Source organism: Balaenoptera ricei, assembly GCF_028023285.1.
Source record: "Balaenoptera ricei isolate mBalRic1 chromosome 2 unlocalized genomic scaffold, mBalRic1.hap2 SUPER_2_unloc_1, whole genome shotgun sequence".
NCBI classification, from domain to species: Eukaryota; Metazoa; Chordata; class Mammalia; order Artiodactyla; family Balaenopteridae; genus Balaenoptera; species Balaenoptera ricei.
In genome coordinates, this window is record NW_026777415.1 from 1,503,519 (window position 1) to 1,575,607 (window position 72,089).

At 47.0% G+C, this 72,089-nt stretch overlaps 1 protein-coding gene across 1 annotated transcript; it reads right to left on the reverse strand.

The window, feature by feature from the left end:
• Positions 1-31,316: 31,316 nt before the first annotated feature.
• On the reverse strand, positions 31,317-37,478 carry LOC132358158 (myosin-8-like; the record flags this gene model as incomplete). Its single annotated transcript, XM_059912005.1, is given in 9 exon segments — positions 31,317-31,466; positions 32,472-32,567; positions 33,128-33,211; positions 33,213-33,236; positions 33,421-33,594; positions 33,904-34,029; positions 35,982-36,185; positions 36,266-36,574; positions 37,354-37,478. Coding segments are annotated over 9 exon segments (1,292 nt in total), but the record flags the coding sequence as incomplete, so codon positions are not given.
• Positions 37,479-72,089: the final 34,611 nt, after the last annotated feature.

A 72,089-nucleotide genomic window follows, 5' to 3' on the forward strand; every position in this document is an offset into this window, starting at 1 on the left:
ATCACTCACCTGTGATGGGGAGAGAGCTGGGGTCTGTCGCACACCTGTGATGGGGAGAGAGCTGGGGGTTGTCACTCCCCTATGATGGGGAGAGAGCTGGGGCTCACATATACCTGTGATGCGTAGACAGCTAGTGGTTGTCACATACCTGTGATGTGGAGACAATGGGCGTTGTGACATACCTGTGATGGGGAGAGAGTTGGGGGCTGTTAGGCTCCTTTGATGCGGAGACAGCTAAGGTCTCTCAGACACCTGTGATGGGGAGAGAGCTGGGGGCTGTCACTCACCTGTGATGGGGCGAGAGCTGGTGGCTGTCACACACCTGTGAATGGGAGAGAGCTGGACATTGTCACTCACCTGTGATATGGAGACACCTGGGGACGGTCACACACCTGTGATGGAGAGAGAGCTGGAGGCTGTCACTCACTTGTGATGGGGAGATAGATGGGGGCTGTCACATACATGTGTTGGAGCGATAGCTAGGGGCCGTCACCCACCTGTGAAAGAGAGAGAGCTTGGCGTTGTCACGCACCTGTGATATGGAGATAGATGGGGACGGTCACACACCTGTGATGGGGAGAGAGCTGGGGTCTGTCACATACCTGTGATGTTGAGACAAGTGGGGGCTGCCACATACCTCTGATGGGGAGATAGTTGGGGGCTTTCAGGCACCTGTGATGCGGACACAGCTGGGGTCTGTCACACACCTGTGATGTGGAGAGAGCTGGGGGCTGTCACTTACCTGTGATCAGGAGAGAGCTGGGGGCTGTCACACACCTGTGAAGGGGAAGGGATGGGGAATGTCACTCCCCTGTGATGGGGAGTGAGCTGGGGACTGACACACCTGTGATGGGGAGAGAGCTGGGGGCTGTCACTCGCCTCTAATGGGGAGAGAGCTCGCGGCTATCACACACCTGTGATGGGGAAAGACATGCGGACTGTCAAACACCTGTGATGGGGAGAGCCCTGGGGGCTGTCACATACCTGTGATGCGGAGACAGCTGGTGTCTTTCACATGCCTGTGATGTGGAGACAGCTAAGGGCTAACACATACTTGTGATGGGGAGAAAGTTGGGTGCTGTCAGGCATCTGTGATGTGGAGACAGCTGGGAGTTGTCACATACCTGTGATTGGGAGAAAGCTGCGGTCTGTCACTCACCTATGATGTGGAGAGAGCTGGGGGCTATCACACAGCTTTGATGGGGAGAGAGATGGGGACTGTCACATACCTGTGACGCTGAGACAGCAGGGGGCTGTCACATAACTGTGACGGGTAGAGCTGGGGGCCGCCACTCACCTGTGATGGGGAGAGAGCTGGGGGCTGTCACTCACCTGTAATGAGGAGAGAGATGGGGGCTGTCTCTCACCTGTGATGGGGAGAGAGCTGGGGGCTGTCATCCTCCTATGAAGAGGAGAAAGCTGGGCGTTGTCACTCACCTGTGATATGGAGAGAGCTGGGGACGGTCAAACACCTGTGATGGGGAGAGAGCTTGGGTTTGTCACATACCTGTGATATAGAGACAGCTGTGGTCTATCACATACCTATAATGGGGAGACAGCTGGGGGCTGTGACATACCTGTGATGGGGAAAGAGTAGGAGGCTGTCACGCACCTGTGATATAGAGACAGCTGGCGACGGTCACACAACTGTGATGGGGAGAGAGCTGGTAGCTGTCACTCACTTGTGATGGGGAGAGAGATGGGGGCTGTCAATCAACTGTGATGGGGCGGGAACTGGGGGCTGTCATCCACCTGTGAAGGGGAAAGAGCTGGGGCTTCCTCGCACCTGTGATATGGAGACAGCTGGGGATGGTGGAACACCTGTGACGAGGAGAGAGCTTGGCGTTGTCACATACCTGTGATGTGGAGACAGCTGCGGGCTGTCACACTGCTGTGATTGGGGGAGAGCTGGGGGCTGTCACTCACCGGGGATGGGGAGAGAGCTGGGTGCTCACACATACCTATGATGCACAGAATGCTAGTGGTTGTCACATCCCTGTGATGTGGAGACAATGGGGGTTGTGACATACCTCTGATGGGGAGAGAGCTGTGGGCTGTCACTCACCTGTAATGAGGAGAGAGATGGGGGCTGTCTCTCACCTGTGGTGGGGAGAGAGCTGGGGGCTGTCACATACCTGTGATGAGGAGAGACTTGGGGTTTGTCATGCACCTGTGATGCGGAGACAGCTGGGAGCTGTCACATACCTGTGATGGGGAGAGAGCTGGGGGCTGTAAGTAACCAGTGATGGGGAGAGAGCTGTGGAATGTCACACACCTGATATGGGGAGAGAGCTTGGGGTTGTCACACACTGTTATGGGGAGAGAGATGGGGATTGTCCCTTACTTGTAATGCTAAGACAGCTGTGGGCTGTCACACTGCTGTGATTGGGAGACAGCTGGGGGCTGTCAGTTCCCAGGGATGGGGAGAGAGCCGGGGGCTCACACATACCTATGATGCAGAGACAGCTAGTGGTTGTCACATCCCTGTGATGTGGAGACAATGGGGGTTGTGATATACATGTGATGGGGAGAGAGTTGGGGGCTGTTATGGTCCTGTGATGCGGAGAAAATTGGGGGCTCTCATATACCTGTGATGGGGAGAGAGCTGGGATCTCTTGCTCACCTGAAATGGGGAGAGAGCTGGTGGCTGTCACACACCTGTGAATGGGAGAGAGCTGGACATTGTCACTCACCTGTGATATGGAGACACCTGGGGACGGTCACACACCTGTGATGGAGAGAGAGCTGGAGGCTGTCACTCACTTGTGATGGGGAGATAGATGGGGGCTGTCACATACATGTGTTGGAGCGATAGCTAGGGGCCGTCACCCACCTGTGAAAGAGAGAGAGTTTGGCGTTGTCACGCACCTGTGATATGGAGATAGATGGGGACGGTCACACACCTGTGATGGAGGGAGAGCTGGGGGCTGTCACACACCTGTGATGGCGCGGGAGATGGGGACTGTCAAACCCCTGTGATGGGGAGAGAGCTGGGGTCTGTCACATACCTGTGATGTTGAGACAAGTGGGGGCTGCCACATACCTCTGATGGGGAGATAGTTGGGGGCTTTCAGGCACCTGTGATGCGGACACAGCTGGGGTCTGTCACACACCTGTGATGTGGAGAGAGCTGGGGGCTGTCACTTACCTGTGATCAGGAGAGAGCTGGGGGCTGTCACACACCTGTGAAGGGGAAGGGATGGGGAATGTCACTCCCCTGTGATGGGGAGTGAGCTGGGGACTGACACACCTGTGATGGGGAGAGAGCTGGGGGCTGTCACTCGCCTCTAATGGGGAGAGAGCTCGCGGCTATCACACACCTGTGATGGGGAAAGACATGCGGACTGTCAAACACCTGTGATGGGGACAGCCCTGGGGGCTGTCACATACCTGTGATGCGGAGACAGCTGGTGTCTTTCACATACCTCTGATGTGGAGACAGCTAAGGGCTAACACATACTTGTGATGGGGAGAAAGTTGGGTGCTGTCAGGCATCTGTGATGTGGAGACAGCTGGGAGTTGTCACATACCTGTGATTGGGAGAAAGCTGGGGTCTGTCACTCACCTATGATGTGGAGAGAGCTGGGGGCTATCACACAGCTTTGATGGGGAGAGAGATGGGGACTGTCACATACCTGTGACGCTGAGACAGCAGGGGGCTGTCACATAACTGTGACGGGTAGAGCTGGGGGCCGCCACTCACCTGTGATGGGGAGAGAGCTGGGGGCTGTCACTCACCTGTAATGAGGAGAGAGATGGGGGCTGTCTCTCACCTGTGATGGGGAGAGAGCTGGGGGCTGTCATCCTCCTATGAAGAGGAGAAAGCTGGGCGTTGTCACTCACCTGTGATATGGAGAGAGCTGGGGACGGTCAAACACCTGTGATGGGGAGAGAGCTTGGGTTTGTCACATACCTGTGATATAGAGACAGCTGTGGTCTATCACATACCTATAATGGGGAGACAGCTGGGGGCTGTGACATACCTGTGATGGGGAAAGAGTAGGAGGCTGTCACGCACCTGTGATATAGAGACAGCTGGCGACGGTCACACAACTGTGATGGGGAGAGAGCTGGTGGCTGTCACTCACTTGTGATGGGGAGAGAGATGGGGGCTGTCAATCAACTGTGATGGGGCGAGAGCTGGGGGCTGTCATGCACCTGTGAAGGGGAAAGAGCTGGGGCTTCCTCGCACCTGTGATATGGAGACAGCTGGGGATGGTGGAACACCTGTGACGAGGAGAGAGCTTGGCGTTGTCACATACCTGTGATGTGGAGACAGCTGCGGGCTGTCACACTGCTGTGATTGGGGGAGAGCTGGGGGCTGTCACTCACCGGGGATGGGGAGAGAGCTGGGTGCTCACACATACCTATGATGCACAGAATGCTAGTGGTTGTCACATCCCTGTGATGTGGAGACAATGGGGGTTGTGACATACCTCTGATGGGGAGAGAGTTGGGGGTGTTAGAGTCCTGTGATGCGGAGAAAGATGGAGTCTCTCATATACCTGTGATGCGGAGAGAGCTGGGATCTCTTGTTCACCTGAAATGGGGAGAGAGCTGGGGTCTGTCACACACCTGTGATGGGGAAAGAGATGGGGACTGTCAAACACCTGTGATGGGGAGAGACCTGGGGGCTGTCAGATACCTGTGATGCGGAGACAGCTGGTGTGTTTCACATACCTGTGATGTGGAGACAGCTGGGGGTTGACACATACCTGTGAAGGGGAGAAAGTTGGGGGCTGTCAGGCTCCTGTGATGCGGAATCAGCTGGGCGCTGTCACATACCTGTGATGGGGAAAAAGCTGGGGTCTATCACTCACCTGTGATGGGGAGAGAGCTGGGGTCTGTCGCACACCTGTGATTGGGAGAGAGCTGGGGCTCACCCATACCTGTGATGCGTAGAGACCTAGTGGTTGTCACATACCTGTGATGTGGAGACAATGGGCGTTGTGACATACCTGTGATGGGGAGAGAGTTGGGGGCTGTTAGGCTCCTGTGATGTGGAGACAGCTGGGGGCTCTCAGATACCTGTGATGGGGAGAGAGCTGGGGGCTGTCACTCACCTGTGACGGGGAGAGAGCTGGGGGCTGTCACACACCTGTGAATCTGAGAGAGCTGGGCATTGTCACTCACCTGTGATTTGGAGACACCTGGGGACGGTCTCACACCTGTGATGGGGAGAGAGCTGGGGGCTGTCACTCACTTGTGATGGGGCGAGAGCTGGGGGCTGTCACCCACCTGTGAATGGGAAAGAGCTGGGGGCTTTCACGCACCTGTGATATGGAGACAACTGGGGACGGTCACGCACGTGTGATGGGGAGAGAGCTGGGGACTGACACACCTGTGATGGGGAGAGAGCTGAGGGCTGTCACTCACCTCTAATGGGGAGAGAGCTCGCGGCTATCAGAAACCTGTGATGGGGAAAGACATGCGGACTGTCAAACACCTGTGATGGGGAGAGACCTGGGGGCTGTCACATACCTGTGATGCGGAGACAGCTGGTGTCTTTCACATACCTCTGATGTGGAGACAGCTAAGGGCTAACACATACTTGTGATGGGGAGAAAGTTGGGTGCTGTCAGGCATCTGTGATGTGGAGACAGATGGGAGTTGTCACATACCTGTGATTGGGAGAAAGCTGCGGTCTGTCACTCACCTATGATGTGGAGAGAGCTGGGGGCTATCACACAGCTTTGATGGGGAGAGAGATGGGGACTGTCACATACCTGTGACGCTGAGACAGCTGGGGGCTGTCACGTAACTGTGACGGGTAGAGCAGGGGCCGCAACTCACCTGTGATGGGGAGAGAGCTGGGGGCTGTCACTCACCTGTAATGAGGAGAGAGATGGGGGCTGTCTCTCACCTGTGGTGGGGAGAGAGCTGGGGGCTGTCACATACCTGTGATGAGGAGAGACTTGGGGTTTGTCATGCACCTGTGATGCGGAGACAGCTGGGGGCTGTCATATACCTGTGATGGGGAGAGAGCTGGGGTCTGTCGCACACCTGTGATGGGGAGAGAGCTGGGGGTTGTCACTCCCCTATGATGGGGACAGAGCTGGGGCTCACATATACCTGTGATGCGTAGACAGCTAGTGGTTGTCACATACCTGTGATGTGGAGACAATGGGCGTTGTGACATACCTGTGATGGGAAAGAGATGGGGACTGTCAAACACCTGTGATGGGGAGAGACCTGGGGGCTGTCAGATACCTGTGATGCGGAGACAGCTGGTGTGTTTCACATACCTGTGATGTGGAGACAGCTGGGGGCTGACACATACCTGTGATGGGGAAAAAGTTGGGGGCTGTCAGGCTCTTGTGATGCGGAATCAGCTGGGGGCTGTCACATACCTGTGATGGGGAGAAAGCTGGGGCCTATCCCTCACCTGTGATGGGGAGAGAGCTGGGGTCTGTCGCACACCTGTGATGGGGAGAGAGCTGGGGGTTGTCACTCCCCTATGATGGGGAGAGAGCTGGGGCTCACATATACCTGTGATGCGTAGACAGCTAGTGGTTGTCACATACCTGTGATGTGGAGACAATGGGCGTTGTGACATACCTGTGATGGGGAGAGAGTTGGGGGCTGTTAGGCTCCTTTGATGCGGAGACAGCTAAGGTCTCTCAGACACCTGTGATGGGGAGAGAGCTGGGGGCTGTCACTCACATGTGATGGGGCGAGAGCTGGGGGCTGTCACACACCTGTGAATGGGAGAGAGCTGGACATTGTCACTCACCTGTGATATGGAGACACCTGGGGACGGTCACACACCTGTGATGGAGAGAGAGCTGGAGGCTGTCACTCACTTGTGATGGGGAGATAGATGGGGGCTGTCACATACATGTGTTGGAGCGATAGCTAGGGGCCGTCACCCACCTGTGAAAGAGAGAGAGCTTGGCGTTGTCACGCACCTGTGATATGGAGATAGATGGGGACGGTCACACACCTGTGATGGCGCGGGAGATGGGGACTGTCAAACACCTGTGATGGGGAGAGAGCTGGGGTCTGTCACATACCTGTGATGTTGAGACAAGTGGGGGCTGCCACATACCTCTGATGGGGAGATAGTTGGGGGCTTTCAGGCACCTGTGATGCGGACACAGCTGGGGTCTGTCACACACCTGTGATGTGGAGAGAGCTGGGGGCTGTCACTTACCTGTGATCAGGAGAGAGCTGGGGGCTGTCACACACCTGTGAAGGGGAAGGGATGGGGAATGTCACTCCCCTGTGATGGGGAGTGAGCTGGGGACTGACACACCTGTGATGGGGAGAGAGCTGGGGGCTGTCACTCGCCTCTAATGGGGAGAGAGCTCGCGGCTATCACACACCTGTGATGGGGAAAGACATGCGGACTGTCAAACACCTGTGATGGGGAGAGCCCTGGGGGCTGTCACATACCTGTGATGCGGAGACAGCTGGTGTCTTTCACATACCTCTGATGTGGAGACAGCTAAGGGCTAACACATACTTGTGATGGGGAGAAAGTTGGGTGCTGTAAGGCATCTGTGATGTGGAGACAGCTGGGAGTTGTCACATACCTGTGATTGGGAGAAAGCTGCGGTCTGTCACTCACCTATGATGTGGAGAGAGCTGGGGGCTATCACACAGCTTTGATGGGGAGAGAGATGGGGACTGTCACATACCTGTGACGCTGAGACAGCTGGGGGCTGTCACGTAACTGTGACGGGTAGAGCAGGGGCCGCAACTCACCTGTGATGGGGAGAGAGCTGGGGGCTGTCACTCACCTGTAATGAGGAGAGAGATGGGGGCTGTCTCTCACCTGTGGTGGGGAGAGAGCTGGGGGCTGTCACATACCTGTGATGAGGAGAGACTTGGGGTTTGTCATGCACCTGTGATGCGGAGACAGCTGGGGGCTGTCACATACCTGTGATGGGGAGAGAGCTGGGGGCTGTAACTAACCAGTGATGGGGAGAGAGCTGTGGAATGTCACACACCTGATATGGGGAGAGAGCTTGGGGTTGTCACACACTGTTATGGGGAGAGAGATGGGGATTGTCCCTTACGTGTAATGCTAAGACAGCTGTGGGCTGTCACACTGCTGTGATTGGGAGACAGCTGGGGGCTGTCAGTTCCCAGGGATGGGGAGAGAGCCGGGGGCTCACACATACCTATGATGCAGAGACAGCTAGTGGTTGTCACATCCCTGTGATGTGGAGACAATGGGCGTTGTGACATACCTGTGATGGGGAGAGAGTTGGGGGCTGTTAGGCTCCTTTGATGCGGAGACAGCTAAGGTCTCTCAGACACCTGTGATGGGGAGAGAGCTGGGGGCTGTCACTCACCTGTGATGGGGCGAGAGCTGGTGGCTGTCACACACCTGTGAATGGGAGAGAGCTGGACATTGTCACTCACCTGTGATATGGAGACACCTGGGGACGGTCACACACCTGTGATGGAGAGAGAGCTGGAGGCTGTCACTCACTTGTGATGGGGAGATAGATGGGGGCTGTCACATACATGTGTTGGAGCGATAGCTAGGGGCCGTCACCCACCTGTGAAAGAGAGAGAGCTTGGCGTTGTCACGCACCTGTGATATGGAGATAGATGGGGACGGTCACACACCTGTGATGGGGAGAGAGCTGGGGTCTGTCACATACCTGTGATGTTGAGACAAGTGGGGGCTGCCACATACCTCTGATGGGGAGATAGTTGGGGGCTTTCAGGCACCTGTGATGCGGACACAGCTGGGGTCTGTCACACACCTGTGATGTGGAGAGAGCTGGGGGCTGTCACTTACCTGTGATCAGGAGAGAGCTGGGGGCTGTCACACACCTGTGAAGGGGAAGGGATGGGGAATGTCACTCCCCTGTGATGGGGAGTGAGCTGGGGACTGACACACCTGTGATGGGGAGAGAGCTGGGGGCTGTCACTCGCCTCTAATGGGGAGAGAGCTCGCGGCTATCACACACCTGTGATGGGGAAAGACATGCGGACTGTCAAACACCTGTGATGGGGAGAGCCCTGGGGGCTGTCACATACCTGTGATGCGGAGACAGCTGGTGTCTTTCACATACCTCTGATGTGGAGACAGCTAAGGGCTAACACATACTTGTGATGGGGAGAAAGTTGGGTGCTGTCAGGCATCTGTGATGTGGAGACAGCTGGGAGTTGTCACATACCTGTGATTGGGAGAAAGCTGGGGTCTGTCACTCACCTATGATGTGGAGAGAGCTGGGGGCTATCACACAGCTTTGATGGGGAGAGAGATGGGGACTGTCACATACCTGTGACGCTGAGACAGCAGGGGGCTGTCACATAACTGTGACGGGTAGAGCTGGGGGCCGCCACTCACCTGTGATGGGGAGAGAGCTGGGGGCTGTCACTCACCTGTAATGAGGAGAGAGATGGGGGCTGTCTCTCACCTGTGATGGGGAGAGAGCTGGGGGCTGTCATCCTCCTATGAAGAGGAGAAAGCTGGGCGTTGTCACTCACCTGTGATATGGAGAGAGCTGGGGACGGTCAAACACCTGTGATGGGGAGAGAGCTTGGGTTTGTCACATACCTGTGATATAGAGACAGCTGTGGTCTATCACATACCTATAATGGGGAGACAGCTGGGGGCTGTGACATACCTGTGATGGGGAAAGAGTAGGAGGCTGTCACGCACCTGTGATATAGAGACAGCTGGCGACGGTCACACAACTGTGATGGGGAGAGAGCTGGTGGCTGTCACTCACTTGTGATGGGGAGAGAGATGGGGGCTGTCAATCAACTGTGATGGGGCGAGAGCTGGGGGCTGTCATGCACCTGTGAAGGGGAAAGAGCTGGGGCTTCCTCGCACCTGTGATATGGAGACAGCTGGGGATGGTGGAACACCTGTGACGAGGAGAGAGCTTGGCGTTGTCACATACCTGTGATGTGGAGACAGCTGCGGGCTGTCACACTGCTGTGATTGGGGGAGAGCTGGGGGCTGTCACTCACCGGGGATGGGGAGAGAGCTGGGTGCTCACACATACCTATGATGCACAGAATGCTAGTGGTTGTCACATCCCTGTGATGTGGAGACAATGGGGGTTGTGACATACCTCTGATGGGGAGAGAGTTGGGGGTGTTAGAGTCCTGTGATGCGGAGAAAGATGGAGTCTCTCATATACCTGTGATGCGGAGAGAGCTGGGATCTCTTGTTCACCTGAAATGGGGAGAGAGCTGGGGTCTGTCACACACCTGTGATGGGGAAAGAGATGGGGACTGTCAAACACCTGTGATGGGGAGAGACCTGGGGGCTGTCAGATACCTGTGATGCGGAGACAGCTGGTGTGTTTCACATACCTGTGATGTGGAGACAGCTGGGGGTTGACACATACCTGTGAAGGGGAGAAAGTTGGGGGCTGTCAGGCTCCTGTGATGCGGAATCAGCTGGGCGCTGTCACATACCTGTGATGGGGAAAAAGCTGGGGTCTATCACTCACCTGTGATGGGGAGAGAGCTGGGGTCTGTCGCACACCTGTGATTGGGAGAGAGCTGGGGCTCACCCATACCTGTGATGCGTAGAGACCTAGTGGTTGTCACATACCTGTGATGTGGAGACAATGGGCGTTGTGACATACCTGTGATGGGGAGAGAGTTGGGGGCTGTTAGGCTCCTGTGATGTGGAGACAGCTGGGGGCTCTCAGATACCTGTGATGGGGAGAGAGCTGGGGGCTGTCACTCACCTGTGACGGGGAGAGAGCTGGGGGCTGTCACACACCTGTGAATCTGAGAGAGCTGGGCATTGTCACTCACCTGTGATTTGGAGACACCTGGGGACGGTCTCACACCTGTGATGGGGAGAGAGCTGGGGGCTGTCACTCACTTGTGATGGGGCGAGAGCTGGGGGCTGTCACCCACCTGTGAATGGGAAAGAGCTGGGGGCTTTCACGCACCTGTGATATGGAGACAACTGGGGACGGTCACGCACGTGTGATGGGGAGAGAGCTGGGGACTGACACACCTGTGATGGGGAGAGAGCTGAGGGCTGTCACTCACCTCTAATGGGGAGAGAGCTCGCGGCTATCACAAACCTGTGATGGGGAAACACATGCGGACTGTCAAACACCTGTGATGGGGAGAGACCTGGGGGCTGTCACATACCTGTGATGCGGAGACAGCTGGTGTCTTTCACATACCTGTGATGTGGAGACAGCTAAGGGCTAACACATACCTGTGATGGGGAGAAAGTTGGGTGCTCTCAGGCATCTGTGATGTGGAGACAGATGGGAGTTGTCACATACCTGTGATTGGGAGAAAGCTGCGGTCTGTCACTCACCTATGATGTGGAGAGAGCTGGGGGCTATCACACAGCTTTGATGGGGAGAGAGATGGGGACTGTCACATACCTGTGACGCTGAGACAGCTGGGGGCTGTCACGTAACTGTGACGAGTAGAGCAGGGGCCGCAACTCACCTGTGATGGGGAGAGAGCTGGGGGCTGTCACTCACCTGTAATGAGGAGAGAGATGGGGGCTGTCTCTCACCTGTGGTGGGGAGAGAGCTGGGGGCTGTCACATACCTGTGATGAGGAGAGACTTGGGGTTTGTCATGCACCTGTGATGCGGAGACAGCTGGGGGCTGTCACATACCTGTGATGGGGAGAGAGCTGGGGGCTGTAACTAACCAGTGATGGGGAGAGAGCTGTGGAATGTCACACACCTGATATGGGGAGAGAGCTTGGGGTTGTCACACACTGTTATGGGGAGAGAGATGGGGATTGTCCCTTACTTGTAATGCTAAGACAGCTGTGGGCTGTCACACTGCTGTGATTGGGAGACAGCTGGGGGCTGTCAGTTCCCAGGGATGGGGAGAGAGCCGGGGGCTCACACATACCTATGATGCAGAGACAGCTAGTGGTTGTCACATCCCTGTGATGTGGAGACAATGGGGGTTGTGATATACATGTGATGGGGAGAGAGTTGGGGGCTGTTATGGTCCTGTGATGCGGAGAAAATTGGGGGCTCTCATATACCTGTGATGGGGAGAGAGCTGGGATCTCTTGCTCACCTGAAATGGGGAGAGAGCTGGGGTCTTTCACACACCTGTGATGGGGAAAGAGATGGGGACTGTCAAACACCTGTGATGGGGAGAGACCTGGGGGCTGTCAGATACCTGTGATGCGGAGACAGCTGGTGTGTTTCACATACCTGTGATGTGGAGACAGCTGGGGGCTGACACATACCTGTGATGGGGAAAAAGTTGGGGGCTGTCAGGCTCTTGTGATGCGGAATCAGCTGGGGGCTGTCACATACCTGTGATGGGGAGAAAGCTGGGGCCTATCACTCACCTGTGATGGGGAGAGAGCTGGGGTCTGTCGCACACCTGTGATGGGGAGAGAGCTGGGGTCTGTCGCACACCTGTGATGGGGAGAGAGCTGGGGGTTGTCACTCCCCTATGATGGGGAGAGAGCTGGGGCTCACATATACCTGTGATGCGTAGACAGCTAGTGGTTGTCACATACCTGTGATGTGGAGACAATGGGCGTTGTGACATACCTGTGATGGGGAGAGATTTGGGGGCTGTTACGCTCCTTTGATGCGGAGACAGCTAAGGTCTCTCAGACACCTGTGATGGGGAGAGAGCTGGGGGCTGTCACTCACATGTGATGGGGCGAGAGCTGGGGGCTGTCACACACCTGTGAATGGGAGAGAGCTGGACATTGTCACTCACCTGTGATATGGAGACACCTGGGGACGGTCACACACCTGTGATGGAGAGAGAGCTGGAGGCTGTCACTCACTTGTGATGGGGAGATAGATGGGGGCTGTCACATACATGTGTTGGAGCGATAGCTAGGGGCCGTCACCCACCTGTGAAAGAGAGAGAGCTTGGCGTTGTCACGCACCTGTGATATGGAGATAGATGGGGACGGTCACACACCTGTGATGGCGCGGGAGATGGGGACTGTCAAACACCTGTGACGGGGAGAGAGCTGGGGTCTGTCACATACCTGTGATGTTGAGACAAGTGGGGGCTGCCACATACCTCTGATGGGGAGATAGTTGGGGGCTTTCAGGCACCTGTGATGCGGACACAGCTGGGGTCTGTCACACACCTGTGATGTGGAGAGAGCTGGGGGCTGTCACTTACCTGTGATCAGGAGAGAGCTGGGGGCTGTCACACACCTGTGAAGGGGAAGGGATGGGGAATGTCACTCCCCTGTGATGGGGAGTGAGCTGGGGACTGACACACCTGTGATGGGGAGAGAGCTGGGGCTTCCTCGCACCTGTGATATGGAGACAGCTGGGGATGGTCGAACACCTGTGACGAGGAGAGAGCTTGGCGTTGTCACATACCTGTGATATGGAGACAGCTGCGGGCTGTCACACTGCTGTGATTGGGGGAGAGCTGGGGGCTGTCACTCACCGGGGATGGGGAGAGAGCTGGGTGCTCACACATACCTATGATGCACAGAATGCTAGTGGTTGTCACATCCCTGTGATGTGGAGACAATGGGGGTTGTGACATACCTCTGATGGGGAGAGAGTTGGGGGTGTTAGAGTCCTGTGATGCGGAGAAAGATGGAGTCTCTCATATACCTGTGATGCGGAGAGAGCTGGGATCTCTTGTTCACCTGAAATGGGGAGAGAGCTGGGGTCTGTCACACACCTGTGATGGGGAGAGAGCTGGGGGCTGTCACTTACCTGTGATCAGGAGAGAGCTGGGGGCTGTCACACACCTGTGAAGGGGAAGGGATGGGGAATGTCACTCCCCTGTGATGGGGAGTGAGCTGGGGACTGACACACCTGTGATGGGGAGAGAGCTGGGGACTGACACACCTGTGATGGGGAGAGAGCTGGGGGCTGTCACTCGCCTCTAATGGGGAGAGAGCTCGCGGCTATCACACACCTGTGATGGGGAAAGACATGCGGACTGTCAAACACCTGTGATGGGGAGAGCCCTGGGGGCTGTCACATACCTGTGATGCGGAGACAGCTGGTGTCTTTCACATACCTCTGATGTGGAGACAGCTAAGGGCTAACACATACTTGTGATGGGGAGAAAGTTGGGTGCTGTCAGGCATCTGTGATGTGGAGACAGCTGGGAGTTGTCACATACCTGTGATTGGGAGAAAGCTGGGGTCTGTCACTCACCTATGATGTGGAGAGAGCTGGGGGCTATCACACAGCTTTGATGGGGAGAGAGATGGGGACTGTCACATACCTGTGACGCTGAGACAGCAGGGGGCTGTCACATAACTGTGACGGGTAGAGCTGGGGGCCGCCACTCACCTGTGATGGGGAGAGAGCTGGGGGCTGTCACTCACCTGTAATGAGGAGAGAGATGGGGGCTGTCTCTCACCTGTGATGGGGAGAGAGCTGGGGGCTGTCATCCTCCTATGAAGAGGAGAAAGCTGGGCGTTGTCACTCACCTGTGATATGGAGAGAGCTGGGGACGGTCAAACACCTGTGATGGGGAGAGAGCTTGGGTTTGTCACATACCTGTGATATAGAGACAGCTGTGGTCTATCACATACCTATAATGGGGAGACAGCTGGGGGCTGTGACATACCTGTGATGGGGAAAGAGTAGGAGGCTGTCACGCACCTGTGATATAGAGACAGCTGGCGACGGTCACACAACTGTGATGGGGAGAGAGCTGGTGGCTGTCACTCACTTGTGATGGGGAGAGAGATGGGGGCTGTCAATCAACTGTGATGGGGCGGGAGCTGGGGGCTGTCATCCACCTGTGAAGGGGAAAGAGCTGGGGCTTCCTCGCACCTGTGATATGGAGACAGCTGGGGATGGTGGAACACCTGTGACGAGGAGAGAGCTTGGCGTTGTCCTTGGCCAGAAATCGAAGCATCGCAAGCTCCTAGAGCTACAGAATCCCTCTGAGGGACGCTCCTGCAGAGTCAGACACGACCCAGCCCGAAGTCCACAAGGCATGCCATGAATGAGCAGTCTGGACACTGGTCATTAATAAGCAAACTAGGATGCATTCTGAGATGGACAAAATGCATGGGAGAATTTCTTCCCGCAATCATCTCCCAGAAATCCTGACATAAGAAAAAGATTTACATAACCAACCACAAAAATTTCAAATAATACTTCAAGGCAATCACAGAAGAGATATCACAAACTAGCATGTTTATTTAGTAACTGCAATTATAATACTGACCTAAACAATTAGAGGGGTAAGTACGTATTATATTCAGCTTTATATCCTGCAGGTTAGTTTTTTTTTTTTTTTTGGTGTCATAATTGCTTATATTCTTGTCTTTTTACTCTTTGTAGAAGCTTCTTGAAAGGCCTCGCCATCTTGTCTCCCATATTGCCCTTAACACAGTTCCTTACGCTTAGTAGGCCCTCAGCAAAGGCTGCTGTGTTGCCTTCTCTCCTCTCCAGGTAACCTGATCAGGTATAATCACAGCTACATGGAGCAAAAAAGCGGGCACTTGTGAGCACTTACCTTGCGATGCTGTGGTCAAAGCAGTTTCGAAAGTGTGGCCCCCAGCTCCCTTTATACTCCCAAATGCGCAAGCCCAGCACTCTAACGTGGCTGTATTGGGGGATCACCATTTACTCCTTAGATGTAAATGCATCGTAGCCCTGATCTTTCACTCTTCTTAAGTTACTTGGATAAATGACCAGCGGAGGCTGTATAATGCCAAGTCAGCTGCGTAGGGATTTTGACGTTGGACACAGATCTTTGAGACTTAGAGAGTCCTAGAGGCCGAGCAGAACTGGGGCAGAGTGTGCTAAGAAGGTCAGTGAAGGGCAGAGCCACAGGGTGAATTGTCAAGCGATGGATGATCAATAGCATGGATACTAAGTACGTCTCCTTTACCCAGCATCGTAAACATGAGGTGGTGTGCGCCTATCCTCAGAAATCTCCGGAAAACATAAGGTTGGCCATTTAACACATCCATTCTTTTTTTTTTAAACATTATTTTTTAATTGAAGTATATTTGACTTACAATGTTGTGTTAGTTTCAGGTGTACAGCAAAGAGATTCATGTGTATATATATATATATATATATATATATATATATATATATATACACACACACACACACACACACATATATCTATATATTCTTTTTCAGATTCATTTCCCTTATAGGTTATTACAAAATACTGAGTATAGTTCCCTGTGCTATACAGTAGGTCCTTGTTGTTTTTCTATTTTATATATAGTAGTGTGTATGTGTTAATCCCAAACTCCTAATTTATCCCCCACCTCCCTTTCCCCTTAGGTAACCATAAATTTGTTTTCTATATGTGTAGGTCTACTTCTGTTTTGTAAATAAGTTCATGTGTATCATTTTTTTTTTTTTAGGTTCCACATATAAGCGATATCGTATATATGTCTTTGTCTGGCTTACTTCACTTAGTGTGATAATCTCTAGGTCCATCTAACCCATCTATTCTTAGCCATTAATTTATTTTGTTAAAAAATCCATTGTAGATGGAAAACTTTCTAAAATGTATTATATATTATCTTGATTTATTTAATCTAGTATCTTGAATAGACTTCAACTTTTCCTTGATCACTCAGGGGCCTGGGAGGTGATGTAATAAAGTCGTCAGGGATATTATAGTTTCTTCGCGGATTTTACCCTGCACTAATTGTTCCTAGGTTGCAATGAATTTTTGTGTCACCTTTCTAGTTTTTATATCTACACCTTCACGGCAAGGTACTCAGCTGTATTCTGTCTGTGGTTAGTGTGTTTGCCTCTGTGAGCCCAATCTTCCTTTTTCTAATCTGCTATAGAATGGGAAACAGATGAGCAAGCTAAAGGAAAAAACAAACAAACAAAAGGAGTCATAAGTTCCATGGGAAGTTCTAATGAAAATACATGGTCTTTGTGACAACTCTTATGGTTGCTCGGGGTTGTTTTTTGGCTGAAACATAAGTAATGTTTGACTATGTAGGAATTACCATACATTTTAGAAGTTAGAGCCATTTACAGCAATACAGCCTGACTTGTTTATGTTGTATATGATCAATGTGTACTGAATTATACTCAATATTTTGTAATAACCTATAATGGAATATAATCTGAAAACAATAAAACTGAGTCACTTTTCCGTACACCTGAAACTAACACAATACTGTAAATCAACTATACTTCAATTCAAAAGAAAAAAAGATTCTCTAGTCTTCCAGTGGGTAGTCTCATATAGGTGAGGCGTTTCCAAGGACAGTTTGCATTAGTCAAAATGAAATTGTGGACAAAGGAGAAACAGATAGGAATAGGACTTCCACGTAGCATTTTCCAAAGTAGATTTGACAGAATGCTGATTCTGAGAGAAACTGTGAAATAAAAGGTCCCGTGGCTAAATGAGTTCAGGAAATGTGGCCAACTCTATTCCCTGTTGTTGGAGATTCACCATAAATACTAGCATGTTAAGGGGCCTGAGAAGCCTTTCAGTAAAAAAATATGAAGAAATTTTTGTACCTGGTGATCTGATGTTGGAACACCATCTTACTCCCTGCTTGAGAAAACAAGAGGAGAAAGCTGAAGGCTGCAATCCACAGAGAACTTGTCTCATTCTTAGTACCATTTGGCCCAGCAGAAAGCAACAGAGAGTGATCAGGCATAAACACAGCTGCTTTTATCCAAGGGACAGTCTTTTGTATGTAACAGATGCTCAGTAGATTTTGTTCCTGTGTATAAATGAATAAGGACGATTCATGGGGAATCTGTGTTGAAAGAGGGCTGAAGTGATAAGGCAGAAAAGAATGGAATCAGACTCAGTCTCACTTAATAGTAATAGTTTATATTTATTAAGAACTCACTACGTGCCAGGCTTTATCCATATTGGCTCACTTAAGCATCATAATAGTTTTGTGGGGTAGATGCTAACATCATTCCCATTTTATGGCTGAAGAAATTTGGGCCACTGAGAGTTTAAATAAACTTCCTAAGGCCACACAACTAGTAAGTGGCAGAAATGGGATTCAAATCCTCTCTGGCTCTAGAGCCAATGCCTATAAACTTTCACTTTTGCAAGCCCATCACTTTTGAGTGCTGGCAATGGGGAAAGGAGATATGAAATAGGGACATTGCTCCAAAGGAGGTGATAATGGACATGGGAAGAGAGTACATAGACACGAAAAGATAAATTACTTTTCCAAGGTTAAGTGCCAAGATGAGTGAGATGCACAGTGGACTAGATGTATGGACAAGGTATTTAAAACCCATAAGGTATGTTGTGTATGTAAAATATTCTCGAATTGTTATTAATGATAATGATACTGCTTTGGAGGAGAGATCTGAAGGGGATGGTGACTGTGGAGATAATAATAATAATAAAATAATAATAATAATGCTTTTTGTAGTTCTTTCCAGTTTACATAGCACTTTTGTATATTTTATTATGTTTATTTTTCTCTGCTAGCCTTAGGGGGTTATACTGTTTATATTCTTATTATTCCCATTGTCCATATGGGGAACTGAGGCCTAAGGGAGTTAAGGGATTGACCAAAAGGCCCCACAGCTAGTAGGCAATGGATCCAGAATTGGAATCCCAGGTTGCTGATTCCAAAGCCTCGCCTTTTCCTCTATTCTCTACTCTCTCTTAAAGGAGGCAGATTTTAAGAGTACAGGGAGGAGGTTCCAGGCATAGGGAACGTAGGGATTGTGGTTAGAAACAAGACTTCCCAGGGTGTGTTTCAGGAAGGTGGAATGGGCAAGCCTGGATGGAAGGGTTGGGGGTAACACGGAGGTGAGGCTGGAGAAGTGGGCTGGGCTTGTCTGTGATGGGCTCCCAATGCCCATGGAAGGAGTCAGGACATTATTCTGAGATCATTGGGGAACCTTTCAAGGTTTTAAGCAGAAAAGTGAACGTGTGTGTGTGTGTGTGTGTGTGTGTAGACACACACATATATCTGAAGATTAGTATAGAACTGATGGTAGGATATAATGGAGAGGGAGAACCTGAGGTCCTAGAACCACTTAGCAACTATTTAGAAAATCTTGGTGTACAACTTGCCAAGATGATTATACAGGCTCTGATATGATTTATGGGAGTAGGTGGGCAGTTAGAATTAACCCCTGGCTGACCCTATAAATTCAGATGTGTGTTAAAATTCTCCATAGCACCAAAGGGCTGGCTTTCCCAGTGATTGTTCCCTGGTATCTCCGGGTCCATCCCGTAGGTTCAAGAAGAGTATTGTGTGGGCTTGAAGTTGTCTGCCTCACTGTCCCGTTTAGGCCTGGCAAAAAGAGAACCCCAGGAGGTGAAAGGAATATGTTTCTCTCATTTAAGACCTCTCTGAGCTCTAGACTTATTATTATTATTTTTAACATTTATTTATTTATTTAGGCTGCTCCAGGTCTTAGTTGCGGCATGTGAGATCCTCTTTGTGGCATGCGGGATCTTTAGTTGTGGCATGCACGTGGGATCTAGCTCCCCGACCAGGGATCGAACCCGGGCCCCCTGCATTGGGAGCGCGGAGTCTTACCCACTGGACCACTGGGAAGTCCTCTAGACTTATTTTTCGAGGCCCTATCCCACATTAATATATTACAATCCTCTCAACATAATATTAAACATGCAAGTAATATCTATTTGCATTGAATATAAAAATAATCATGGTGTAAAATGAAGAGGGCCTTGATTAAGCAGTACAGAAATGAGATGTAAAAGGAAAGAGAATACCCAAGGGATACCCTGAAGGCAAGATCCACAAGACTTTGATGATGCCGAGTTTGAGGAGGAAAAAGGAATCAGAGGATCCTACCTTTCATCCAGCCCTCATTGCAGCCTAGAAATCTAGGGGCATGATACCTGCCCAGGAGGAAGAGTGAAGGGGGGGAAATAGGAATTTCGATTTTGGACAGATTGAGATTGAGATGATGGTGATATCCAGCTAAGTAGGTAGAGATAAGGATTCAAAGTTTACATACAGGAGACATTAAGACTGAAGATGTAGGTCTGTGAGTATGAGGGTGTCACCTGTATGCAGTTGATAGTTGAACTTATTAAGGAAGCTGGGTTCTCAGAGAAAGGCTGCATGTTGAGGAGGTGAGAGGCGGAAATGAAGACAAAAAGAGTGGAAAAATAAAAGGTTATTCTTCAGGTAAACAAATACCTGAGTGAGATCTTGCTGGAGTCAAAAGAGCCACGTGGATCCATATTTTACTTCTGTCATTTACTGCCATAAATGGCAAGTCCCATCACCTGTCTTCGCAGCTGTGATGTTTTCTCCTTCCGCTGCAAAATCAGAAACATAATTCTGTTTCTGCCCAAGTCATGGGGATAGTGTGGGGATCAAATGAGATACTGTCAAGACGTGGCTGTCTCCGCAGGCAGTCTCTTTCCAGCCAGTGCCAAACAGTATGCTTCAATCTGTATCAACCTTGACACAGACCTTGGCAAATAATCCACTAGCACAAAAAACATAAGTGAGCAATGCAGGCTTTACTGAAGATTTTGTAGAGCAGACTAGAAGAGGATTATATTACATCCCCTAAAGTATTCAGTTTCCATCAGCAATGACTTCCACGAAGTCCATTTTCCTTCACACTGATGCAGGTGGTTGATTTCCTTTCTTCCCCTGAGGTGTCTGCCCGACCCCTACGGGTACTCAGTTGTTCCTCTGTTACATGGGGCCCTTTAGCTCTGCCATTGACCTGCATGCCTACTCATCTGGTTACTCAACAAAATAAAAGTCCTCAAGTAAAGAACACCACTTTTATCCTTAGCAAGTTTGGTGATCACCTATTTTTACTCACATATTCCCCTTGGGAGCTTCATCTTTATCCCACCACTATGCCCTGTAGTCCCCAGCTCACACCCCACACCATCATTCCATCTCTCCCAACCCTGAGAGGAGTTCTGTCAATGAGGGTTTTCTCCAGTCTTGTTACAAAATCATTTTGTCAACTCTAAAGTGATGGGAACTTCATTATTAGTGTCAGAAGAAGTCAAGGGAGGTGGTATTTTCGAGAGGGTGGTATTTTCAAGAGAGAGGATATAGTAAAAAGCTCTACAGAGAAGATGGAGAAAAGGAGGACCATGAAAAGGGCATTGGGTCAGTCAGAGAGGTGATCCTGACATTAATGTCAGCAGGATGGTGGGGGTGGAAGCTTTGAAAGCAAGGATTAAGGAGTGAGCAGGTGTTAAGGAGGAGGAAAACGTTTTCCTGATTTCCCCGGGAGCAAATCTCTCCACCAATCACTATATAAGGCGCATTCAGAGGAAATGCAGATTTGGATGGAGAAAACAGCAGCAGGGCCAAATAGAGAGGCCCAGGAAACAAGTGTAATCAAGTTCATTCCGCAGAGGGCTACTTGAGAAGGAAGGGCAGTTAATTGTGCTGATAGGAGGATCATCCCTTACCCATTACAACTATCTAAGAGCTATGTAACAGATGAAATTTCCAAAAGCAGCAAGAAGTTCCCCAGCCAGAAACAGAAATTTCTGGGCAAAAGTCACAGGACAGGTATATTAGTGAATGATACAAATTTATATTGAATCGCCTAATTAAAAATATTGAGTGAGAATATTAGATCCAGAACTAGAGGGGAACCTTGAATATTACCTAATCTAACCCTGATGTTACAGAATCAGAAACTGAGGTTCTGGACAGGTTACCTAATTAATGCTAATTCATTAGACAGACCCCCTTCCCATTCCACTCTCAGATCCAAGAGCGCTAGTTCAGAACTCTTTCAAGTGCAATACATAAACTTCCATACTGCTGGCATTTCTACACTACGATTTTGCAAAGCAAAAAGTTGATGGGGGATTATCCAGAGAAATATTTAAACTGATTTTCCTTCAATCAGTGAGGACATAGATTTATCAGTTTTACAGGTTGGAAAACTGAGGCTTGGCAAGATTAAGTGACTAGTCATACAGCTAGTAAGTGGCAGAATGGGAGCTAGAACAAGTCTGGTTTGAATCCAAGTCCAGTTTGTGCTTTCACTACAAGACAGCTGTTTCTGGCTTTGCAAGATCCTGTTAAGACACTAACGCTCTCAGAATTATACATGCTTCTCAGAATTACACGCAAACGAGGCATCCTTCTCTGAATATATCATGGAGAGAGTGTGTGCATGGCCTGGGAACATTGTGTTCAGAGAAGAAATTCTACCAGTTAGGTCTGTCCAGTAAACTGGAGACTTTCTTATCTGGCCTCATAATCTTGACTGATGCCTGTGAGACTTAGGGTCCATGTCATTTGCCCTTTTTTGTCTAGTAGTTGTATTTTTTTTTGTTGGTTTCTTCAGTGCTTAAAGCCTCATTAGAACTAAGAAACTCGTGATCAGTTACTTTTAATTTCAACTGTTGGGGTATGAAACAACATAGCCTTAAAAAAAAAAGAAAGATTTTATGCCCTTGGCTAGGCATAGCCCAAATGCATATTTACATTGTTAAGAGCTGCATGATAATGTAGTGACTAAGAGTGGACTTTGAGAGTCAGAATACTGAGGTTCAAATCCTGACTTCACTATTTAAACTATTTGAATTTGCGCAACTTATTCTACTTTTCTGAGCCTCAGTTTCTTCATCTGTAAAATGGGGATAATAACAATACCTAACTCATGGGGTTCTTGTGACAACTGAGTTAATAAATGCATGATAGGCTACTTTTTGAAAGTGACATGGAGTGGGTGAGGCCATGTCAACAGCAGAGCCTGAGACTTAGAAGCCAGGAACTTTCTCTAGAGAATGTACCAACCATTGCCTGTGCCAGAGGGCTCTGGAAGCCAGGACAGCATCTTCTATGTTGTTCTTTCATCTCTTTTTTGTTGCTGTTTGGTAAGGCCCATCAGCTGACCACAGCCTCACTACTGGCCATCCAGCCCTCCCATTCTACCCACTACATATAGCCAATTTCCTCTCCAGATGGCCCAGAACACTCTTAAGTCACTGCCACCCCCCACCCCCACCTCCTCATTCTACACACAACAATAAAACAAGACGAGGAAGATGGAGCCTAGATACCTCAAAGCAGGGTGACCAACCTTCCTAATTTGCTTGGAATTGAAGAGATTCCTGAGACTTCAGTTTTAAAATCAGGACAATCCTGGGCAAACCCAGATAAATTTATCACCCTACCCAAAAGGTGGTTGGGGGTATGATGGCAAAATCCTCAAACTTGACCAAGATGGGGCTAGATGGAACCAGCTTGAGATCTCTCACAAAACCAGGATGGTGATGAAATTCACATGTGGAATTGCTAATATTGAAGCTGTAATGCACAGAGCCGGTAACAGGGAGCATGCACGTATTCAATTGTTTATTCATCAAACATTCATTGAGGGCTTACTACATGCTGGGAAGATTTTAAGCACTAGGGAACAGAACAGGCAAAGTCTCTGCCCTCATGGAAACTCTATTCTAGTGTGTGTGTATGTGGGGACAGACAACAAATAAACAGATATCAAATGTCAATTAGTGATAAATTCTCTGAAGGAAAGGAAAATTAGGATAAGGAAACAGTGGCTGTGTGGGTTTGAAATGGATCAATCAGGATAAGTTTCTCTAAAGAGATGGTATTTGAGCACTTAGAGGAAGAGCAAGCCAGGCGAATATCAACGGGGCACACTATTCCAGGCAGAGGAAACAAATGCAAAGGCTCTGGGAGGGGAACTTGCCTGCACAGGAAGAGAATAAAGGCCAGTAGGGCAGGGATGAAAGGAGCCAGGGATACAGTAGCAAGGAATGAAGTGGCAGAAGCGGCTAGGGGCCAGATGCTTAGAGCCTTGCAAACTAAGGTAAGGATTTAGGGTTTTAAATGCCAGCTGTTATTATAAAGGTAACGCTATTCTTCCGTATTCTCTGCTGAGCGTTGGCTCTGTTACCTGCTGTTTTTCTACTCAGCTTTGCTTCACTCTGTCAAACAAAACGTTTAGCTGCTCTTCATTTAGCAAATGGCTTATAAAGACACCGTTCCAGGCATTGGGGATTAGAAGTTGGTTCTCTCCAACAGCTTACCATCTAGTTCGGGGAGGGTGGGTGGATCACAGTATTGAAAACACGTGAAAAAATCAGCAGCCATGGACTTCCAAGGAAACAGCCGGTAACTACCGAGAAGAAAGGCGGTTTCAATTTCCCAGAGAGGTGAGGAGTTGCTTCCGGTGGGCCCCGGGGCATCATGGGAGGGGTGCGCCCCGGGGCATCATGGGAGGAGTGCGCCACTGGGGAAGGAAAGGCTGGAAGTGATTCCGCCAGTGTTGGGACGAGCCTGGAGACGGTGAGGGGCCCTGGCCGGTGAGTGTACGTTTGGAGTTTGTGAGAGAGGCAGGCCTTTCTCGTCAGCTCCGCGATTCCAGAGCTTAACTGTGCGTGTGGTGGGAGGGTGTGAAGCCGGAAGTGGTGAGGGAATTCGAACCCCAGGCACTTGACGTGACTGGGCCACAAGGAAATTTCTGAAAATTCTCAAGTCGCCAAATTCCATTTGAAGTTTTTCAGTACGTTTATAGGCATTTTATTACATTGCATAGACATGTACTTATGTAATATATAGGGCTAAATCCATTTTTGGGTACTAAAAACTGTGGGTATCAATAGAATTATTTTTCAGAATATACCGGAAAAAAATATGATTCTGTTGCTCCAAAGATACCACCTTTCCCATCCATCCTCTTAACAACATTTTTCATAATTTGAGGGCTCTCCCTGTGTTGTACCTCAGTTGCCCCGAGAGAGAGCCATAAGCCGTTGTTTCTGTGAGGAGCTGAGAAAATAGCCCGCCCTCTTGGGAAGGTCAGGCTACTATAATATAAGAAAAGCCCTGTTTTGGGTGTGTTCCCCAAGGGGAATGTTTTTCTCCTTCATCAGCGAAGAGGCTTTCTTTTTCTCTCGTGGGCTCCGGAAGCAGCATCTTGGTGGCGCTTGGAGCCAGGAGGGAGGAATCAGGCTGGTAAATTCCATCCTTAAGGAAGTAAGGTTCTTTGCATCTGCCCACAGCTGATTCTTCAGCCTCCCACTTAGGAAAATGGGACCGACTAAGTCCGCAGTGAAGGTGCCTGGGGACACTGGTGTCAATGTAACATGTGCCCAAACCTCTGTCACAGCCAGGAGGCAGAATTTAAGTTTGCTCACCGACAGCTGCTGTGTTAGCCCTGGAATGGTAATGCTTATGGAAAACTTGGCTGAAAGGCAACAGCTTTTAGTAGTTGTGCTAATGGTCTCGTCCATCAAATGACCCTCTCCTCTTCACCTTTCTCTTGTCAGTTATACCCATGTCTTTGACGAGAATTGGATATGAAGTCCTCTTAAGAAGCACGTTCCTTTTATTTATTGTATTTAAAGAACACGAGCCTTTAAAAAAATTCTCAAAGTGAGGTACACATTGTAGAAAGATTGAAAAACATAATCAAACATACTGAAGGAAAAATTTAAATCACTCCTAAGATTTTAGCATAGAAGTAATCTCTACCGGAATTTGGATTAAGTCCTTTTACACTTTTTTTTATGTTTGTAAACACATACACAGTTTTGTTTTGTTTTTTTAAACACGTGCTTTAAACAAATACACAATTAGGGTATCAGCCTGTAAGCATGGTTTTGTATTCTGCCTTTGCAACTTAACAGATTCTGGGAAATTTTACCATGATATTAACTCTTCTTCTACATCATGATTTTTAATAGTTACATATCGTTCCATCCTATGACTGTACTCAGTTTTCTATTTTGGGGCACCTAGGGTGCGCTAATTTTTTTTTCTTTTAAATATTCCTGTAAACATATGTGTGCATATGTTTATGCATATCTTGACGATATTTATAGAATAGACTTTCTGGGCAAAGGGTATGACTGTTTTAAGGTTTGCAGTAGTACAATGCCTGTTATTAGAGTCTCCACAGTAGTGATGTGGCATAAGAAAACAATAAGTATTCTCTAATGATCGTTACGGAGCCCAAGCTCATATTGCTTGCCGCACAACAGGTCAACAAATCGAGAGACGAGTGGTTGGGGCAAGGAATAGTGACTTTATTCGGAAAGCCAGCAGACCGAGAAGATGGTGGGCTAGGGTCCTCAGGTAAGATGGGCTAGAACCATCTTCCCCGAGGTAGAATTCAGGCTTTTTTTATACTAAAAGGGGAGGGAGTGTTGTTAGCTGTTGCAAACTTGGTGTCGGAATCCTTTGTTCTTGTAGCTGTCCACTTAGGTCAGGTCATGCTGTTCCTGTAAACCTCCCAACAAGACAAACGTTATTCTCTGTTCTGCAACTTTTTATCTCTCTATGAATGGAAAAGTGTTACACCTGTAAAGGCCAGAGCCTTGAGAATTGGCTATCCTGTATATTTCAGGCTATAGACAACATTAAGTTGTAGCAAAAACAAAGTACAAAGGTTAAAGTAAAAGAAACAGATCTGATATGGAGTCAGTTTTGTTATTCCCTAGTACATGAGCATACTGATTATCAGGTGTTGTAAATATGCAATAGTCAGTGCAACATGACTGCAAAATAAAATGACAAATACTGCAAAATTTTCAGAATTTAATGAAGTTGATGAAAGTGGTATTAGAAACCTGCTTGAATTTTGCAAAGCCACTGGCCAGGGTGATGCAGCAGCACTGAACTAGTTAATAATTATAAAACTCTGAACATGGACAATGATGATCCAATAAGTGCTTCAAGGGAGTGAGTTTAGGATCAAAGGATTAGGAAGACCCTTAAAATATCAATGAAGACATCATACAGTTTTTGCAAAAAAGGACATTCTTTATGATTGCATTGCAAAAGTTAAACATAAAGGGTGCCACATCATACAAGATTGTGAGAAGGATGTTCCTTTCCTCCCAACTCCAACATTGATTCATTCTTTGTTCTAAGAATTAACAGAGATGCAGTTGTAACGTAAATCTTGTGAAGTATAAGAGAAAATAAATTTATTTCAGTAGTTCTGGCTTGATTTTTATGATAAAATCCCAATCAGACTTTTTCCCCACAATTTACTGTGTAATTTTGGACTTCATTTTAATTAATTTCGATTCACCTTAAGTGGTTGTTTTCTGAGGTACATGATTGTTGATGTAGAAAATCCCAAAGAATTTCCCCCCAAACTCAGAACTATGAAGTGAGTTCAGTAGGGTTTCAGGGTATAACATAAACATACAAAAATCAGTTGTATTTCTTTAGGCTGTATGCTAGCAGTGAACATGTGGACACCAAAATTAGAAATACAGGGACTTCCCTGGTGGCGCAGTGGTTAAAAATCTGACTGCCAATGCAGGGGACACAGGTTTGATCCCTGGTCCGGGAAGATCCCACACGCCATGGAGCAACTCAGGTCGTGCACCACAACAACTGAGCCTATGCTCTAGAGCCCGAGAGCCACAACTACTGAAGCCCGTGTGCCTAGAGCCCGTGCTCCACAACAAGAGAAGCCACCGCAGTGAGAAGCCTGCGCATCGCAATGAAGAGCAGCCCACGCTCGCTGCAACTAGAGAAAGCCTGCGTGCAGCAACAAAGGCCCAATGCAGCCAAAAAAACAAAAACAAAAACAAGAAGTACAATACAATTTACAATTACTTAAAAACAAAAAGAAAGAAAAAGAATTTAGGTGTATATCTAACAAAACATGTACAGGACTTGTATGCTGGAAACTGTAAAACAAGGAAGACAGAAATTGAAGAGGATCTGAATAAATGGAAAAACATACTTTATTCACGAATTGGAAGAATCAATATAGTAAGCTAATTTTCCCCAAACTGGTAAATAGATTTAATGTAATTCCTATCAAAAATTATAACTCTGGCTTTAAAGTTGGACATACAGTATCCTAATTATTATTTTCCCAAAGCACTATAATTGTAGTATTTCCCCCAATGAAAAATTTTAACAGCTTTATGGGGATATAATTGATGTATAACGAACTGTACATATTTAAAGAGTCTCGACACATGTAGACACTGTGACACCATCATCTGAATCAAGATAATGAACATGTCCATCACCCGCAAAGTTTCCTCCTGGTCCTTTGTAATACATCCTACTGTCCTTCTGTGCCTCCCATAAATCCTGCCTCTCTATCCCTAGGCAACCACTAGTCAGCTTTCAGTCACTATAGATTCATTTTTTTTTCCCTAGAATTTTATATAAATGGAATAATAGAGTCTACACTTTTTTGGTCTGGCTACTTTCCATCAGCATTATTATTTTGAGATCCATCCATGTTTTTGTGTGTGTTAATAGTTTATTTTTATCATTTTTTTAAAAAAAAATTATTTATTTTATTATTTTATTTATTTATTGTTTCTGGCTGCATTTGGTCTTCGTTGCCGCGGGCGGGCTTTTCTCTGGTTGCGGCGAGCTGAGGCTACTCTTCGTTGCGGTGTGCGGGCTTCTTATTGCGGTGGCTTCTCTTGTTGTGGAGCACGGGCTCTAGGTGCGTGGGCTTCAGTAGTTGTGGCTCTCGGGCTCTAGAGCGCAGGCTCAGTAGTTGTGGTGCATGGACTTAGTTGCTCCACGGCATGTGGGATCTTCCTGGACCAGGGCTCGAACCCGTGTCCCCTACATTGGCAGGCGGATTCTTAACCACTGCGCCACCAGGGAAGCCCAATAGTTTATTTTTTATCATTTTGTAGTATTACATTATATGGATTTACCACAATGTGTTTATCCATTCACCTGTTAATGGCCATTTGGGTGGTTTTCAGTTTGGGGCTATTACAGATAAATATGCTGTGAATATTTGTGTGGACATACGTTTTCATTTCTCTTGAGTAAATACCTAGAAGTGGAACGACTGGAACAAATGGGTAATTTCTTAACTTTTTAAGAGGCTGCCAAAGTATTTTCCAAAATGGTTATGCTGTTTTACATGACCACTAGCTGGTGTGAGAGGTCCAGTACCTCCACCTCTTGGCCAACACTTGGACTTTTAGTCATTGTAATAGGTGTGTTGTGATATCTCATTATGTTTTAATTATTAGTCCCCTAATGATTCATGATGAGCATTTTTCATGTGCTCTGTGTATATCTTCTTTGGTGAAATGTTTGTTTAAATCTTTTGGTTCTTTAAAAATTGGGTGATTTGTTTTCTTTTTAGTGAAGATATAGATTTCTGTATGTATTCTAGACACAAGTCCTTTATCAGGGGTATAATTTGCAAATACTTTTTCTCAGTCGGTGGCTTGTCCTTTCATTCTGTTTAACAGTGTTTTTCAAAGTGCAGAAACTGAATTTTGATGAAATCCAGTTTATCAATTTTTTCTCTCATGGCTTGTGCTTTTGGTGTTGGCATCTAAGAAATCTTTGTGTAAACCAAGGTCACAAAGATTTACTCTTATGTTTACTTCTAGAAGTTTTTGTGATTCTACTTTTGGTTTCCTCTTTGATCCAAAATTTAATTTAGGAGAGTATTTTGAATTTTTTTGTTTTAAACTGTTATTAATTTTAGACATTTTTGCGATTGAGGCCTGTGCAGTTTATACTGTAAAGGAGTGAGGCTGATAGGGGTTGAGAGGCAAGGGAGTGTGGATGGTAGAAGGTGGAAGAGGGACAGGAGTGCATAAAGTACAATTTTTGTCTAGATTGCATTTTTGTTCTAATGCTTCCTCTCTTTCTAGATACCAAACTCCTCATGTTTATACTGCACTAAATCTATCTTGTTTTATCCTTCCTCTTTTCATAAGTCCTTTCTCTCTCTCTCTCTCTCTCACCCACTCATCCATCCAATCTGTCAGAAAACCCTATGTGCGCCACCTTCACAGTACATCTAGAATCCATCTGCTTCTCGTCATCTCCCAGTGCCTATCTCTCTGGTCTAAGCCACTGTCATTTTTTATCTTTTATTTTGCAGTAGGCTCCTAACTGGTCTCACAGTTTCGACCTCTGCCCCCTTCAGTGTATTCTCAATGCAGCAGAGTGATTCTTTTTTTTTTTTTTTAAAGACTTATTTATTTATTCATTTTGGCTGTGTTGGGTCTTCTTTGCTGCGCACGGGCTTTCTGTAGTTGCGGCGAGAGGGGGCTACTCTCCCTTGCGGTGCAGAGGCTTCTCATTGCGGTGGCTTCTCTTGTTGTGGAGCACGGGCCCTAGGTGTGAGGGCTTCAGTAGTTGCAGCATGCGGGCTCAGTAGTTGTGGCTTGCAGGCTCTAGAGCACAGGCTTAGTAGTTGTGGTGCATGGGCTTAGTTGCTCCGCGGCATGTGGGATCTTCCAGGACCAGGGCTCGAACCCGTGTCCCCTGCATTGGCAGGCAGATTCTCAACCACTGCGCCACCAGGGAAGTCCCCAGAGTGATTCTTTTAAAATGTGTGTTAATATCACTCCTCTGCTCAAAACACTCCAAAGATTTCCCATCTCACTCTGAGTGAAGAAAAAAGTCCTCAGGTGGCCCTGAAGCCCTACATGATCCCTGGGGTCCCAGGTTCCTCTCTTATGCCGTGACTATCTTGCTCATTCTCCTCTAGCCCTGCTGGCCTCCTTCCTGTCCCTGGGCCATGCCAAACTGCCCCTGCCTCAGGGCCTTTGCATTTTCTTTTGTTCCCTCTGCCTGGAATACTCTTGCTTCCTTCAGGTCTCAGCTCAAATGTGTTTTTCTTAGGCCTTGCTTGACTCCTCTCTACATAGTACTAACTGCCTCCCTCTTACTTTTTTTATTTCTCATGAGCACTTACCTGACACATTACGCAGCTTCTTATTTTTTTTGTAGATCTTTTTACAAAAATTTTATGTTGGAGTATAGTTGATTAACAATGATGTGTTAGTTACAGGTGTACAGCAGAGTGATTCACTTATACCCATACAAGTATCCATTCTTTTTCAAATTCTTTTCCCGTTTAGGTTATTAGAGAATACTGAGCCGAGTTCCCTGTGCTATACACTAGGTTCTTGTTGATTATCTATTTTAAATATAGTAGAGACAGCTTCTTATTTGTTGACTGCCTTTCTTTCCTTGCAGAATATAAGTTCCCAGAGGGAGGGAACTATGCTTTGTTCACTGCTATTCCCATAGTACTGAGAGCAGGGCCCGGCGCATAGTAGATGCTCAGTAACCACCTGCGGAGTGGGTGCATGAGTGTGTCCTGTCTGAAGGCGTAACCTCAGTGAGTGGTTTCCTTAGTCATTTGTAACAGTCTAGAGAGACTTAATAAAGTTAAGTCCAGTAAAAGATAATTGTGTGTGTGTGTGTGGTGGAGCTGGAGATGGGAAAGGGGATGCGGGGTGGTGAGGGAGGTACAGATATTGAATGTTCCACAAAGCCATATATAATGTTAGAATAATAATAGCTAGGTGAGAACTGTGTTTGAGAATAAGTAATTTTGGAAGTAAATGAGTCTGGTTCAGTTTATCAGTTCACTGTAGTTTTTATTTATTCAACATGAAGAGAAAAACATCACAAAGCAAGTGACCCAAAATAGCACGTTTTGTGCATTTCTTCAGCCCCTTGGCAGCATCAGGCAGATGTGTTCACTCTGCACTGACTTGTATGTGAATCTCCCGGCTCTTCACCCGCAGCTTGTTGACCTGGGACTCGGCAATGTCAGCCTGTTCCTCGGCCTCCTCCAGCTCGTGCTGGAGCTTGCGGAATTTGGCAAGATTAGCATTGGATTGTTCCTCCTAAGAATAAAGTTGTGAGAGTTAGACTTTGTGGTTCTCATTGCACTTGTCACAAACAGGATTATTTCCTCAACTCAGATATTTCCTCCTTACGGTTTGTTTGTCATATCGGATTTCAAATCCAGACAGAACTTGTAACTTCAGTTACATTTTTTACTCTAAAGAATGAAAGAAGAAATAGTTTTGAAATGGAAGAGACGAGCTCATTATGTCAAACCCATGTATACGTGCAGTCTATTTACGATGTATGGACTGAGTGGAAAGGAGGAAGAGACCCATGTGCGCTCGCTCACAGAGGTTAGACAGTAAATGTAAGGTCAAATTCTAACTTTGGGAAAATCCCAGTTGAAGTGTTTTTGCCATATATTTTGACTCTGGTATACAGAGACGCTGCGGGTGGGGGGATGGGGATAGGAAGAAAGTATGCCCTTTGTTGGTTGCACTTACTACCATTTGTGCCTCTCCCTTTCGTGTTCCCTTTTCTTACCTCTTACCCACTACATTGTGTCTGGAAGAGTGGGGAACAACCAGGAAAAGTGAAGCTGGAGAATCTCCCAACACATCCTAATTTGCTACAGCGAATGTGCAGGGATAAGTCCCTGCTGATGACAGTGGTAGTGAGGGAAGGAGTCAGCTGGGGTAAAAGATTTCTGTTTGGCTTTTGGGAACAATTGATTTTGTGCATTTCTAGAGGGAGAGGAATATTTATCATGGTGTTAGATTTTCTGCTGGATATTCTTTGCAGCTATCAAGTAAGGTGGGTTATTTGGAATTTTCTTTTTTTCCCCCAACCCCTACAAATTGCTTAATAATAAAAATATCTCGTCTTGAGGTCTTATTCTATAATTAGGATTTGGGGGTAAATTCATATTTATATCCTCTCTCTTAAAATAAGAATGACATATTCTTACTTGGTCTCTTTCTTTCTCATTAACACATTCTCTTAATATACTTTCTACCCCCAACGAAGTTTCCTTCTTCCCTCAAGGGCTTAAAGATACTTACAGCCTCCTCAGCTTGTCTCTTGTATGATTTCACCTTTGCCTGTAATTTATCTACCAGGTCTTGCAGCCTGAGAACATTCTTGCGGTCTTCCTCAGTCTGGAAGTTTGAAAAAAATGGTCTGCATTGAATCCAACAAAATCAAACCACTACAGGTGGTGAAGTAAATCAGTTTGATATGATGGCAGGTGGGCCTGGGGTAAATGTGGTCAACTCTGAGGCTTCCTTCATAGTATTAACAGTAGCCACTCTTGTTAAATGTCCACTGTGTGCAGACACTATATTGGAGAGTTATACACGTCTCTAATCCTTACCTGCCTACTCTGGTGAGTAGATGTTTTTATTCTATTTTACAGGTGATGAATTAAGGTTGAGAGTGTTAGGTAACCTATCCGAGTTTAAAAAGTAAGAGGCCAAACTAGGACTAATACCAGTTTATCTGTCTTTGAAACCTGTATTCTTTCCTCACTTACACGATTTTCTAAAGGCCTTCCTGATTTTCCTAGCTTAGGAAAGGGTCTGTGATAGGTGATTGTGTCATTTGCCCCTTATGTATATCGAGTTAACATGTAGCTATTTGTGAGTACCACATAGTCACCAGGTTTTCAATTTCCCTTTGTGCAGGAAGTCTGGATATTCTAGAAAGCTCTTCCCCTTACCTGGTAGGTGAGTTCCTTTACTCTTCTCTCGTGTTTCTGCAAACCTTTAACAGCCTCAGCATTACGTTTCTGCTCACTTTCAACCTACCTCTCCTTCAAGCTCACGTACCTACAATCAAGAAAGATACTTATATAGTCAGTTTTGGGGGATGTTAATTACCTCAGGACCTACTGACGATATTGGGTGGCTGTCCCCAGCCACAGGATAAGGATGGGAGTCAATATACAAGAAGAGAGAAGGATCGGGGAGTGCCGTTTTCACTTTCCGGATTCAGAGAGATTGAGAGACCCACCCTGGCCTCCAGCTTCTGGATGTGCTTCTTGCCACCCTTCAGGGCCAGCTGCTCAGCCTCGTCCAGGCGGTGCTGCAGGTCCTTCACCGTCTGCTCCAGGTTCTTCTTCATCCGCTCCAGGTGGGCGCTGGTGTCCTGCTCCTTCTCTGTCAGCTCCTCGGCCATCATGGCCGCCTGGTTAAGTTCACAAGAGGCATCAGTGGGCCACCCACCCCTCCTATGCGGGCACACGGAGGGTGCTGTGAGGCTGGTACTAGGCACGCTGATGCTTTCCTCCTTGCCGCAGCCACCGCTGATGCTGCATGGTTCCCCTCCCACTTTGCCTCTACTGAGGCTCCGTCTCCTTCCGTCTCTCCGGGAAGCCACCACTGACTGAATGCAGGGGTGAGGAGAGGAAACCTACTTGCAGGTCCCAAAGGGGCGGCGTAGAAGCCCCTTTCTTATCTCCAGACAGCATCTCTGATAAGAAAGAATGGAGCGCACATCCGTGACATCCTTCTTGGCCTTCTCCTCTGCATTTTTGGACTCCTGGATAGACTTCTCCACCTCTGCCTGGCATTGGGCTATGTCAGCTTCCAGTTTTTTCTTGGTATTTATCAGGCACGTGTTCTACAAGAAAAATTAGATAAGAGGTTCGGGCTACATTTGGACACTTACAACGATTGGAAGGGAGAGGGTTGGGTGGGGAAAGAAGTCAAGCTCGAGAACGTTCCATTTCTTATTTTTCACACAGGTGAAAAAAAATTAAAAAGACTTTCCTTTTTGATAGACAGATATCCCAAAACAGGCCCGAGAATTGTACATAAAAGAATTGAGTAAATGATAAATGTGGACATTTAAATATTTGAGGAAGGATAAATTATTTAGTTAAAGGTGCTGGAACAAGGAAATGGTTGACGTAACTATGTGAAATGAAAAATAATTCTCATGATCAAAACATTGTACAGGGCTTCCCTGGTGGCGCAGTGGTTGAGAGTCTGCCTGCCAATGCAGGGGACACGGGTTCGAGCCCTGGCCTGGGAAGATCCCACATGCCGCGGAGCGGCTGGGCCCGTGAACCACAACTGCTGAGCCTGCGCGTCTGGAGCCTGTGCTCCGCAACAAGAGAGGCCGCGATAGTGAGAGGCCCGCGCACCGCGATGAAGAGTGGCCCCCGCTCGCCGCAACTAGGGAAAGCCCTCGCACAGAAACAGAGACCCAACACAGCCATAAATAAATAAATAAATAAATAAATAAATAAGTAAATAAATCTTTAAAAAACAAAACAAAACAAAACAAAAACATTGTACAGAGTTGTTAGGATGATGACAAACGAGGAAACATTTGCAATGTGCATTACTGAAAAAATAGTTCCTTCCTTAATATGTAAAAAAGACAAATCATTAAGAAAAAAGGGCAAAAGTACAAATAGCTAAGACACACCAGAAGAAATACAAATAGCCAACAAATACGACAAAATGTTCCACCTCATTAGTAATCAAAGAAATAAGAATTTTTAAAATGAGGCATTTTCAACCATAAAATCGGTGAAGATTAAAAAAAATAATAGCTAAGCACTCTCACTTATTTTCCCCATGGGAGTAAAAATTGGGACAACTTTGTTAAAGACCAATTTACAACATATCATAAATGTCTTTGCTGTTTTGACCATGAATATATACTTCCAGGAATTTACTGACTTTTAGGAATATGAAGGAAATAGTAATCATGGATATATGTGAAAATTTAGTTATGAAGAAGTTAGTCATACAATCTTCTAATCATAAAAATTTTTATTGGGAACAGTCTAAAAATATCCAACCGTAGAAGACTGATTAAATAAATGTGCCATAATACACAACTAAAATGGACTGCTTTTCTGCCATTAAAAAACTGTATCATAGAAAACTGTTTTAAAATATAGAAATATGTTCACAACACGTTGTTAAATGAAAAAAAGTTGCAAAAGGATTGATCACGTTTACAAAAAATATCATATTTATGTATAGAAACAAGAGCCTAGAATAGGAGATCCCAAAATGCTAACATATGGTTGGTATTTTTCTAGTTTTTTGGCTAATTCAAAAAATAGTTTTTAAAGCAAGGAATTTTGGGGGAATTCCCTGGCAGTCCAGTGATTAGGGCTTTGTGTTTCCACTGCGCAGGGCGCGGGTTCGATCTCTGGTTGGGGAACTAAGATCCTGTATGCCATGTGGTGTGGTCCAAAAAAATAAGAAATGAAACAAGGAATTCTTGAACTTTCCTAAAAGTAATTATTTCAAAAGACAATCCTAATTTTCTAAGCTTGCAGCTTAAATGTTACTGCCTCTGTGAAGCCTTTTCCAGCCCTTTTATGCAATAATTTGTCATGCCTTGCTCTGATTTCCCCATGATCTTTTATCTTCAGATAAAAGAAAGCTCAGCAATCTGTCCATCTAGAGACCAAGTTATTCCAAGAACTAGGCCTAATGAAAGTTTGTCTTGACCACTAGCCTGGAAGGAGCGGTGGGAACTCCTCTCCATCAAGCCTGGGTCCTGCCTGCCTCCAGGGTGGACCCAGAGTGGAGTGAGGACGGACACACGTGGGAGTGAAGGAGCTGCACGCGGTCGCTGGCCTCCAGCAGCTCGTGCTCCGCCAGCTTGCGGGTGCGCTCCGTCCGCGCCAGGGCCACCTTCCTCTCCTCCGGCTCCTCCAGCGAGAGGCCATTCCTGTGCTCCACGAGGGCCAGCTGCTCCTTGAGGTCCTCGCTGCTCCTCAGGGCGTCATCCAGATGCAGCTGGGAGTCGTTCACGAGAAACCAGGGGTGAGACCGGAGCCCAGGGCAGGCTGAGGTCCCGCCAGGTCCTCCAGGGGCCGTGCACTCACCTTGAGCTGGCTCTGGACTGAGCACAGGTATTTCTGGGTCTCTGCCACCTGGCGGTTGGAGTGGCCCAGCTGAATCTCCATCTCACTGAGGTCTCTCTCCATCTTCTTCTTCAGCCTCAGAGCAACATTCCGGCTCCAGATCTCAGCATCCAGCACGCTTTGCATGGCCTTTGCTGCCCGCTGGCTGTTTCTTTTCAGCTGCTCGATTTCTTCTTCCTTCTCAGTGATCTTGTGGTCAAGCTCAGATTTCAGCTGGTTCAACTCTAGCTGGACACGCAAAATCTTGCCCTCTTCACGCTTCAAGGAACCCTGATAAAAGTAAAGGAGTGATTGGGATTGCCGGGGGCAGCCACCTTTTCTTGAATGAGGTTTTTCATCCCCATTAGGATAAAAAGGGTATTATTAGGCTCATTTTACAAATAAATAGAACAGTACTCAAAAAGGTCAAACAGTTTGCTCCCAAATTGTTACTAGTAATGAAACTAGAACTGAAGCTTTGTTGTTAACAATCTTATGTCTTGAGAAGGACAGAGCATCATTTTCAATTAGTAAAAATTTTGATTACTGTGTCTTTTTAAATAGTGACCATAAGTCAGGAGCCAACCTCTGCTCAAGAAAGACAGAGAAAGACGAGGAATTGCTCTCCTGTTATCCTGCATAGGGCAAATTTCCCTAGACCCTCTTAAGCATCCGCCCCTCACTGGCCACAGCTGGCGATAGCATCAGGATCCTGCACTCTTTGGACCACACAGAATTCCCAGCAGCCAAAGATGACCTTGTATAACTCTCTGTTAAAACTAAGGGATTCTGAGCTGGCTCTCAGGATGTTTGGTGATTGAGTTCTTGCTTTCTGAGAGGAAGACGTTGAGGACATAATGAACAAGTTTATTTATTCAATAGGAGAAATACGATGGACTAGAGAACACTCATGAGGCGAGGCAGCAGAGAGCAGCTGGTCCACCCCCAGGGCGGGGGTGGGGCTGGATTCTTCCCATTGGAGCCCCAGTGCCTCCTGCAGGAAGGGCCCCTGGGGGTGGTCTAGTCCCCTTCCTCAGCGCCCCGCCCTCCTTCACTTCTCAGACACGTGCCTCCACCTCTTCCAGGGCAGCCTGGAGGTCTGACTTTTCTTGCTGCACTTGCTTCCTGGTCTTCTCCAATTCCTGAAGATTCTTGCTCATTTCCGCAATCTGCATGGTTAAGTCGGAAATCTCTTCTGCAAAGCACAGGCTTGATTTAGGCTGTTTTCACAGGCTCTGTCTGATAGCACCGGCATTTGCCAGGGAATTTGGGGATTGGTGATTCATTCATGACCTTCATATAGGAGAGGACAAAGACAGGGAAACCTTTCGGGGGAGGTGTCGACAAGACACAGGTGTGTGGCCTCACCTGAAGATGCAGAGGGAGGAACAAGAGAACACCTGTATGACCCTGAACCTTCACACGGTACACAAAAGTGTCACAGAGAGTACCGGGGGAGACTACTGTGGAGAAAACACAGAATCATGGTCTCAGAAATAGAAGGGGCTTTAGAGGCCATTGGGTTTGGTCTAGTTTTGTAGGACAGCGGTCTGAGATCCTAAGGGATCTAGTGACAGGATCAAGGACACAAAGCCATGTAGAGACAGAATCCATGGAAGATATGTTCTGTAGAAGAGCACGGAGCTTAGCAGCCCAGCGAACCCTCTGTTCTCGAGAACAAGGCTTGGCTGTGACTATGCCTTACATTGGGGAAGTTTGGGTCCCAGGGTAAAGTGAATAGATGTGAGGAATTTGTGGGGCATCGGGAAGGAGGAGGCTGTGGCCAAATGGGGGAGTGGTGGCCAGAAGAGAAGGGGGGCTGTCACACACCTGTGATAGGGAGAGAGCTGGGGGCTGTCACACCCCTGTGATGGGAAGACAGCTGGGGGCTGTCACATACCTGTGATGGGGAGACAGTTGGGGGCAGTAACATACCTGTGATGTGGAGACGTCTGGGGGCTGTCACATACCTGTGATGGGGAAGGAGATGGGGATTGGCAAACACCTGTGATGGGGAGAGACCTGGGGGCTGTCACATACCTGTGATGTGGAGACAGGTGGGGGCTGTCACACACCTGTGATGGGGAAGGAGATGGGGATTGTCAAACACCTGTGATGGGGAGAGACCTGGGGGCTGTCACATACCTGTGATGTGGAGACAGGTGGGGGCTGTCACATAACTGATATGGGGAGAAAGCTAGGGGTTGTCACATACCTGTGATGTGGAGACAATGGGGGCTGTCACATACCTGTGATGGGGAGAGAGTTGGGGGCTGTCAGTCTGCTGTGTGATGTGGAGACAGCGGGGGGCTGTCAGATACCTGTGATGGGGAGAGAGATCGGGAATGTCACATACCTGTGTCGCTGAGACAGCTGGGGTCTGTCACATACCTGTGGTGGGGAGAGAGGTGGAGGCTGCCACTCACCTGTGATGGGAGAGAGCTTGGGGCTGTCACTCACCTGTAATGGGGAGAGAGATGGGGTCTCTCACTCACCTGTGATGGGGAGAGAGCTGGGTTCTGTCACCCACCTGTGAAAGGAAGAGAGCTGGGCGTTGTCACGCACCTGTGATATGGAGACAGCTGGGGAAGGTCACACACCTGTGATGGGAAGAGAGCTTGGGGTTGTCACATAACTGTTATGTGGAGACAGCTGGGTGCTGTCACCTATAATGGGGAGACAGCAGTGGGCTGTCACATACCTGTGATGTGGAGACAGCTGGGGCCTATCATATACCTGCGATGGGGAGAGAGTTGGGGGCTGTCGGGCACCTGTGATGGGTAGAGAGCTGGGGGCTGTCACTCACCTGTGATGGTGAGAGAGCTGGGGGCTGTCACACAGCTGTGATGGGGAGAGAGATGGGGGCTGTCACATACCTGTAATGCGGAGAGAGCTGGTGGCTGTTTCATACCTGTGATGTGGAGACAGCTGGGGGCTGTAACATACCTGTGATGGGGAGAGAGTTGGGGGCTGTCAGGCACCTGTGATGCGCAGACAGCTGGCGGCTGTCACATACCTATGATGGGGAGAGAGCTGGGGGCTGTCACATACCTGTTATGGGGAGAGAGATGGGGGCTGTCACACACCTGTGATGGGGAAAGAGATGGGGACTGTCAAACACCTGTGATGGGGAGAGACCTGGGGGCTGTCACATACCTGTGATGTGGAGACAGCTGGTGTCTTTCAGATACCTGTGAAGTGGAGACAGTTGGGGGCTGACACATACCTGTGATGGGGAGAAAGGTGGGGACTGTCAGGCACCTGTGACGAGGAGACAGCTGGGGGCAGTCACACACCAGTGATAGGAGAGAGGTGGGGGCTGTCACTCACCTGTGATGAGGAGAGAGCTGGGGGCTGTCACACACCTCTGATGGTGACAGAGATGGGGACTGTCAAACACCTGTGATGGGAAGAGAGCTAGTGGCTGTCACATACCTGCGATGTGGAGAAAATGGGGGCTTTCACCTACCTGTGATGGGGAGAGAGTTGGGGGCTGTCAGGCTCCTGTGATGCGGAGACAGCTGGGGGCCGTCAGATACCTGAGATGGGGAGAGAGCTGGGGGCTGTCACTCACCTGTGATGTGGAGAGAGCTGGGGGCTGTCACACACCTTTGATGGGGACAGAGATGGGGACTGTCACATACATGTGTCGATGAGACAGCTGGGGGTTGTCACATACCTGTGATGGGGAGAGAGCTGGAGGCTGCCACTCACCTGTGATGGGGAGAGAGCTGGGGGCTGTCACTCACCTGTAATGGGGAGAGAGATGGGGGCTCTCCCTCACCTGGGATGGGGAGAGAGCTGGGTGATGTCACCCACCTGTGAAGGGAAGAGAGCTGGGCGTTGTCACGCACCTGTGATATGGAGACAGCTGGGGAAGGTCACACACCTGTGATGGGGAGAGAGCTTGGGGTTGTCACATAACTGTTATGTGGAGACAGCTGGGGGTTGTCACCTATAATGGGGAGACAGCTGGTTGCTGTCATATACCTGTGATGGGGAGAGAGTTGGGGGCTGTCAGGCACCTGTGATGCGGAGACAGCTGGCGGCTGTCACATACCTATGATGGGGAGAGAGCTGGGGGCTGTCACTCACCTGTGATGGGGAGAGCTCTGGGGGCTGTCACACACCTGTGATGGGGAAAGAGATGGGGACTGTCAAACACCTGTGATGGGGAGAGACCTGGGGGCTGTCACATACCTGTGATGTGGAGACAGCTGGTGTCTTTCAGATACCTGTGAAGTGGAGACAGTTGGGGGCTCACACATACCTGTGATGGGGAGAAAGGTGGGGACTGTCAGGCACCTGTGACGAGGAGACAGCTGGGGGCAGTCACACACCAGTGATAGGAGAGAGGTGGGGGCTGTCACTCACCTGTGATGAGGAGAGAGCTGGGGGCTGTCACACACCTGTGATGGGGAGAGAGATGGGGACTGTCACATACATGTGTCCATGAGACAGCTGGGGGTTGTCACATACCTGTGATGGGGAGAGAGCTGGAGGCTGCCACTCACCTGTGATGGGGAGAGAGCTGGGGGCTGTCACTCACCTGTAATGGGGAGAGAAATGGGGGCTCTCACTCACCTGGAATGGGGAGAGAGCTGGATGCTGTCACCCACCGGTGAAGGCAAGAGAGCTGGGCGTTGTCACGCACTTCTGATATGGAGACAGCTGGGGAAGGTCACACACCTCTGATGGGGAGAGAGCTTGGGGTTGTCACATAACTCTTATGTGAAGACATCTGGGGGCTGTCACCTATAATGGGGAGACAGCTGGGGGCTGTCATATACCTGTGATATGGAGCCAGCTGGGGCCTGTCATATACCTGTGATGGGGAGAAAGGTGGGGACTGTCAGGCACCTGTGTCGAGGAGACAGCTGGGGGCAGTCACACACCAGTGATGGGAGAGAGGTGGGGGCTGTCACTCACCTGTGATGAGGAGAGAGCTGGGGGCTGTCACACACCTCTGATGGTGAGAGAGATGGGGACTGTCAAACACCTGTGATGGGAAGAGAGCTAGTGGCTGTCACATACCTGCGATGTGGAGAAAATGGGGGCTGTCACATACCTGTGATGGGGAGAGAGTTGGGGGCTGTCAGGCTCCTGTGATGCGGAGACAGCTGGGGGCCGTCAGATACCTGAAATGGGGAGAGAGCTGGGGGCTGTCACTCACCTGTGATGTGGAGAGAGCTGTGGGCTGTCACACACCTTTGATGGGGACAGAGATGGGGACTGTCACATACAAGTGTCGATGAGACACCCGGGGGTTGTCACATACCTGTGATGGGGAGAGAGCTGGAGGCTGCCACTCACCTGTGATGGGGAGAGAGCTGGGGGCTGTCACTCACCTGTAATGGGGAGAGAGATGGGGGCTCACCCTCACCTGGGATGGGGAGAGAGCTGGGTGATGTCACCCACCTGTGAAGGGAAGAGAGCTGGGCGTTGTCACGCACCTGTGATATGGAGACAGCTGGGGAAGGTCACACACCTGTGATGGGGAGAGAGCTTGGGGTTGTCACATAACTGTTATGTGGAGACAGCTGGGGGTTGTCACCTATAATGGGGAGACAGCTGGTTGCTGTCATATACCTGTGATGTGGAGACAGTTGGGGGCTGTATCATACCTGTGATGGGGAGAGAGTTGGGGGCTGTCAGGCACCTGTGATGCGGGGACAGCTGGCGGCTGTCACATTCCTATGATGGGGAGAGAGCTGGGGGCTGTCACTCACCTGTGATGGGGAGAGCGCTGGGGGCTGTCACACACCTGTGATGGGGAAAGAGATGGGGACTGTCAAACACCTGTGATGGGGAGAGACCTGGGGGCTGTCACATACCTGTGATGTGGAGACAGCTGGTGTCTTTCAGATACCTGTGAAGTGGAGACAGTTGGGGGCTCACACATACCTGTGATGGGGAGAAAGGTGGGGACTGTCAGGCACCTGTGTCGAGGAGACAGCTGGGGGCAGTCACACACCTGTGATGGGAGAGACGTGGGGGCTGTCACTCACCTGTGATGAGAGAGCTGGGGGCTGTCACACACCTCTGATGGTGAGAGAGATGGGGACTGTCAAACACCTGTGATGGGAAGAGAGCCAGTGGCTGTCACATACCTGTGATGTGGAGAAAATGGGGGCTTTCACATACCTGTGATGGGGAGAGAGTTGGGGGCTGTCAGGCTCCTGTGATGCGGAGACAGCTGGGGGCCGTCAGATACCTGAGATGGGGAGAGAGCTGGGGGCTGTCACTCACCTGTGATGTGGAGAGAGCTGGGGGCTGTCACACACCTGGGATGGGGAGAGAGATGGGGACTGTCACATACCTGTGTCGCTGAGACAGCTATGGGCTGTCACACACCTGTGATGGGGAGAGAGCTGGGGGCTGTCACTCACCTGTGATGTGGAGAGAGTTGGGGGCTGTCACACACCTGTTATGGGGGGAGAGCTGGGGACTTTCACATGCCTATGATGGGGAGACAGATGGGGACTGTCAAACACCTGTGATGGGGAGATAGCTGGGGGCTCACACATACTTGTGAGGTGGAGACAGCTGGGGGCTCTCACATACCTGTGATGGGGAGAGAGTTGGGTACTGTCACTCACCTGTGATTGGGAGAGAGCTGGGGGCTTCAGACACCTGTGATGAGTAGAGAGCTGGGGGTTGTCACCTACCTGTTATGGGAGGAGAGATGGGGGCTGTCACTCAGCTGTGATGGGTAGAGAGATGAGGGCTGTCACTCAGCTGTGATGGAGAGAGAGATGGGGGCTGTCACATACCTGTGATGGGGAGAGAGCTGGAGGCTGTCACATACCTGGGATGTGCAGACAGCTAGTGGCTGTCACACATCTGAGATAGCGAGAGAGCTTTGGGCTGTCACTTACCTGTGATGGAGAAAGAGTTGGGGGCTGTCAGGCACCTGTGATGCGGAGATAGCTGGGGACTGTCACATACCTGAGATGGGGAGAGAGCTGGGGGCTGTCACTCACCTGTGATGGGGAAAGGGATGGGGACTGTCACATACCTGTAATGCTGAGACAGGTAGGGGCTGTCACACACCTGTGATGGGGAGAGAGCTGGGGGCTGTCACATACCTGTGATGGTGAGAGAGTTGGGGGCTGTCACTCACCTGTGATGGGGAGAGAACTGGGGGCTGTCACACACCTGTGATGGGGAGAGTGATGGGGACTGTCAAACACCTTTGATGGGGAGAGAGCTGGGGGCTGTCACATACCTGTGATGCGGAGACAGCTGATGGCTGTCACATACCTGTGATGCGGAGACAGCTGGGTCCTGTCACATACCTGTAATGCTGATAAAGAAGGGGACTGTCAAACACTTGTGATGAGGAGAGAGCTGGGGGCTCACACATACCTGTGATGCGGAGACAGCTGGGGGCTGTCACATACATGTGATGGGGAGAGAGTTGAGGGCTGTCGTTCACCTGTGATGCGGAGACAGCTGGGGGCTGTCATATACCTGAGATGGGGAGAGAGCTGGGGGCTGTCACTCACCTGTGATGGGGAGAGAGCTGGGGCCTGTCTCACACCTGTGATGGGGGGAGACATGGGGACTTTCACATACCTGTGAAGGGGAGAGAGATGGGGACTGTCAAACACCTGTGATGGGGAGAGAGCTGGGGGCTTTCACATACCTGTGATGGGGAGAGAGTTGGGGACTGTCACATACCTGTGATGGGGAGAGAGCTGGAGGCTGTCACACACCTGTGATACGGAGACAGCTGTGGACGGTCACACGCCTGTGATGTGGAGAGAGCTTGTGGTTGTTCACATACCTGTGATGTGGGGAAGGATAGGAGCTATCACATAATAGTAGTGGGGAGATACCTGGGGGCTGTCACATACCTGTGATGGGGAGACAGCTCGGGGCTGTCACATACATGTGATGGGGAGAGAGCCGGGGGCTGTCACACATCTGTGATGGGTGAGAGCTGGGGGTTGTCACATACCTGTGATGCGGAGACAGCTGGTGGCTGTTACATACCTGTGCTGTGGAGACAGTTGGAGTAACATACGTGAGATGTGGAGAGAGCTGGGGCTGTCAGGCACCTGTGATGCGTAGACACCTGGGGGCTGTCACGTACCTGAGATAGGGAGAGCGCTGGGGTCTGTCACTCACCTGTGATGGGGAGGGAGCTGGGGGCTGTCACACACCTGTTATGGTGAGAGAGAAGGGGACTGTCACATACCTGTAATGCTGAGACATCTGGGGGCTGTCACACACCTGTGATGGGGAGAGAGCTGAGGGGTGGTCACACACCTGTGATGGGAAGAGTGATGGGGACTCTCAAACACCTCTGATGGGGAGAGAGCTGGGGGCTGTTACACACCTGTGATGCGGAGACACCTGCTGGCTGTCACATACCTGTGATGCCCAGACAGCTGGGAGCTGTCACATACCTGTGATGGGTAGAGAGTTGGGGGCTGTCGGGCACCTGTGATGCGGAGACAGCTGGGGGTTGTCACATACCTGTGATGGGGAGAGAGCTGGGGGCTCTCAAACACCAGAGATGGGGGGAGAGATGTGGCATGTCACATACCTGTTATGCTGAGATATCTGGGGGCTGTCACATACCTGTGACGGGGAGAGAGCTGTGGTTTGTCACTCACCTGTTATGGGGAGAGAGATGGGGGATGTCACTCACCTGTGATGGGGAGAGAGCTGGGGGCTGTCACATACTTGTGATGGGGAGAGAGCTTGCGGGTGTTCACCTACCTGTGATGTGGGGAAGGTGTCGGGCGGTCACATACCTGTAGTGGGTTGACACCTGCGGGCTATCACATACCTGTGATGGGGAGACAGATGGGGGCTGTCATTCACCTGTGATGGGGAGAGAGCTGGGGGCTTTCACACAGCTGTGATGCGGAGAGAGATGGGGTCTGTCAAACTCCTGTGATGGGGAGAGAGCTGGTGGCTGTCACATACCTGGGATGCGGAGCCAGGTAGTGGCTGTCACATACCTGTATTGGGGAGACAGCTGGGGGCTGTCACATACCTGAGATGAGGAGAGAGCTGGGGGCTGTCACTCACCTGTGATGGGGAGAGAGCTGGGGGCTGTCACACACCTGTGATCGGGAGAGAGATGGGAACTGTCAAACACCTGTGATGGGGAGAGACCTGGGGGCTGTCACACACCTGTGATCGGGAGAGAGATGGGAACTGTCAGACACCTGTGATGGGGAGCGAGCTGGGGGCTCACACATACCTGTGATGTGGAGACAGCTGGGGGCTCTCACATACCTGTGATGCGGAGACAGCTGGTGGCTGTAACATACCTGTGATGTGGAGACAGCTGGGGGCTGTCACATACCTGTGATGGGGAGAGAGTTGGGGGCTGTTCAGGTACCTGTGATGCGGAGACACGTGTGGGCTGTCAAATATCTGTGATGGGGAGGCAGCTGGGGGCTGTCACCTGTGATGGGGAGAGAGCTAGGGGCTTTCAAACACCAGTGATTGGGAGAGAGATGGGGACTGTCAAACACCTGTGATGGGGAGAGAGCTGGCGGCTGTCACATACCTGGGATGCGCAGACAGCTTGTGGCTATCACATACCTGTGATAGCGAGACAGCTGGGGGTTGTCACATACCTGTGATGGGGAGAGAGTTGGGGGCTGTCAGGCACCTGTGATGCGGAGACAGCTGGGGGCTGTTACATACCTTAGATGGGGAGAGAGCTGGGGGCTTCACACACCTGTGATGGGTAGAGAGCTGGGGGCTGTCACTCACCTGTTATGGGGGGAGAGCTCAGGGCTGTCACACACCTGTAATTGGGAGAGAGCTGGAGGCTGTCACTCACCTGTGTTGGGGAGATAGCTGGGTGCTGTCACACACCTGTGATGGGGAGAGTGATGGGGACAGTCACACACCTGTGATGGGGAGAGTGATGGGGACTGTCAAACACCTCTGAGGGGGAGAGAGCTGGGGGCTGTCACATACCTGTGATGTGGAGAGAGCTGGTGGCTGTCATATACCTGTGATGTGGAGACAGCTGGGGACTGTCACATACCTGTGATGGGGAGAGAGTTGGGGGCTTTTAGGCACCTATGATGCGGAGACAGCTGGGGGCTGTCACTCACCTGTAATGGGAGGATAGATGGAGGCTGTCACTCATCTGTGATGGGGAGAGAGATGACGGCTGTCACTCAGCTGTGATGGGGAGAGAGGTGCGGGCTGTCACATACCTGTGATGGGGAGAGAGCTGGGGGCTGTCACACACCTGTACTGGGGAAAGAGCTGGGGGCTGTAACTCACCTGTGATGGGGAGAGAGCTGGGGGCTGTCACATACCTGTGATGCGGAGATAACTAGTGGCTGTCACATACCTGTGATGTGGAGACAGCTGGGCGCTGTCACTTACCTGTGATGGGGAGAGAGCTGGGGGCTGTCACTCACCTGTGATGGGGAGAGAGATGGGAGCTGACAGACACCTGAGATTGGGAGAAAGATGGGGACTGTCACATACCTGCGATGCTGAGACAGCTGGGGGCTGTTACACACCTGTGATGGGGAGAGAGCTGAGGGCTGTCACCCACCTGTGATGGGGGGATAGCTGGAGGCTGTTAAACACCTGTGATTGGGACAGAGATGGGGACTTATAAACACCTGTGATGGGGAGTGAGCTGGGGGCTGTCACATACCTGTGATGTGGAGATAGCTGGCGGCTGTCACATAACTGGGATGCGGAGACAGCTAGTGGCTGTCACATACCTGTGATGGGGAGACAGCTGGTGGCTCTCACATACCTGTGATGGGGAGAGAGCTGGGGGCTGTCACACACCTGTTATGGTGAGAGAGATGGGGACTGTCACATACCTGTAATGCTGAGACAACTGGGGGCTGTCACACACCTGTGATGGGGAGAGAGCTGAGGGGTGTCACATACCTGTGATGGGGAGAGAGTTGGGGGCTGTCACTCACCTGTGATGGGGAGAGAGCTCGGGGCTGTCACACACCTGTAATAGGGAGAGAGCTGGGGGGTGTCACTTACCTGGGATGGGGAGAGAGCTGGGGGCGGTCACACAACTGTGATGGGAAGAGTGATGGGGACTGTCAAACACCTCTGATGGGGAGAGAGCTGGGGGCTGTCACACACCTGTGATGCGGAGACAGATGCTGGTTGTCACATACCTGTGATGCCCAGACAGCTGGGAGCTGTCACATACCTGTGATGGGTAGAGAGTTGGGGGCTGTCGGGCACCTGTGATGCGGAGACAGCTGGGGGCTGTCACATACCTGAGATGGGGAGAGAGCTGGGGGCTGTCACTCACCTGTTATGGGGAGAGAGCTCGGAGCTGTCACACACCTGTAATTGGGAGAGAGCTGGAGTCTGTCACTCACCTGTGATGGGGAGAGAGCTGCGGGCTGTCATACACCTGTGATGGGGAGAGTGATGGGGACTGTCAAACACCTTTGAGGGGGAGAGAGCTGGGGTCTGTCACATACCTGTGATGCGGAGACAGCTGGTGGCTCTAACATACCTGTGATACGGAGACAGCTGGGGCTGTCACATACCTGTGATGGGGAGAGAGTTGGGGACTGTCACTCACCTGTGATGGGGAGAGAGCTCGGGGCTGTCACACACCTGTAATAGGGAGAGAGCTGGGGGGTGTCACTTACCTGGGATGGGGAGAGAGCTGGGGGTGGTCACACACCTGTGATGGGAAGAGTGATGGGGACTGTCAAACACCTCTGATGGGGAGAGAGCTGGGGGCTGTCACACACCTGTGATGCGGAGACAGATGCTGGTTGTCACATACCTGTGATGCCCAGACAGCTGGGAGCTGTCACATACCTGTGATGGGTAGAGAGTTGGGGGCTGTCGGGCACCTGTGATGCGGAGACAGCTGGGGGCTGTCACATACCTGAGATGGGGAGAGAGCTGGGGGCTGTCACTCACCTGTTATGGAGAGAGAGCTCGGAGCTGTCACACACCTGTAATTGGGAGAGAGCTGGAGTCTTTCACTCACCTGTGATGGGGAGAGAGCTGCGGTCTGTCATACACCTGTGATGGGGAGAGTGATGGGGACTGTTAAACACCTCTGAGGGGGAGAGAGCTGGGGGCTGTAACATACCTGTGATGCGGAGACAGCTGGTGGCTCTAACATACCTGTGATACGGAGACACCTGTGGCTGTCACATACCTGTGATGGGGAGAGAGTTGGGGGCTGTCGGGCACCTGTGATGCGGAGACAGCTGGGGGCTGTTCCATACCTGAGATGGGGAGAGAGCTGGGGGCTGTCACTCACCTGTGATGTGGAGAGAGCTGGGCGCTGTCACACACCTGTGATGGGGAGAGAGATGGGGACCATTAAACACCTGTGATGGGGAGAGAGCTGGGGGCTTTCACATACCTGTGATGCGGAGACAGCTGGGGGCTGTCACATACCTGTGATTGGGAGAGAGTTGGGGGCTGTCGTTCACCTGTGATGCGGAGACAGCTCGGGGCTCTCATATACATGAGTTGGGGAGAGAGCTGGGAGCTATCACTTACCTGTGATGGGGAGAGAGCTGGGGGTGTCACACACCTGTGATGGGGATAGAGCTGGGGGCTGTCACACACCTGTAATGGGGAAAGAGCTGGGGGCTGTAACTCACCTGTGATGGGGAGAGAGCCGGGGGCTGTCACATACCTGTGATGCGGAGACAACTAGTGGCTGTCACATACCTGTGATGTGGAGACAGCTGGGCGCTGTCACTTACCTGTGATGGGGAGAGAGCTGGGGGCTGTCACTCACCTGTGATGGGGAGAGAGATGGGAGCTGACAGACACCTGAGATTGGGAGAAAGATGGGGACTGTCACATGCTTGTGATGCTGAGACAGCTGGGGGCTGTTACACACCTGTGATGGGGAGAGAGCTGAGGGCTGTCACCCACCCATGATGGGGGGAGAGCTGGAGGCTGTTACACACCTGTGATTGGGACAGAGATGGGGACTTTCAAACACCTGTGATGGGGAGTGAGCTGGGGGCTGTTACATACCTGTGATGTGGAGACAGCTGGCGGCTGTCACATAACTGGGATGCAGAGACAGCTAGTGGCTGTCACATACCTGTGATGGGGAGACAGCTGGTGGCTCTCACATACCTTTGATAGGGAGAGAGCTGGGGGCTGTCACCCACCTGTGAAGGGGAGGGAGCTGGGCGTTGTCATGCACCTGTGTTATGGAGACAGCTGGGGACGGTCACACACCTGTGATGGGGAGACAGCTTGGGTTTGTCACATACCTGTGATGCTGAGATAGCTGTGGGCTGTCACATACCTGTGATGGGGAGAGAGCTGTGGGTTGTCACTCACCTGTTATGGGGAGATAGATTGGAGTTGTCACTCACCTGTGATGGGGAGAGAGCTGGGGTCTTTCACACACCTGTGATGGGGAGAGAGCTTGGGGTTGTTCATATACCTGTGATGGGGGGAAGGCTGGGGGCTATAACATACCTGTAGTGGGGAGACACCTGCGGGCTGTCACATAACTGTGATGGGGAGACAGCTGTGGGCTTTCATTCACCTGTGATGGGGAGAGAGCTGGCGGCTGTCACATATCTGGGATGTGGAGACAGCTAGTGGCTGTCGCATACTTGTGATGGGGAGACAGTTGTGGGCTGTCACATACCTGAGATGGTGAGAGAGCTGGGGGCTGTCTCTCACCTGTGATGGGGAGAGAGCTGGGGGCTTCACACACCTGTGATGAGTAGAGAGCTGGGGGCTGTCACATACCTGAGATGGGGAGAGAGCTGGGGACTGTCACTCACCTGTGATGGGGGGAGAGATGGGGAATGTCACATACCTGTAATAGTCAAAGCAGTCTTGAGGGAAAAAAATGGAGCTGGAGGAATCAGACTCCCTGACTTCAGACTATACTACAAAGCTACAGTAATCAAGACAATATGGTACTGGCACAAAAACAGAAACATAGATCAATGGAACAAGATAGAAAGCCCAGAGACAAACCCACGCACCTATGGTCAACTAATCTATGACAAAGGAGGCAAAGATATACAATGGAGAAAAGACAGTCTCTTCAATAAGTGGTGCTGGGAAAACTGGACAGCTACATGTAAAAGAATGAAATTAGAATACTCCCTAACACCATACACAAAAATAAACTCCAAATGGATTAGAGACCTAAATGTGAGAATGGACACTATAAAACTCTTAGAGGAAAACATAGGAAGAACCCTCTTTGACATAAATCACAGCAAGATCTTTTTTGATCCACCTCCTAGAGTAATGGAAATAAAAACAAAAATAAACAAATGGGACCTAATGAAACTTCAAAGCTTTTGCACAGCAAAGGAAACCATAAACAAGACGAAAAGACAACCCTCAGAATGGGAGAAAATATTTGCAAATGAATCAACGGACAAAGGATTAATCTCCAAAATATATAAACAGCTCATTCAGCTCAATATTAAAGAAACAAACACCCCAATCCAAAAATGGGCAGAAGACCTAAATAGACATTTCTCCAAAGAAGACATACAGACGGCCACGAAGCACATGAAAAGATGCTCAACATCACTAATTATTAGAGAAATGCAAATCAAAACTACAATGAGGTATCACCTCACACCAGTTAGAATGGGCATCATCAGAAAATCTACAAACAACAAATGCTGGAGAGGGTGTGGAGAAAAGGGAACCCTCTTGCACTGTTGGTGGGAATGTAAATTGATACAGCCACTATGGAGAACAATATGGAGGTTCCTTAAAAAACTAAAATTAGAATTACCATATGACCCAGCAATCCCACTACTGGGCATATACCCAGAGAAAACCGTAATTCAAAAAGACACATGCACCCGAATGTTCACTGCAGCACTATTTACAATAGCCAGGTCATGGAAGCAACCTAAATTCCCATCAACAGACGAATGGATAAAGAAGTGTGGTACATATATACAATGGAATATTACTCAGCCATAAAAAGGACCGAAAGTGAGTCATTGGTTGAGACATGGATGGATCTAGAGACTGTCATACAGAGTGAAGTAAGTCAGAAAGAGAAAAACAAATATCGTATATTAACGCATGTATGTGGAACCTAGAAAAATGGTACAGATGAGTCGGTTTGCAGGGCAGAAGTTGAGACACAGATGTAGAGAACGGACATATGGACACCAAGGGGGGAAAACTGCGGTGGGGTGGGGATGGGGGTGTGCTGAATTGGGCGATTGGGATTGACATGTATACACTGATGTGTATAAAATTGATGCCTAATAAGAACCTGCAGTATAAAAAAACAAACAAACAGAACAACTAATACTAAACTTTCATTGGGTTATTTGTATGGAAATATGTTAATATAAATGTTTCAGACATTACATGAAATTTCTAAAAATCTTACATGTTCTGGTATAATGTTATAAGTCATAATCCTAGTTATTACTTTAAAATGTATATCTCAGAAATAACTAATTTTCTTGTCAACTGCATTATTATGAACTTTCATCAGATCTTTAACTGTGGTCATTTTTAAGTCTTTTGTCATTTACAGACAGTTCTGGGTGTACTCTGATGCTTTTGCAAATATGTTCCTATAAAAGGGTTTCATCTTCAAGAAATTCATGGAAAAGACTCTGACAAGTACAGGTTTCTGGTAACTGACTGTACAGCTGAACTGAATGAATAAGCATTTTCAGAACTCTAATGAAAAACTGATGAACTCATAAAAGTGCTAACAAAAGATCAAGATGAACAAAAAAATTAATTACATGGGACTGAGTGAACAGATGAGGATGAGTATAATTTTTGTGACTTTCTGTCTGAATTAAAAAAAAAATCCCACAAGGACTCAGAGGCAAAGAATATACAAATCAATTTTCACTGCAAAGTAAAGGAGCTGTTACAGTGGAGGATTACTGGACTGAATGTCAATATTATGGCATAGTATGAGTGTGTTTCATGTTTGGTAATTGCAATCATTGTTGCTTTTGTTGTGGTCATTCATGTACGATGCTTGGTGTCAGTCTATTTATCTCTTGTAAAAATAAAATACAGTGTGTGTGTGTGAAAAAAAACTGAGGTGTAATTGGCATATAACATTTTACTAGTTTCAGGTGTACAACATATTGATTCGATATTTGTATATATTTTGAGATGATCACCACAATAAGTCTGGTTAACCTCCGTCAACATACATAGTTACAATTGTTTTGTTCTTGTGATGGGACCTGTTTCAAATGCTTTACGTGTACTGGCTTATTTAATTCTCACAACAGCCCTCTAAGGCGGGTTAAATGAGTTAATATTTACAAAATGAGTCAACACTTTATAAGCGCTCACTCAATAAATAAATGAATTAATAACTAAGTGAATGCATAAAGAAAATGCCATTTTAATCCTCCTTTTATAGACCAGAAAGCTAAAGGACTCATCTGCGGTCCCTTGGGCAGTAATAGGTGGAGCTGGGATCTTTTCCTTGATCATCTAATTCCTCTGCTCTCCTGTAACATTGCTGAAGCAGGACCTTGATGCCAGAAGCCCAGCCTTTGGGATTCAACAGCTTGGCTGGTGAGAGAGCTGCCTCATAGCCACCGTCTGTGTGATGGTTTGTTCTTTCCTTTGTGACAAATGGCCCTGAAACTCAGCCATATTTGTGAATCCAGGATTGGTGATGGTTAAACGTCTACTGTACCACATGGTGTTCTATGTCTATATACCTGGTCTCTGACTCTCAGTTTTCTCATTTATAAAATGTTGATGATTATGCTTATCTTGCAGTGAAGTGTTGTAAACAGTAGAGATAACATAATAATGGGACTGCATTAGGCTCAGAAAACGGTTGTTATTGATGCTGTTTTTATTATGGAACACCTAAGCTGATTATTTGCCAAATATAGTGGCTCTTCACTTTGGGGGGAAAGGTTTTTAAGAATTTTATGAAAGGTATGGATTTAATGTACCTATATATGTACATAATATTTTGGATATAATTTCATAGTAGGGATGCCAGATAAAATATGCCCAGGATGCCCAGTTGAATTTGAATTTCAGAGAAACAGTAAATGCTTTTTTTTTTTTTTTTAGTATAAGTATATCCCAAATATTGCATGGGTCATATTTATACTAAGAAATTTTTCATTGTCTCATCTGAAATTCGAATTTAATGGGGCGTCTCGTGGTTTTAATTTGCCAAATCTGGCAGCCCTATTTCATAGACTGAGAAGTGATAAAGGCTCTCATGAGCCTGTCCTCAGGGAAACACACATGCACGTGCACACAGACACATGTACATACTCACGTGTGCACCCACACCCACACCCACAGAATTTTGCATACGTTTCAGGGAGTCCTGTTCTGATGGATTCTTACTCACCAGGAGTCTTGGTCTCATTGGGAATCAGACATCGCACAAAGTGAGGATGAGTGCTCCTTGAATTGGCCATCAATTTGTTTAAATTTTCCTGAGACACAAACCAGAAGAAGCACATTAACCTTAGCAAACGCCGTTGCACTGGGCAGAAATACAACCGAATGTGGAAGCTGCCAAAAAACAAAACCTGAACACAGCGGACACGGTCTGGAAAGAGGAGCCCTTCTTCTTCCCGCCCTTCTTGCTCACCCCGGCGTCGCCTGGAGACAGACACAAGAGGATGTGTCCAGTGAGTCCTGAGGACACAGTGGTGGCCTTTCCTACCCACCTGCCCCACCAGTTTTATTGAGATGTAACTGACATATAACACTGTATATGTTTAAGGTGTACAACATAATGATTTGATATATGTATATATTGCAAAATGATCACAGCATTAGGTCTACTTAACATCTATCCCTTCACTTACAGTTTCTTTTTCTTGTGATGAGATTTTTTTTTTTTTATGGCTGTGTTGGGTCTTCGTTTCTGTGCGAGGGCTTTCTCTAGTTGCGGCAAGTGGGGGCCACTCTTCATCGCGGCACGCGGGCCTCTCATTATCGCGGCCTCTCTTGTTGCCGAGCACAGGCTCCAGACGCGCAGGCTCAGGAGTTGTGGCTCACGGGCCCAGTTGCTCCGCGGCTTGTGGGATCCTCCCAGACCAGGGCTCGAACCCGTGTCCCCTGCATTGGCAGGCAGACTCTCAACCACTGCACCACCAGGGAAGCCCTTGTGATGAGAGCTTTTAAGCTCTACTCTCTTAGCAACTTTCAAATATACAACACAGTGTAATTAACTACAGTTACCATGCTGTACTTAACAACCACGGAACTTATTTATGTCATAATTGGAAGTTTGTACCTTTTAACCCCTTTCACCCAGTTCTTCCACCTCTCACCCGCCACCTCTGGCAACCACAGATCTGATCTCTGTTGCTATGAGTTTGGTTTTTTAAGATTCCACATATACGTGAGATTATACAGGATCTGTCTTTCTGTGTCTGACTTATTTCACATAGCATAATGCCCTCAAGGTCCACTGTTGCCAATGGCAAGATTTCATTCTTTTCTATGGCTGAATAATATTCCATTATATATGACCTTTTCTTTATCCAGTTATCCATCAGTGGACACTTAGATCGTTTCCATGTCTTGGCTATTCTAAATAATGCCACAATGAACGTGGGAGTATCTCTTTGGGATAGTAATTTCATTTCCTTTGGGTATATACCCAGAAGTGGAATTGCTGGATCATATGGTAGTTCTATTTTTAATTTTTAAAGGAATCTCTATACTGTTTTCTGTAGTGGCTGCACAAATTTACATCTCCACTAACAGTGCACCGTTTTGTCAGTGGTGGCCTTTCTAAACCGCTTCCTCCAAACCCTGAAGTGAAAGTTTGGTTTTCTTTTGACATAGGAGAGCTGAGGTTTTTTGGTTTGTTCATTTCCGTATCATGATTCTTAAAATTCCTCTAAACTACTCAGATTTGGGAACACTGATTTTTATCATTGTGGGAACGGAGTGGGGTGGGATATGGGTGGCATTTAACTGGGAGTATAATTCAGACTCTCTGTATCCAAGGAGAATCTTTTCCTTTAGACATCAGACATGAAATCCAGCTGAATAGTTGGCAAGATTGAGATGTTCCTCTTGGTGAGTGTTGATAATTCCTAGTAGAAAGTTCAGATAGCCCAGTGAAAAGTAATGACTTGAACATAAAGTACTGCCACACTTGTTTAGCCAATTACAGGCAACAAGGTGATAGGAGACATTATGGCCTAGTGCAATGGTTCCAAACTTTAACATGCACCAGAATTACCTGGAGAGCTTGTTGAAACACAGATTTCTGGGCCTCACCCCCAGAGCTTCTGATTCAGTAGGTATGGGATGGGGCCTGAGAATATGCATTTCTAGCAAGTTCTTAGGCAATGCTCGTGGTGCATTCATCAGCTGATGGTGAATTCATCATTGTGGTCCAGGGACCACACTCTGAGAACTGCTGGTGTAGGGCCTTCTGACTCCAAGAGTGGTCCTTGAACATGTTGCATCAGCATCACCGAGGAGTTGTTAGACATTCAGAATCTCAGAACCACCCCGCATTACAAAACCAGAATCTGCACTTTAACAAGATCTCCAGGTGATTTCTAGGCATAGTAGAGTTGAGAAGTACTGGGCTTAAGGCAGGGGTCTCCAAACTTTAGTTATGTGTAGCAGTGTCGGGGTGTGACAAACAGTGTTTAATTAAATAAATGCTTTAGAACTCACTGCTTAGCGTGTGTGTGTGTGTGCATGTGCGTGTATGGTGTGTTTATGTATCTTTCTGCCTCTCTCTCTCTGTCCACCCTCCCGCTCATCCCCCCCTGTCACTTCTTTCCAAACCATCCCCTTTCACAGACCTTCTCTTTATGTGTTTTCCTTGCTTAGAAGCTAGAAAATTTGGCTTAAAGTCCCAGCACTGAACTTGGTCAAACCACTTAACTTCTTTGGGCCACTAATCTCACTTAAAATGAAGAAGCAAGCCTAGCTCATTTCTAAGGCCCCTGCAGGTTGTGTGACTTTTCTGGTTCCTTTTCCTCATCTGCATTTGCTTTTCCTGTTCCCTCTGGACCTCTTCCCGTATCCTTCCTGACCCTCTACTTCTTTTCCCCACAACTCTTCCCCTTCTCCCTTTCTTTCTCTGCTTTTTCTTTTCCATACATTCTTCTGTAAGTGACCATAAAATGGAGTTCAATTACACACATATATCCCCATATCTCTCTTAAGAAATAGGTCATATGTTTTGAATAAAGCCTTTTATGTTTCCTATTAGAAGTGGGAAAATTGAACATTTTATGGTTGTCCCTTGGAACTTCCCCCGCCCTCAATCTTACACTTTATGAAATTACTTTTCATTGGTAACTGACTGTTGTTTCAATATCCCTCCTTGAGATTCTGGGGGGATCTAGTCCTACAGAAAGAGGAGCAACTGCTTCCCTCTGGATCTTATTCAGGATAAGTTGCATTTCGATTTTACTTTGGCCAGCGGCTCTGCTGAACCATCTGTGTGCTCGTGGTTAAGTTTTCGTAGTTAAGAGATTGGAACTCAATATAGCACCACAAAGAGGACCTCTGGCTTGCAGGCTTCATGCAGTTTAAATTTTCTCAGTTACTGCCTGGTGGAGAGGAAGAATTCATCCATATTGTTTCCTCATCTGTGAAGATAGTCCCTACTTTTGTGGCTTAAGTGAGTTTTACGACAGCAGCAGTTCTCAAGCTTTGTTTTCTCAGAACCCCTTCACACTCTTAAAAACCATTGAGAACCCAGTGAGTTTGGTTTATGCAGGTCATATCTACCAATATTTATGGTATTAGAAGTCAAAATTGAGAAAATCTAATTCATTTAAAGTTCCTATCAAATTCATTGCATGTTAACATTAATGACGTATTTTTATGAAAATGACTATATTTTCCAAAACAAAAAAATTAGTGGCAAGAGTACTGTTGTTTTTCATTTTTGCAACTCACTTTAATGTCTGCTGAGTAGAAGATGGATGGGTTTTCATGCTTGCTTCTGTATTCTGTCTGTTGCTGTATGGTTTTTTGTTTTTTGGTTAAAGTAGATATAGAAAATCTTTCACAGATATATAATTTGGAAAAGGAAAGAGTATTTTAATTACCCTTTCAAATAATTGCGGATATTCTTTTTAGATACTATACCAAAACTTGACACGTGGTAGTTTCTGTGGTAGTTCCTTAAAGGCTAGTTGCAATGTGGAATCTGAAACCATATCAACAAACATTATGATCTGTTGGTCTGTGTTGAACTTTGAATGAAACTTTTACCCATGTGTAAACATCATACATTGATCATTTGGAAAATATTGTTCACTGAATTATACAGAACTTCCAAATATTGGCACGTTTCATTATACAGTATAAAAAATCACAATTATTAATATCAGTACTGATCTCATTAGAAAATTCAAATATTAGGACGTTGTCAAGCTAATGATAGTAGATACAAGTCTTCCAAAGTTTTAATTTTTGCTTGAAAACTCAACTATATCATTAGTAAAAAACACTGTCAGTAGTTTTCCTTGAAAGGATAAACACACTTCACTGCTTTTTGAGAAACTGTGTGCCAGATATACAAGTCTGAGAAACAATAGTTTGTCCTCTAGTCATTCTTTCAAGTAAAAATGGTGCTTCATGAATCAAGTGGCTGGTTCATCTTGCAACTCAGACAACTGCACATGTGTTTTTCCTTGAGACAAATGTCAAAGTCCAGTGTGCAAAAGGAGTGCTTTTCATGGACTTCCTGTTTGATCATGTAGAATATTATAAAGATGTGGATAAAATTGAGATGTAATCAAATTAATACTCTCCACTGCTGCAAATTTTAGGTTATTTTTCAATGAAGCTGGCTTTTTAAAAAAATTATTTATTTATTTATATTTATTTTTGGCTGCGTTGGGTCTTTGTTGCTGCGTGCAGGCTTTCTCTAGTTGCGGCGAGCGCTAGTCTTCGTTGCGGTGCGCGGGCTTCTAATTGCGGTGGCTTCTCTTGTTGCGGAGCATGGGCTCTAGGCGTGTGGGCTTCGGTAGTTGTGGCACACGGGCTCAGTGGTTGTGGCTCACGGGCTTAGTTGCTCCGCAGCATGTGGGATCTTCCCAGACCAGGGCTCGAACCCGTGTCCCCTGCATTGGCAGGCGGATTCTTAGCCACTGTGCCACAAGGGAAGTCCTGAAGCTGGCTTTTTAAATTAAAAAAAAATTCTTTTTCACTGTCAGTGTATGGCTGTGAAGAATACTATGACTATTAGTACAGCTTGGTGCCATATCTTGATTTGTAATAAAGTGTCAGATCGTCTATCCATCCTTGCTTTTGCATCATTAAGTCAACACAGTGAAGAAAGCACATGGCATCTGGGTATTATGAAAATTGTTTTGACCTCATGTACCTCTTGAAAAGTTCTTAGGAATCTCCAAGGATCCATGGGCCACAGTTTGAGAATGGTTGCACTATAGTGTGAGGGAATCTCATCAGGCTGCAAATGTATGATCTGATGTCATTTAGCTTGACTTAGTGTTCAGCCTGCTACCCAAAGTGTCGAAAGTTGATCCACATCAAAATCATCTGCAACAGAATCTCTGTGGTTGGGACTGAGGAAACTGAATTGTTCTCAAGGGCCTCAAACACAGTGATGTTTGGGAGCATTATTTTGCTTTTATAAAGCCACTCTTTCCAAAACCATGGCATAGTCCCAATGGTCCAATACAAAATGATTTTAGGCAACTATTTCTTAATTTTAATAGTTATATTAAAGTCTATTACCTTATTTTAGCAAAATGTAAGATGCCATCGATTGTAAGATAACCTATTTTGTGTCCCACTAATAAAGGAAAACACCCTGCTAATTACAGTACTCCTTTCATTGATTATAAGATGCATCCCAAGTTTAGAGATAATAGTTTGTGAAAATGTGAAGAAAGTTAGAATAAAATAGAATAATATGTGCTAACGACTTAGAGACAGTGAAATATCTGTTTATAGTAGTGATATAAAGCAGTGTTTCTCAAACTTTGGTGGGCATAGGAATCCAACTGGGAATCTTGTTGAAATAGATATTCTGATTCAGCAGATCTGGAGTAGAGTTTGAGATTCTGAATATCTAAATGTCTCAGCTGATGCTGAGATAGACGGTCCAGACTTTCATAGCAAGCATATAGGCTAACTTTGAAAAACACATCTAAGAAGAAAAAGGAATCAAGGTAAATCAAAATATTAAGTGAATTAGCAGTACTGGTCTTAAATGGGTATTGCAAAATTTGTGATAGTAGTATAAGAATGAAGTCTGAAGTTGGGGAAAGACTACAATGACTCATGGTCAAACTATACCTTTAGGTCTCTTAGAAAAACAAGACTTTCCGTCTGGGATTCAAGTCACTGCGTGTGTTGAGGTGAAGATTTTTCTTCTTCCACCCACAGCTCTAACCATGACTCAGAATCCAGTATCTCCTACTTTTACTGCCTAGATGATGAATGAGTTGTCTCAGCGATATTCTTGCAAATGTGTTGTCCAGCCTACTCAAATGCCTTCAAGATGACTTTTTTCCCTTTTGAAAATTTTGGAAAATCATTTGGGGTAGTTTCTGCAGGCCAAAGATACTTCTTGCTTTAAACTGAAATCTGGCTCTCTGTGACTTCAGGATGTTTGATCCTCCTTTCGGCTCTTGGTAACAACAGAAAGAGTTCAAACCTTCTCCCCACAAGACAACTCTTCACCCATTTGATGGCTGCTCTGGGTTCTCCTTAGCTTTTTTTTTTTTTTTTTAATGTGGACCATTTTTCAAGTCTTTATTGAATTTGTTACAGTATTGCTTCTGTTTTATGTTTTGGTTTTTTGGCTGCAAGGCATGTAGGATCTTAACTCCCCGACCAGGAATTGAGCCTGAAAGGCGAAGTCTTAACCACTGGACCTCCAGGGAAGTCCCTCCTTAGCTTTTTCTTTTCCAGGCTAAGTAGCCCCAGTGCTGTCTTCATCTGTTTCTTCCGTGATGTGCTTCTGCATCTCCTTTACCATCACAGTGAGCTCACTCCTGTTAATCTCTTAAGTGTGACATCCAGACCACATGCTGTCCTCCATCAGCATGTGCCCTCATCTCTCCTGACCTAGGTGTCATGCCCGAGGTGGTGACTGCCCTCTGGCAGCCTCCTCACACCGATGGCTCACCACTCACTGTCAAGCAAAGCCCCTCAACGCACGCTGTGTGCGTCCGGTTGCTAAGTCAGATCTTGTCCCCATATTTATACAACTGTACTCTGAGACCCAGGGCTAAAACCATGTATTCTTGGCTGATAAAACTTTCCCTTGTTAGGTCTCATCCAACTCTCTTGGCATGACTCATGGTGTCCCTGGAAACTCTACCCCCAGAAAGTCCCCTAATTATCTGCTTCTTGGTTTTGAGAGCTTGACCTGCTTCCAGCCCTACACAGCTGTGTCCCTCCAGCCATCCCCTCTGTTCCTGTCTTTAGGGGTCTTCCAATGGGGATGGCCATCCCAGTCTTCCTGACCTCCAGCACCACCTTCTGAGTGCTCCCCAACCCCGCTTACTGCTGTCAGTGCGCTATGACACTGCTCTCAACTTTCAGCCCTCTCTTGGGAATTTCTCAGCTACTGCATCTTGTCAGCAATGGTGTGGTCATGACTTAATTATACTTTGGTTTCCTTGGTCCTAATTCATCTAGAATTACTTCCAATAAACACAAATCTTGAGGTGGGCGAGTAATATTTTTTTATTACTACAGTGGACATAGGTTTGAATCCATTTCTCCTTATTCTCTCAGCATCATTTGTGAGTAAAGACACAGCTGAGGGGATTCACGGGTGCGGCCTCTGCTCAAAACACAGCAAAGTTAGACTTGTGTGAAGACTGAATCTTGAGCCTACGAACATCATGTTTGGGGCCAACCTAAGTATATTGACCTGGAGCTTGTGTGTCAAAGTTCTGCAGTGTGTTTTATTCCTGTTAGTGTGATGAGCAAATTTGGGAAGCCCTGCTTCCTTAGCTGCATATTTTGTAATCTGCCTTTAGAAATACTTAAGTAATGGATTTTAATTTCATCAGTTTCAGATTCCTATGAGTGTGGCAAGAATGAGAATGTGTAAAACAGTGTTTGCTAATTTCAATTATTGTATTCCCAATCAAGATGAAAGTGACTCTTACCTTCTTGGTTTCCAAAGCAATGGTTAGTGTCCTTCAGGAATGAAGTGGCTTCTGAGAGAGTGATCCCAGAAATCAAAACTAAACAAAACAAAGAACAAATGAACTAGGAAGAGTTTAAATAAATCTAGAAATTGTACTTTTCTAAGTTTAGCTACATTTAAATAGTACACATTGGATGGTGTGGGATGGAAATACATTTTCCATTTTTCCCTTCGGTTAAATCATCATTCTTTAAATAATTGGGTAATTACAGCACTGATTAACAATTTTTTTGAGTATCTTCTGTGTGTGCAAAGTACCATGTCAGCTCCTTAAGGGGGTATAAAAAAGGATAAAGACAGTCTCTACCCTAAAGGAATGCAAAATTTAGGAACAGTTAAGAGAAATGCTCAAATAAATCTTTGAACAAGGAAGAATAATACAAATTCTGTAAGCGTCTAAATGAAGTGTTATGGGGACTTAGAGAGATGATGCTTCCAGCTGAGGGTAGGGGGCCGTGAGGGGTCAAAAAAGAAAGGAAGGAGGGAGGGGAATGATCCGGATTGTAACTTGGATGCTTTTAGACCAGAAGTTGAATTCTTTGGCAATGAGAGAAAAGTTGTGAACTATGGGCAAGACTTCTTTAAGAGGTCTAGGAAGGGCACTCTCTTAAATATCCTATATTCTCTTGGAGAAGATGAAGGTAGGGTAGCTGATAACTTATTTGGGACTAAGGAATCTCAGTCCAGAAGTTGATAACCTACATGAAGATCTCAGGATACCATAAGAGTCTGAATAATTTTCAATATCAAATTTAACTTAAACTTCCCATTTACCACACAGTACTTTTATGGAACCTGGGGAACATGTCGTGAAATACCATTTAGGCAGGAAGAGACATTTCAACGCTTGCTTTCCTACTTTGGTCGCGTACTCTTGGTCTCTACCTTTTATGAGTCTCTAATAATCTCCAGCTATATCCTAAAATTCTCACAACTTTCTCAGGAAAAGATTAAATGATTAAGTATCATATTCTGAATCCTTGGTTCAAACGAAATCACACTTGGAGGCAGAACCTCGGTTTTCTAATGCCAGCTCTGTAAAGTAGCTGTTGTAATTTCCTTGAGCTTTGGTTTCCTTCTGTAAATGAGACAGATGGACCAGAAAATCCCCAAGGTTTCTCTTAACCCTGTGAATGTATGACAGAAGGTATTCTGGTGAAGATGGTGGCCAGAAATCGAAGCATCGCAAGCTCCTAAAGCTACAGAATCCCTCTGAGGGATGCTCCTGCAGTGTCAGACATGACCCAGCCCGAAGTCCACAAGGCATGCCATGAATGAGCAGTCTGGAAACTGGTCATTAATAAGCAAACTAGGATGCATTCTGAGATGGATCAAATGCATGGGAGAATTTCTTCCCGCAATCATCTCCCAGAAATCCTGACATAAGAAAAAAATTTACATAACCAACCACAAAAATTTCAAATAATACTTCAAGACAATCACAGAAGAGATATCACAAATTAGCACGTTTATTTGCTAACTGCAATTATAATACTGACCTAAACAATTAGAGGGGTAAGCACGTATTATATTCAGCTTTATATCCTGCAGGTTAGTTTTTTTTTTTTTTTTGGTGTCATAATTGCTTATATTCTTGTCTTTTTACTCTTTGTAGAAGCTTCTTGAAAGGCCTCACCATCTTGTCTCCCATATTGCCCTTAACACAGTTCCTTACGCTTAGTAGGCCCTCAGCAAAGGCTGCTGTGTTGCCTTCTCTCCTCTCCAGGTAACCTGATCAGGTATAATCACAGCTACATGGAGCAAAAAAGCGGGCACTTGTGAGCAGTTACCTTGCGATGCTGTGGTCGAAGCAGTTTCGAAAGTGTGGCCCCCCAGCTCCCTTTATACTCCCAAATGCGCAAGCCCAGCACTCTAACGTGGCTGTATTGGGGGATCACCATTTACTCCTTAGATATAAATGCATCGTAGCCCTGATCTTTCACTCTTGTTAAGTTACTTGGATAAATGACCAGCGGAGGCTGTATAATGCCAAGTCAGCTGCGTAGGGATTTTGACGTTGGACACAGATCTTTGAGACTTAGAGAGTCCTAGAGGCCGAGCAGAACTGGGGCAGAGTGTGCTAAGAAGGTCAGTGAAGGGCAGAGCCACAGGATGAATTGTCAAGCGATGGATGATCAATAGCATGGATACTAAGTACGTCTCCTTTACCCAGCATCGTAAACATGAGGTGGTGTGCGCCTCTTCTCAGAAATCTCCGGAAAACATAAGATTGGCCATTTAACACATCCATTCTTTTTTTTTAAACATTATTTTTTAATTGAAGTATATTTGATTTACAATGTTGTGTTAGTTTCAGGTGTACAGCAAGGAGATTCATGTATGTGTATATATATATATATATATATATATATATATATATATACACACACGCACGCACACACACACACACACATATATATCTATATATTCTTTTTCAGATTCATTTCCCTTATAGGTTATTACAAAATACTGAGTATAGTTCCCTGTGCTATACAGTAGGTCCTTGTTGTTTTTCTATTTTATATATAGTAGTGTGTATGTGTTAATCCCAAACTCCTAATTTATCCCCCACCTCCCTTTCCCCTTAGGTAACCATAAATTTGTTTTCTATATGTGTAGGTCTACTTCTGTTTTGTAAATAAGTTCATTTGTATCATTTTTTTTTTTTAGATTCCACATATAAGCGATATCGTATATTTGTCTTTGTCTGGCTTACTTCACTTAGTGTGATAATCTCTAGGTCCATCTAACCCATCTATTCTTAGCCATTAATTTATTTTGTTAAAAAATCCATTGTAGATGGAAAACTTTCTAAAATGTATTATATATTATCTTGATTTATTTAATTTAGTATCTTGAATAGACTTCAACTTTTCCTTGATCACTCAGGGGCCTGGGAGGTGATGTAATAAAGTCGTCAGGGATATTATAGTTTCTTCGCGGATTTTACCCTGCACTAATTGTTCCTAGGTTGCAATGAAATTTTGTGTCACCTTTCTAGTTTTTATATCTACACCTTCACGGCAAGGTACTCAGCTGTATTCTGTCTGTGGTTAGTGTGTTTGCCTCTGTGAGCCCAATCTTCCTTTTTCTAATCTGCTATAGAATGGGAAACAGATGAGCAAGCTAAAGAAAAAAACAAACAAAAAAAAGGAGTCATAAGTTCCATGGGAAGTTCTAGAAGTTCTAATGGAAATACATGGTCTTTGTGACAACTCTTATGGTTGCTCGGGGTTGTTTTTTGGCTGAAACATAAGTAATGTTTGACTATGTAGGAATTACCATACATTTTAGAAGTTAGAGCCATTTACAGCAATACAGCCTGACTTGTTTATGTTGTATATGATCAATGTGTACTGAATTATACTCAATATTTTGTAATAACCTATAATGGAATATAATCTGAAAACAATATAACTGAGTCACTTTTCCGTACACCTGTAACTAACACAATATTGTAAATCAACTATACTTCAATTAAAAAGAAAAAAAGATTCTCTAGTCTTCCAGTGGGTAGTCTCATATAGGTGAGGCATTTCCAAGGACAGTTTGCATTAGTCAAAATGAAATTGTGGACAAAGGAGAAACAGATAGGAATAGGACTTCCACGTCGCATTTTCCAAAGTAGATTTGACAGAATGCTGATTCTGAGAGAAACTGTGAAATAAAAGGTCCCGTGGCTAAATGAGTTCAGGAAATGTGGCCAACTCTATTCCCTGTTGCTGGAGATTCACCATAAATACTAGCATGTTAAGGGGCCTGAGAAGCCTTTCAGTAAAAAAATATGAAGAACTTTTTTGTACCTGGTGATCTGATGTTGGAACACCATCTTACTCCCTGCTTGAGAAAACAAGAGGAGAAGGCTGAAGGCTGCAATCCATAGAGAACTTGTCTCATTCTTAGTACCATTTGGCCCAGGAGAAAGCAACAGAGAATGATCAGGCATAAACACAGCTGCTTTTATCCAAGGGACAGTCTTTTGTATGTAACAGATGCTCAGTAGATTTTGTTCCTGTGTATAAATGAATAAGGATGATTCATGGGGAATCTGTGTTGAAAGAGGGCTGAAGTGATAAGGCAGAAAAGAATGGAATCAGACTCAGTCTCACTTAATAGTAATAGTTTATATTTATTACGAACTCACTACGTGCCAGGCTTTATCCATATTGGCTCACTTAAGCATCATAATAACTTTGTGGGGTAGGTGCTAACATCATTCCCATTTTATGGCTGAAGAAATTTGGGCCACTGAGAGTTTAAATAAACTGCCTAAGGCCACACAACTAGTAAGTGGCAGAAATGGGATTCAAATCCTCTCTGGCTCTAGAGCCAATGCCTATAACCTTTCACTTTTGCAAGCCCATCACTTTTGAGTGCTGGCAATGGGGAAAGGAGATATGAAATAGGGACATTGCTCCAAAGGAGGTGATAATGGACATGGGAAGAGAGTACATAGACACGAAAAGATAAATTACTTTTCCAAGGTTAAGTGCCAAGATGAGTGAGATGCACAGTGGACTAGATGTATGGACAAGGTATTTAAAACCCATAAGGTATGTTGTGTATGTAAAATATTCTCGAATTGTTATTAATGATAATGATACTGCTTTGGAGGAGAGATCTGAAGGGGATGGTGACTGTGGAGATAATAATAATAATAATAAAAACTAATAATAATGCTTTTTGTAGTTCTTTCCAGTTTACATAGCACTTTTGTATATTTTATTATGTTTATTTTTCTCTGCAAGCCTTAGGGGGTTATACTGTTTATATTCTTATTATTCCCATTGTCCATATGGGGAACTGAGGCCTAAGGGAGTTAAGTGATTGACCAAAAGGCCCCACAGCTAGTAGGCAATGGAGCCAGAATTGGAACCCCAGGTTGCTGATTCCAAAGCCTCGCCTTTTCCTCTATCCTCTACTATCTCTTAAAGGAGGCAGATTTTAAGAGTACAGGGAGGAGGTTCCAGGCTTAGGGAACGTAGGGATTGTGGTTAGAAACAAGACCTCCCAGGGTGTGTTTCAGGAAGGTGGAATGGGCAAGCCTGGATGGAAGGGTTGGGGGTAACACGGAGGTGAGGCTGGAGAAGTGGGCTGGGCTTGTCCGTGATGGGCTCCCAATGCCCATGGAAGGAGTCAGGACATTATTCTGAGATCATTGGGGAACCTTTCAAGGTTTTAAGCAGAAGAGTGAACGTGTGTGTGTGTGTGTGTGTGTAGACACACACATATATCTGAAGATTAGTATAGAACTGATGGTAGGATATAATGGAGAGGGAGAACCTGAGGTCCTAGAACCACTTAGCAACTATTTAGAAAATCTTGGTGTACAACTTGCCAAGATGATTATACAGGCTCTGATATGATTTATGGGAGTAGGTGGGCAGTTAGAATTAACCCCTGGATGACCCTATAAATTCAGATGTGTGTTAAAATTCTCCATAGCACCAGAGGGCTGGCTTTCCCAGTGATTGTCCCCTGGTATCTCCGGGTCCATCCCGTAGGTTCAAGAAGAGTATTGTGTGGGCTTGAAGTTGTCTGCCTCACTGTCCCGTTTAGGCCTGGCAAAAAGAGAACCCCAGGAGGTGAAAGGAATATGTTTCTCTCATTTAAGACCTCTCTGAGCTCTAGACTTATTATTATTATTTTTAACATTTATTTATTTATTTAGGTTGCTCCAGGTCTTAGTTGCAGCATGTGAGATCCTCTTTGTGGCACGCGGGATCTTTAGTTGTGGCATGCACGTGGGATCTAGTTCCCCGACCAGGGATCGAACCTGGGCCCCCTGCATTGGGAGCACGCAGTCTTACCCACTGGACCACTGGGAAGTCCTCTAGACTTATTTTTCGAGGCCCTATCCCACATTAATATATTACAATCCTCTCAACATAATATTAAACATGCAAGTAATATCTATTTGCATTGAATATAAAAATAATCATGGTGTAAAATGAAGAGGGCCTTGATTAAGCAGTACAGAAATGAGATGTAAAAGGAAAGAGAAAACCCAAGGGTTACCCTGAAGGCAGGATCCACAAGACTTTGATGATGCTGAGTTTGAGGAGGAAAAAGGAATCAGAGGATCCTACCTTTCATCCAGCCCTCATTGCAGCCTAGAAATCTAGGGGCATGATACCTGCCCAGGAGAAATAGTGAAGGGGGGAAATAGGAATTTCGATTTTGGACAGATTGAGATTGAGATGATGGTGATATCCAGCTAAGTAGGTAGAGATAAGGATTCAAAGTTTACATACAGGAGACATTAAGACTGAAGATGTAGGTCTGTGAGTATGAGGGTGTCACCTGTATGCAGTTGATAGTTGAACTTATTAAGGAAGCTGGGTTCTCAGAGAAAGGCTGCATGTTGAGGAGGTGAGAGGCGGAAATGAAGACAAAAAGAGTGGAAAAATAAAAGGTTATTCTTCAGGTAAACAAATACCTGAGTGAGATCTTGCTGGAGTCAAAAGAGCCACGTGGATCCATATTTTACTTCTGTCATTTACTGCCATAAATGACAAGTCCCATCACCTGTCTTCGCAGCTGTGATGTTTTCTCCTTCCGCTGCAAAATCAGAAACATAATTCTGTTTCTGCCCAAGTCATGAGGATAGTGTGGGGGTCAAATGAGATACTGTCAAGACGTGGCTGTCTCCACAGGCAGTCTCTTTCCAGCCAGTGCCAAACAGTATGCTTCAATCTGTATCAACCTTGACACAGACCTTGGCAAATAATCCACTAGCACAAAAAACATAAGTGAGCAATGCAGGCTTTACTGAAGATTTTGTAGAGCAGACTAGAAGAGGGTTATATTACATCCCCTAAAGTATTCAGTTTCCATCAGCAATGACTTTCACGAAGTCCATTTTCCGTCACACTGATGCAGGTGGTTGATTTCCTTTCTTCCCCTGAGGTGTCTGCCAGACCCCTGCGGGTACTCAGTTGTTCCTCTGTTACATGGGGCCCTTTAGCTCTGCCATTGACCTGCATGCCTACTCATCTGGTTACTCAACAAAATAAAAGTCCTCAAGTAAAGAACACCACTTTTATCCTTAGCAAGTTTGGTGATCACCTATTTTTACTCACATATTCCCTTTGGGAGCTTCATCTTTATCCCACCACTATACCCTGTAGTCCCCAGCTCACACCCCACACCATCATTCCATCTCTCCCAACCCTGAGAGGAGTTCTGTCTATGAGGGTTTTCTCCAGCCTTGTTACAAAATCATTTTGTCAACTCTAAAGTGATGGGAACTTCATTATTAGTGTCAGAAGAAGTCAAGGGAGGTGGTATTTTCGAGAGGGTGGTATTTTCAAGAGAGAGGATATAGTAAAAAGCTCTACAGAGAAGATGGAGAAAAGGAGGACCATGAAAAGGGCATTGGGTCAGTCAGAGAGGTGATCCTGACATTAATGTCAGCAGGATGGTGGGGGTGGAAGCTTTGAAGCCAAGGATTAAGGAGTGAGCAGGTGTTAAGGAGGAGGAAAACGTTTTCCTGATCTCCCTGGGAGCAAATCTCTCCACCAATCACTATATAAGGCACATTCAGAGGAAATGCAGATTTGGATGGAGAAAGCAGCAGCAGGGCCAAATAGAGAGGCCCAGGAAACAAGTGTAATCAAGTTCATTCCGCAGAGGGCTACTTGAGAAGAAAGGGCAGTTAATTGTGCTGATAGGAGGATCATCCCTTACCCGTTACAACTATCTAAGAGCTATGTAACAGATGAAATTTCCAAAAGCAGCAAGAAGTTCCCCAGCCAGAAACAGAAATTTCTGGGCAAAAGTCACAGGACAGGTATATTAGTGAATGATACAAATTTATATTGAATCGCCTAATTAAAAATATTGAGTGAGAATATTAGATCCAGAACTAGAGGGCAACCTTGAATATTACCTAATCTAACCCTGATGTTACAGAATCAGAAACTGAGGTTCTGGACAGGTTACCTAATTAATGCTAATTAATTAGACAGACCCCCTTCCCATTCTACTCTCAGATCCAAGAGCGCTAGTTCAGAACTCTTTCAAGTGCAATACATAAACTTCTATACTGCTGGCATTTCTTTTTTTTTTTTTTAATAAATGTATTTATTTATTTATTAAACTAATTACTTTATTTATTTTTGTCTGTGTTGGGTCTTCGTTTCTGTGCGAGGGCTTTCTCTAGTCACGGCGAGCGGGGGCCACTCTTCATCGCGGTGCGCAGGCCTCTCTTGTTGCGGAGCACAGGCTCCAGACGCGCAGGCTCAGTAGTTGTAGCTCACGGGCCCAGTTGCTCTGCGGCATGTGGGATCTTCCCACACCAGGGCTCGAACCCGTGTCCCCTGCATTGGCAGGCAGACTCTCAACCACTGCGCCACCAGGGAAGCCCACTGCTGGCCTTTCTACACTACAATTTTGCAAAGCAAAAAGTTGATGGGGGATTATCCAGAGAAATATTTAAACTGATTTTCCTTCAATCAGTGAGGACATAGATTTATCAGTTTTACAGGTTGGAAAACTGAGGCTTGGCAAGATTAAGTGACTAGTCATACAGCTAGTAAGTGGCAGAATGGGAGCTAGAACAAGTCTGGTTTGAATCCAAGTCCAGTTTGTGCTTTCACTACAAGACAGCTGTTTCTGGCTTTGCAAGATCCTGTTAAGACACTAACGCTCTCAGAATTATACATGCTTCTCAGAATTACACGCAAACGAGGCATCCTTCTCTGAAAATATCATGGAGAGAGTGTGTGCATGGCCTGGGAACATTGTGTTCAGAGAAGAAATTCTACCAGTTAGGTCTGTCCAGTAAACTGGAGACTTTCTTATCTGGCCTCATAATCTTGACTGATGCCTGTGAGACTTAGGGTCCATGTCATTTGCCCTTTTTTGTCTAGTAGTTGTATTTTTTTTGTTGGTTTCTTCAGTGCTTAAAGCCTCATTAGAACTAAGAAACGCGTGATCAGTTACTTTTAATTTCAACTGTTGGGGTATGAAACAACATAGCCTAAAAAAAAAAAAAGATTTTATGCCCTTGGCTAGGCATAGCCCAAATGCATATTTACATTGTTAAGAGCTGCATGATAATGTAGTGACTAAGAGTGGACTTTGAGAGTCAGAATACTGAGGTTCAAATCCTGACTTCACTATTTAAACTATTTGAATTTGCGCAACTTATTCTACTTTTCTGAGACTCAGTTTCTTCATCTGTAAAATGGGGATAATAACAATACTTAACTCATGGGGTTCTTGTGACAACTGAGTTAATAAATGCATGATAGGCTACTTTTTGAAAGTGACATGGAGTGGGTGAGGCCATGTCAACAGCAGAGCCTGAGACTTAGAAGCCAGGAACTTTCTCTAGAGAATGTACCAACCATTGCCTGTGCCAGAGGGCTCTGGAAGCCAGGACAGCATCTTCTATGTTGTTCTTTCATCTCTTTTTTGTTGCTGTTTGGTAAGGCCCATCAGCTGACCACAGCCTCACTACTGGCCATCCAGCCCTCCCATTCTACCCACTACATATAGCCAATTTCCTCTCCAGATGGCCCAGAACACTCTTAAGTCACCGCCACCCCCCACCCCCTCATTCCACACACTCACAACAATAAAACAAGACGAGGAAGATGGAGCCTAGATACCTCAAAGCAGGGTGACCAACCTTCCTAATTTGCTTGGAATTGAAGAGATTCCTGAGACTTCAGTTTTAAAATCAGGACAATCCTGGGCAAACCCAGATAAATTTATCACCCTACCCAAAAGGTGGTTGGGGGTACGATGGCAAAGTCCTCAAACTTGACCAAGATGGGGCTAGATGGAACCAGCTTGAGATCTCTCACAAAACCAGGATGGTGATGAAATTCACATATGGAATTGCTAATATTGAAGCTGTAATGCACAGAGCCGGTAACAGGGAGCATGCACATATTCAATTGTTTATTCATCAAACATTCATTGAGGGCTTACTACATGCTGGGAAGATTTTAAGCACTAGGGAACAGAACAGGCAAAGTCTCTGCCCTCATGGAAACTCTATTCTAGTGTGTGTGTATGTGGGGACAGACAACAAACAAACAGATATCAAATGTCAATTAGTGATAAATTCTCTGAAGGAAAGGAAAATTAGGATAAGGAAACAGTGGCTGTGTGGGTTTGAAATGGATCAATCAGGATAAGTTTCTCTAAAGAGATGGTATTTGAGCACTTAGAGGAAGAGCAAGCCAGGCGAATATCAACGGGGCACAGTATTCCAGGCAGAGGAAACAAATGCAAAGGCTCTGGGAGGGGAACTTGCCTGCACAGGAACAGAATAAAGGCCAGTAGGGCAGGGATGAAAGGAGCCAGGGATACAGTAGCAAGGAATGAAGTGGCAGAAGCGGCTAGGGGCCAGATGCTTAGAGCCTTGCAAACTAAGGTAAGGATTTAGGGTTTTAAATGCCAGCTGTTATTATAAAGGTAACGCTATTCTTCCATACTCTCTGCTGAGCGTTGGCTCTGTTATCTGCTGTTTTTCTACTCAGCTTTGCTTCACTCTGTCAAACAAAACGTTTAGCTGCTCTTCATTTAGCAAATGGCTTATAAAGACACCGTTCCAGGCATTGGGGATTAGAAGTTGGTTCTCTCAAACAGCTTACCATCTAGTTCGGGGAGGGTGGGTGGATCACAGTATTGAAAACACGTGAAAAAATCAGCAGCCATGGACTTCCAAGGAAACAG